This window comes from Eschscholzia californica, unplaced genomic scaffold, assembly GCF_041429995.1.
Source record: "Eschscholzia californica isolate CP2 unplaced genomic scaffold, dmEscCali1.0.p SCAF_1, whole genome shotgun sequence".
Lineage (NCBI taxonomy): Eukaryota > Viridiplantae > Streptophyta > Magnoliopsida > Ranunculales > Papaveraceae > Eschscholzia > Eschscholzia californica.
The window spans coordinates 45,708,880-45,780,968 of NW_028238198.1; the positions used below are offsets into that span (position 1 = coordinate 45,708,880).

The window sequence follows — 72,089 nt, forward strand, 5'->3', positions numbered from 1 at the left end:
TGGCATATATGCACAAAAACGGAATCTATAGAGCACGCTCTACTTCATTGCACCATTGCCAAAAAAATCTGGTTTCACTTTAACATTATCTCAGAGAATATTACCTCCATAAAGGAATGGATCTTCTCTTGGCAACAATCGCAACACAGATGCAATACTAAAGCAAACACGCATTTCGCTACGATTCTATGGATAATTTGGAAAAATAGGTGTGAGGGATGCTTTCAAAAAATCACTACTGACACAAACTCTTTAATTAATAGAATATATCAATTCCCGGAAAAACAAGAAAAAGTTTCAAGGGAAAAAAGCCAAAATACAGAAAAATGGAAACCTCCAGATAACCCGTATATCAAGATCAACGTAGATGCTTCGTTTACTTCAGTAGGAAATTATATGGGTATAGGATTAATTGCCCATAGTGCAGCAGCCAAATTTATATACGCAGAAGCAGATTACGCCAGATCCAGAACCAGTGAAGAGAGTGAAGCAATCGCTATCCTCAGAGGATTAATATGGGCGAAGGACAATGAATACAAAAACATTGTCATTGAAAGCGATAATCACAACCTGATAAAGCACCTCCAAGACAATACGCACGGAATCCAGTGGCAGACAAAAGCGTATATCTATAAAATTCAGGATACAGGGAATTACTTTGAAAGTGTCATATACAAGTATGCCAATAGAAGCCTAAACCTTCAAGCAGACCAGCTGGCAAAATGGGCCAGGAAGAAGATCAAGCGTCAAACTTGGAAGAATGTACCTTACTTTCTGTTTAAACATTACTGTAATAGCTTTTTAGTTTGAGTAATTTAAGCACTCTTTAACAAAAAAATAAAATAAAATAGACTTTGGACACACCATGTAACTTTACAACTTCACCGAAAAAGGCGATTTCTATATGTCTTCCATCATCAATTTCTATGCAATAACTGCGAGAAAGTTCTTTTCTCTGTGTAAGAACTAGGGTTTGAGAGAACCAGATGAAATGAAATTAGGGCAAAGACATTATCTTTTATACAGTCAACTCTAGTCAAATGGTCAATAAAGACTAGGGTTGTGGTCCAAGTCCAAGTCAAGCAGTCCAAGTCAAAGCAGTCCATGAAGTCTGGTGAGATGGTCAAGCTCAACAAGAAACGTCTATAGGCACCTGTAACAAAGTAAAGAATTAGTTAGGAAAACTAACTAAACAGAATTTTTGTTAATCTGTAACTAACTTTAGTTTCCATCTAAACTCTACCTATAAATGGAGTTAGAATTGTACTCAAGAATCATTGAAATAAAACAGAATTCTTACCAAGGAAACTTAACACTCTGAAATCCATACTTTGTTGTCTCCTGCTCCCAGTTTTTTGCCTTTGGAGATATGTTGTATTTGAATCCTTTCAACCAAAAAAAAAAGTTAGTATGCAAATCCTTTTAATTTTATTTAACTTGTTATAATCTTAATTACGTGTTTGTAAGATTACAAGTGTAACGACACGTGGATATGTATATACTATTAAAATCATCAAATAATTTTATTTTATTTTAATTCTAATATTATAATATGACTATCCACAATAATGCCTCTAGAAACTTTCTAAAATGGCCAGGCAATGGCATGCATCATGGATTGAACAGTTATTTTCCTTGAAAGTCTTGATTATTGGGTCCCATATTGAAATACAGCTTATACTTTTTTATTTTAGTTTTCTATTTGTACAAGTTATGCACTAATTTTTAAATAAAACGAAAAACAGATTATCTCGTAAAAGAAGGATGTAGTTAATTTTTCTTTGGAATATGTATATTGATAAAATGATAAGTCTTAATTTTCCGGTTGAAAATAGTAGGTCTTCTTATTATATGAATCTAAACACTCCACGCAAAAGAATAGAATATAAGGAAAAAAAGCAATATAGACTTAAGAACACAAAACTTGTCGGACTATGAGAAAAACACAACCCAATACTTGAGGGGAAAATAGAGTCCAACTATTAGAGCCCGACAAAACTTGTCGTTTTATTAGAGTAGTCCCGTGTAAGTTGGTCAATTAACTATAAGATGTAGAATCTGTCCAACTATTAGTTCAAGTCCTAAACTAACTTCTTCAACAAAAAAAATGTCCTAAACTAACTATAACGTAATTTGACTGTGTCGGAATGGAATTGAGAACTATTGCTACATTTCCTTTTTAAATCAACTACTTTCAGGGGAGGACACACGTTGGGCCTATGGAGTCACGTGCCCCAACGGCCCCAAGTCGAAAATAGTTTTAAGTTAGGAATTTTCCAAGCCTTCTTCATTATAATAAAAGTAATTGCCCTATCTGATCAATAACAAGTGTTTGGTTCGGTGGAAACATGCGTTGTTTTGAGCAAAGGAGGCCTCGGTTTCGACTCCTACTAATCGCTATAGTTTTCTGAGTAATTTGATTGGGAGATGCTAGAGTTACAAAGGATTTTGACAAAAGAAATTTCCCCGCTGATGTGGCGGTTGTGATATTCATCTCTCAACGGCCTAGATTTGGTCAAAGTTTCAAACCACAACCGCCACATCAGCTGGGAACTATCTTTTGTCAAAATCTTTTGTAACTATAACATTTCCCAATTTGATTTGGGTGACTTTAAAAGCGTCATTCCAAAGTGTTGATGGCACCCATCTAAAAACAAACTTTAGAAAGCACCAATAACACTTTGGGACAGCTTTTATAAAATTACATGTTTGTTTTTCCCCTACTTTCTATGAAGTTATCACTTTGACAACTCAAATTTTCTTTGTGATTCTTATTTTCTGATCATATTTTCTTTTTCTTTTGTAAGTTTGACCTCTGTTAGAATTTATCTGATCTAGTAGAGTTATTTGTATCCCTATAGTACTTATATGCCCTCTTTATCCTTCATTTTTATGTTTATTTTCTTCCAATATCCTTTTTAAGTTCACTCTTATCTCTCTTCCCCTTCTTTTTTAATCTTTACAGAATATGAATTATGAGGATTTGTTAAAGATAAAAGGTCTTTTTATTAACAAATAATTCATATATATTTGTTTTTATATAATTTAACGCTAATTATTTATACTTAGATTTCGTAGCTTAAAATAGTTAAGAATGTTGTTATGACAAACAACGGTATTAGTTTGAACGACACGTATCTTTTTCAATAATTTACTTATAACTAATTTTGATAAAGGTTCTTAACGAAGCTCGGCAATTCGTCCGGGTGATGGTATTCATTTTTTCAACTGTTCAATATAATCAAATGTGCCCCTAGAAAGAAAACATTTTGGGCCCGTCACTGACTACCTTCATATAGTCAAACAACTGGTTGCTTAATTGGAACTCGGCAACGAATATTGAGTAGGATGGAAAATCATTATTTATTTGTGTCATAAATAGTATACATAAAGTAAATGTAGAAATAGATGGACTTTCATGTAATAGCCTTGAGGGTCTTTATATGACCTTTAGGCCTAAGATGTCTTTAGCAATAATAGTTACGTGTAATTCAATTCATAATGTATCTCTAGATAATATATATGTTGCGAAGAAATCAAGAAAAATACAATTAAGTAAACAATCACACAGAACACTAAGAAATTTATCTAGTTCTGTTTGTTAAACCTACTCCACAAGAAACAAATGCGCGATGTTTTTACTATGATAAGACAACAAGTTACGGAAGAGATTTGTCAGAATGAAAAATCCTTGTCCTCTACGGTGGAAGATAAACCTCTTACAACTCCAACCAAAGGTTGTTGGCCTCTCTCTTTCTAATTTCAGAATATACATAGATACCGCTAACATGGATAACCACCTTAACATCAACCATGTTTCACATACTAGTCCGCTTCGAAGATCAGTCCTCCTAAACGGCTAAACGGGTCCAAAATTTGAAAGAGGGTCAGTGAGTCGCAAACCGGATTAGATATTAACCCATAAACACTTTCAACAATATATTCACTATATAACTATGTCATGTAGTGGATATAATGACTCATGTCAAAGAACTACCTTCATATGAACACAACCTTTGAACAATTCTCAGAAATCGCTTCATCCTTTTTCTTTTCCCCTGTTTCGACTCTCTCTAAAATCCGATAAAGATTAAACAACTCGGTCAATTTTAAACAATTGAATTTCTCTCTTTTTATTTCTCCCTCTCTCTCTCTCTCTCTCTCTCTCTCTCTCTCTCTCTTTCTCTTCATCCCCAATTTAATCTAGAATACAATTTAGATGGAAAACCCAAATCTATAAGGAAATCTGAAACCAAATCTAATTGATAGAGAAATTTTAGATAATATATGCCTCACACATTGGCTTAAAATATTCCAACTCAAATCTCAAACTGTCAAACATTGAAGGACATGAAATATCCTAAACAACTTCCCTTAGACTTTTGAGAAACTTTGAATGTCTACAAATATCTTTGCCCAGGCTTTAAAAATGACTGAAATACAAACACTACTTTTTTTTTAAACACAAACACTACTCATCTTTTCTCAATTTTCTCTCTTTAAAACACTTTGTTTTGGAAGATTCTAAAGGTGCCGGCCCATCATAACTGCCACATGTGCCCCATTTACACATGACCAAAGTTGGATGTGAAAGGGCGCCTGCAACAATTATGACGGGGGCGTATAGACCTTCCCTTCTTTCTTCTCATTTTCTTTGACAAGTATATATAGATTTAAGTCGGTTGCTCCATTAATACACGTAACTAATCTTCTTTCCTTCCTCTCAAAGTTTATTTAAACCTAATAAACCTCCATTTCTGCCACATACTTCTCTCTCTCTATATATATATATATATATCTATTGTCTCTCTCTCTTCTTCATATGTAGAACCCAAAATGCATTTACTCAATTTCAAACCAACAACTTATCTTGGTGGAATCATTTTCATATTCTTTCTTCTTAATTGTCTATTACTATCTGAAAGTAGTAGATCAATTCCAATAACCCAAATTACTTCTCTTTCAGGATTTGTCAGAACTAACAATACCCAATTCTTCCTAAATGGTTCTCCATTTTACTTTAATGGGTTTAATTCTTATTGGATGATGCACGCAGCCGTTGATCCTCTTCAACGATCTAAAGTCACCTCATTATTCAAAGATGCTTCTGCAGTTGGTCTTACTGTTTGCCGGACTTGGGCTTTTAGTGATGGTGGTGATCGGCCGCTTCAAATATCTCCGGGCGTATATAGTGAACCAATGTTTCAGGTCAGCCTTCCACTCCCACTTTTGTGTGTACGATAAATTTAAACTGGAAATTGAGTTGATGGTTTAATTTTAATACTTTTTAAAGTAAAAAAGACAAATTATATTTTGTTTGGTTAAAAAATCCAACATTTATAGTTTGTTTGGTTAAAAATTCAAATATTTATATTTTATTTTGTTAAAAATTCAATATTTTTTAATTTTTTTGCGATTTGATTAATTCAGGCACTTGATTTTGTGATTTCGGAAGCACGCAAATTTGGAATTCGCTTAATCTTAAGTCTAGTAAATAATTTCAACAATTACGGAGGGAAACAACAATATACACAATGGGGTGAAAAAGCAGGCGAGAAAATTACGAGTGACGACGAGTTTTACACAAATCCAGTGATCAAGGGATTCTTTAAGAATCATATCAAGGTAATTCCATATCCATTTTTCTTTTTAAACTTAATAAATTTGAAAATGAATAGTTGAGAATGGAAATTTTGAGTGAGTGGATCACTTGAGATCCTATGGGTGAACATAGTTCCTCCTATGGACCCCATGAGAAATCATTTAGAAAAGAGATCTCATAACTTTGAAAAGATCATTTGGATTCTTATGAAAGAAAGATGGTGGCAAATGGCAATTCAAATATTTGGATACTTGTGCCAAAATAGTTATGGTTATTATAAGAGTTAGTTTTTTATTGATTCAGACTAGAGTCTTCTATAGTCAGACACTCAGACAGTCAGAGTCCCTGAGTTAAGAAAAATAGCGAGATGACTATCTTTCTGATACAGCTCTTCAGTTTCTCCCTCATCATTTTTCATCATATCATCTTCTTTTCTTTCTCTCTTTAGGACAATCTTTGTTTTTTGGAGAATCTTTAGGACTATCTATATTAATATGCAAATTTTTGTTTTTTTGATCGAATTATATAAATCTCTCTCTCACTTTCCAGCATTCTCCTTTCTCTCTCTCCCTCATTTTTTTTCTCTCAATATTCTAGCGAAGGGAAGGATTTTGAGGTAAAATCTTAAAACTCTCCGAGGTTCTAAAACCCTTGATTGATATTTGAAATTTTCGAGAAGGGTTTCGCCATACATCAATCCCTTTCACTGGCTAGGAGGAGAGAGAGAAATAGTAGCGGGGGCATCCAAGATTCCTACACAAAATCTTGTAGGTTTCTTCCACAAAATTTATGAATTTATGTCGATATGTAGGCTGAGGCTCATGTGAATATTTTAACGGATGTAAATGGGTTTTTTATTTTTATTTTGACTATTTCTAAAGAAATTTACGTAATTAATTTTAAGGGCATCTGAATTCAGAAACTTATGTTTGGGGCATTAAAAGAAAAAGAATGATATTTTGAGCACCTCAAATCAAAATATTATCTGTCTAAACTAAATTTAGTATATACTCCAAACATAAGAGACATTAAGGATTGTTTAAGTTAGTATATACTCCAAACTAAATTTCTACACAAAAAAAAATTCAGCATCCCGTACTTGTCTCTGCCCTATTCACATAAAGATAAACGAAGTAAGAAAAATGATTGTTCAACAAAAAAAAGTAAGAAAAATGACATAGTCAACTCTATCTTATTATTGTAGAAGACAAAAAAGAGGAAAACATACGAATTACAAGGTTATTTAGTTAAACAAACTAGGTTCCCTCCCCGTCCGGACGGGGAAGATCCCTCTTGGCTAACGCCTTCGAGGAGAATAAAATAAATTTAAATCACAACATAAATTAGATAAAATTACAGGGGAGAGTGATAACCATGTGTTTGAAGAGTAGAGAGGGAGAACCGTATTTATACAATTTTGAACTGACTTAGAAGTCTAACCGAATCACTAAAATGAAGGGGAAAGTGGATGTGCAATCGTGAGTGAGAAGATGCCTGAGATATAGTTATTTTAGAGAGATTGTAACCGAATATTCAAAATAATTAATTGTTTACACTAATACCATTATTTTTTAATTCAAATTACATTAAAAAGGATTTTATATCAGTCGTTCGATCTAATCAAAGGTAAATCTCGTAGAGAAAATGAACGGTCAGACTTATCTCCTGGATAACCGACTGAGCTGTTTTAATATAATAGATAACAATTGTTATTGTCGGACAAAGATGGGTGAACGAGACATATTGTTTTTGGCAATGGGGTTAATTCCATTTTAACCCCTAATTTGTGACCAATTGGTTGTTTTGGCCTTTAATAATTTCTAGCATTTTGTTTTGACCCCAATTGTGTTTGATAGTTTATTTTGGCATTGATGTTTTTGCTTAAGTACCCGATTTTCCCTTTGGCGTATTTCTATAATTTTCGTTTGTTTCTCTTTTATTTTTCTCTCGGTTTGTTTTTAATCAACGTAATACGAAACAAAGTACACACTTGGCATTAAAACTAATAACGTATAATCTATATTAAGAATTATTTTTAAATGTAATATCTTTCTGCTACATTTTTTTTACGATAAATAAAAAAATCTCTCTTATCTTCAAAAACGACAGATAAATATTTGTATCTCTTATTTGGAGAAAAGAGAGTATTTTCCACCTTGCAACGGTTTACATTTTTTAATTTTGTGTTTCTCTATTAAGTGTTATTTAGCAATTTAAAACGTGTTTTAGTTAGTTATTTTTGTCTGATAATTTTACTGCGCAAACCTAAGGTTTTGTGTAGTATAGCATAAAAAAATACATACTATCTCACAACTTCTTCCTAATATCCACTCTAGTAGTTGAAATTTCAAAGAAAAAGTGAAAAGTCCAAAATCTAGGCCCTAATAGTAAAAACCCCACTGAAAAAATGAATGTAAAGAAAAACCATTTTTTTTACATTTTTTAGATGTTGGCAAAATATATAATTACGTTGTTAATCTTATTTTTTTTCATTATCCCTTTTTACCTTTTTATATTGAATATGTTGTCATAAACTTTTGACAACATATATAATAAAGTCCCGACTTGTTATAAAATGTTGACAACATATAGTTGTCCGGACTTGTTATAAAATGTTGATAACATATACAGTGCATTAGCCAAAATTTTATTTGTCCCTTAATATGTTTGTCAAGTACGAATGATAATATGCATAATATTTTAATTTTTGCAAAAGACAAATTAAAAAATTCATTAGTCTAAATGTTTCTTTCGGAAACAAAATAATAAATTCGGAAACGATTTCATTCCTCACAAGACAAATTGAAAAATGCTTTAGCCAAATGTTAGAGTCAGTCTGTATTTGTCAAATGCAAAAGACAAAAATGTAAACCAATTTTTAAGCAAAAACAAATTTGTTCAGAAATTTATAAATTTGTGGAGAGCAAGCTAAGATTTGGTCAAAAAATTTCAAGAATATTTTTCACATTGATTTCGAAATAAAATTGTATTTTTACAAAGTAGATTTTTTTTTTCCAATATTACTGTGAATTGGATCTAGTTTCCTATTATCACCTAAATTTTGGATTTTTTAAATTATCCTCCCAGTTGCAAATTTGAGAATGTTAGAAAATTCAAATGAGTCAGTACAATCCAAATGACCGACTCTGATATAACCATAATAGAACAAGAGGATGACAAATTGACAATTGATTGAAAGGGCTATGTCTTTATTTATTTGGAGTATATGGTTATTTGTCTATTTGGAATTCGGCATCACATCTAGAGAAAGAATATTAGAAGAGCTTCCAATTTAATTTAAAAGAAAACAACATTATTTAATCTTTGAAGTAGATGGAGAAGTATTGGTAGGCTATAGTCACAATAAATGCTAACCATAAATAATGCATTTTACTTGTGAAAATGGTTGAGTGTCTCGATTTAAAATGCCCCGGTCCGCCCAGTGAGCCAATAAAAGCTCAAAGCATGGGACAAATGTATACTGTTCAAGGGACTTGTGTATCTAGATAGGCCCGATCGAGTTAAAGAGTTTGTCGAAGCGTCTAACTTTGTAACTCTGAATATTAGCTGGATCAGTAATAAAATGTGTGTTATTTGTTTTGAATATCTCTTGTACCAAAAAGTAATATTTGACTGGCTTCCATGTGATCTAAATGATACGAATGTCATATTGATGTGCAGAGAGTACTAACTCGGATTAATACCTTCACTAAACTTGGTTATAAGGATGATCCAACAATTATGGCATGGGAGCTCATAAACGAACCTCGTTGTTTCATTGATTTCTCCGGAAGAACAATACAGGTGATATTTCACATTCAAACTAAATTAATTTTTAAAATAAATTTTAATTAACTAATAGATTATTGATTGATTAACAGAAATGGGTACAAGAGATGGCAACGTATACGAAGTCGATCGATAATAAACACTTGCTTGAGATAGGGATGGAAGGATTCTATGGAGACTCCATGCCTGAAAAGAAGCAAAATAATCCTGGTTATCAAGTTGGAACTGATTTCATCTCTAATAATCTTGTTAAGGAGATTGATTTTGCAACTATGCATGCCTACCCAATTTGGTGAGTTCCATATACTCACTTAAGTTGTGTTTGATAGTAAGAAAACGTGTTTCATGAAAGTGTTAATTTCTGAGTTCAATGTAAGCAAAAAAATGTAAATCTTTTAAATTGTCCTAATACTACAGGTTGTTTGGGCAAAGCGACAATGCGCAGTTAGGGTTTACCCAAAAATGGATGGAGAGTCATTGGAGAGATTCAATGGAAATATTGAGAAAGCCATTGGTTTTTGCAGAATTTGGGAAATCAAACAGAGATCTAGCTTACACAAACTTCTCAAGAAATTCGTATTTGAGCACGATCTATAAGGATATTTACAAGTTTGCGAGTAGAGGAGGAACAATTGGTGGTGGTTTAGTATGGCACATTGTAGCGAAAGGGATGGAGTCATATCACGACGGCTATGAGATTATTTTATCAAAAAATAAATCTACCACGACAATAATTGCAAGACAATCTCTTAAAATGGCCAACCTTTGTCGTATGCCAGAGCTGCAACTATTCACACCCATTTAGAAACACTCCCAAAGAAGAAATGTTGGAATGTAAAAGAGTAAAGAAAAAAAATATGTCGATTCATATCATTTTTTGTACATATGTATACATTAGATATGGTTTTGATAATGTTCGCATTATTGTGTATTCTTATTGAAAATATGAAGGTCTTGATTTTAAGTATTAGATGTTGTAGATTTATTCTATAATCATTTGCACCACTCTTTATTCAATGACTAACAATAGTGGATAAATAAACGCACAAACTTGAATTGCCCTCTGACTTATCAATCACATTAGTGTAAATAGACATTTTAAAAACAAGGTTTCCACTTCATAGAAAAAGATTATTTAAAGATCAGATTTTACTAGACAGACAAATGTAGTTATAAAAAGAAAATGGGAGTGTAGATTCACATAAATAAAATCAGATCTAGATACATCTGAAAAAACAAACACAACTTATGTGACAAAGGTCAAGACGGTAGGCCCAGTACGAAATACCCATTCTGAATAGACAAGTTAAGTGCGATCCATTCAGAACCGGGCCTGAAGTGTTTAGTACCTGCAGGTTAGGAACCACTAACATGCAGAAACATAACCTTCAAGGTCCTCCATACACTTCCAAGACATAACCTGAAGTGTTTAGTACCTGCAGGTTAGAAACCACAAACACGCAGAAACATAACCGTAAAGTGATAGGACAGCAAGCTTTCAAAAGCATTTTACATCATTGGTTCAGTATCTTGTCTAAACTCGGGACAAAACAGAGACACGTGTGCAGTAATTGGAGGGCGAAAATCTGCAGACAAGTTTGATAATAATACTTCAAGCAACAAGAAAGGCTAGACCGATAGACTATGGTTTGATTTCGGCACTAAAAGATCATATGAAACTAATGAATTAGACACGTTATATGCACTTTGTTATCTAACTAGAAAACAGATTTTAAGATCACAAGAAGCTCAGATAGAATCGTATTTTCCTACCAAAAACCACACAACTAGTAGAGAACTACTAGATACTCTATCATCCCCTGCATACAGCATATCTGATTCCCTGTAACCTTTTTGAGTGGGTTGGCAATGTGATACTTCAAATTTGGCGTACCGGAATCTCCAGCCTTAATTACCCCAATTTCTTTGTAGTATCTACAAGCTAAACTTATTGACTTGTTAACTACAAGATATTTTGGTTAACTAGTTACTATTTTGAAGCAGGTTCATCTATTCCATTTCAATCATATAGAGTATTTATTGTCTAGTAAGAATAGTCCAAAACGTTACGCATAAGCGTACCAAAGAGGTGCACACCTAGGTCCTAGAGTACCACATACTCACATGGTAGCATACCGCGTACCAGTACACTTACCGGAGCGATCTGCGTTCCAGTAATATTCAAAACTACATTCGTGATTCATGTGAAGGGAAGTATATACTTCAGACACAACATTGAAGTGTTCATTCAGGAATCCTCTATAGCTTATAGGTGAATGAATGAGCTAGATATATTGATTTTGGGAACGACAGGAGAGGTTTATTCACGACTATTGACAAGTGCATGATACAAGAACTAGCAACAAAGAAGTTAATCACACACATGAACTACTTCTCAAGATCAGTTGCTCCACCTAAAAGCATAAATATGACCTCGTAAAAGTTCGTAATTTTCAAATCCGAGGAGTACATTGTCACAAACATCGATCTCCAACCAGTATCATCAACCATCAGCACAAATTTGGAATTACACTTGCAGCGAGTGTAATATTATATTGTCATGCGTAAAACGAAACCAGCTCTGGAATTTGGACTTTCCGGGCCCAAAGTGCAAACTGGCACAAATCATTTACCTCCAACCTGTCCTTTATCTGCATATAAGACCACCATCCTAATTACCTACACCGCAGCTTAAATGAAGTCCTGAACGGAGAGAGCGAGTGACTAAGGAGTTAAATGCACTTCTTCACAATCGGTAGTGAATCACCTACTCAAAAAAGGGGCAAGCCTGCATGCCCATATTCAATAAGACAGGCGGTGGACTCTTTCATTAGGGAAGGGAAGAAGGGGCCTAAGCAAGGCAGATGTCGTACACTTGAGCGGCAAAGGAAAGCGAGACCGTACTTGTTTGTTTTCTAGGCATGTCCGGACATATGGTTCCCGCGGAAGATCAAGTTGGTGAGTCGTGTGAACAGTTGAATACTTGTACCATCAGAATGATAATGAAAATGTCAATGTGTACTTAAAGTGAACCACATGATTAGATGGATCATCGGAAAGTATAAAATATAAACCTAGCCATGTTCGAAAGTACTATCACCAATGGCCAGGCTTCAAGTACACATAAATCTTTCAAATCAGCCTCAGTGTGCATAGTGCTTGTTATAGCTGCAAGTCTTGACTAGCCTACTAAACAATGTGATATTAGCAAGGATTCCTACATTCTCTTAAGACGAGTGGTGTATAAACTAGAAGACTCAGCTTCCTGGCGCCCAAAACCTATCAACGCTTTCACTCAATCTACGGGCTTAAGCAAACCCCTATTATTAGTTATGAAAAGCATTCTTTGACATACTAATAGCAGCCTCTACACTCTATAGCATAGTCACTTATAACACTCGTATGTATAGTACAAACGGAACAAGACAAGCCGGTTAAAGATTTTCATTTGAGCTTCTAAACTCTTAAATTAATAAGAAAAGCATATAAATTGACCAAAAAACATAACTTCAATGTCTTAGATTTCTAAACCTTAAACCCTAAAACATATCGAAGAAAGAGTTGAGTGGGTAAAAGTACTAAATTATTCAACAACATTATTCTCAAAGGAGAAAACATATTAAAGATAAGAAGTATAAATTTTTTGGCATTAACTTCTAACCCAATTCATAAAAAATTCAAAAACCATTACTAACTGCTCAAAAATATGAAGGATTAATTGAAGAACCTGATTACTCCATGACAACTTTAGCACCAATAGCTTTCATCTTCTCAATGATCTGTTCACCTTCTTCCTTGGAAACCCCTCTTTTAATCACTGATGGTGTCTTCTCCACTAAATCTTTAGCTTCCTTAAGACCTAAATCAGTAAAACTTCTAACCTCCTTAATAATTTTGATCTTCGAAGCCGCCTCAAATGCTTCTAATTTCAACTCAAATACTGTTTTTTCAGGTTTCTTTTCTTCCTTCACAGCTGAAGAACCTTTCATAGCAGCTCCTACTAATCCAGCAGCAGAACCTGGTTTCATAACTCCAACAACAGGTGCTTCTTTCATACCTAATTTCTTCATCAAAATCGATGAAAGTTCAGCAATTTCTACCAATGTAAGACCTGATATTTCATCAACAAGTCTAAAAACACGAGAAGATGGAGGACTTCTATGTTCAGTTGGATCGAAATTTGATGGATCATAATCAGCTGGAAGTTTCTTTTGATCAATCATTTCTAACTCTTCATCATCATCATTACTATCTACCTTTGCTGGAAGACTGAAGTTTCTGTGAATCAAACTATTAGATTTTGATGAGATTGGATTTATATATTTGCATAATCCATTTGAGTAACGAAGCCCTAATCTTGAAATCAAATTCATTTCGAATCAGAGATAATCTACAAGTAATACATTTTCTTGTAGTCTGGTTCTCACTGATTGTACCGAAAAATGGACCGGAAGGAATCTCTTTAAGCTTGAAAGATTAGAGAGAGGGAGAGAGAGAGGAAGAAGGAGTTCAATCAGTGTACCTTTCTTAGGGTTTTGGATGGTTTACTCTGTCGCTGCTAATCTGATTCTGAGCGGGCCGCAAGATGGGTTAAACACGTCGACTAGGTGTGGGCTTAAGTTGCGGGAATAAGAAAGCCTGTTTCTTATGGGCAGGCTCGTTCTCTTGACAACTCCCCAAAGAATTTGGCACTCTCCTCTCTTGGTGATCCCCATTTAGAAAAGGGTTATTTCCCTAATGGCCCCCAACTTTGTGACCAGCTTCCCACCTGGCCCCCTACTAAACGAGAAATACCCATATGGCCCCCTTCTGTTATAACACCATTACTCTCTCTCTTCTATCTCTTTTTCTCTCTCTGCCATGTCACGCCACATCATCTGTTACGCCACCTCATCACCTTCTCCGGCAAAGGTCGCCGGCCGGCCCTCTCTCCTCCATCTCTTTTTCTCTCTCTACCATGTCACGCCACATCATCTGTTACGCCACCTCATCACCTTCTCCGGCAGAGGTCGCCGGCCAGCGACCTTCAAACTAAAAAAAAAATTATCTTCTTCTTCTTCCTCTCTCTCTCCTGTTTTCTCTCTCTCTTCTTCTTCTTCTTCCTCTCTCTCATCTTCTTCCTCTCTCTCTCTCTCTCTCTCTCTCTCTCTCTCTTCCCCTTTCTTCTCATTCTCTCTCTCTCTCTAAAATAGCCGGCGAACGAGGTCTGGGTTTTTTCCAGACCTTCGTCGGTCTGGGTTTTTCCCCAGAAGGTCTGGGATAACCAGACCGACGGCCTGCGAAGGGTTCCCCCCTTCGCCGCCCATTTTAGAGAAAGAGAGAGTGAGAAGAAAGGGGAAGAGAGAGAGAGAGGGGAAGAAGATGAGAGAGAGAGGGAGAAGATGAGAGAGAGAGAGAGAGAGGAAGAAGATGAGAGAGAGAGATGAAGAAGATGAGAGAGAGAGAGGAAGAAGATGAAGAAGAGAGAGAAAATATGAGAGAGAAAACAGGAGAGAGAGAGAGAGAGAGGAAGAAGAAGAAGAGAAAGAAAAAAAAAAATTAGTTTGAAGGTCGCCGGCCGGCGACCTCTGCCAGAGAAGGTGATGAGGTGGCGTAACAGATGATGTGGCGTGACATGACAGAAAGAAAAAAAGAGATAGAGAAGAGAGAGTAACGGTGTTATAACGGAAGGGGGCCATATGAGTATTTCTCGTAAAGTAGGGGGCCAGGCAGGAAGCTGGTCACAAAGTTGGGGGCCATTAGGGAAATAACCCTTTAGAAAAAATTTCCCCCTCAGCTTTTTCCAACCCAAGAAAAGTAGATGACAGACAAGTTTAGTTTTTTGTTGAACAGACAAAAGTTTAGAGACGATATATTATAATGTAGATGTTACTTTCACATCCCTAGAGGAAGCATTAGGTGCAGGAATAATTATTCATGATCACATATCTTCCTTCATCAAAGCGCATATCAGCATTACAAATTTCAGAAAGAGTGAAGAAGGAGAAGTGAATGCACTTATTAATCACCCTCAAGAAAACAAATCAAACATTCATTGTAGTTTACAAGCTTGTAAAAAAGCAAACAGAAGAACTAAATAAATATTTTACCTCAATCAAATTTTTTTGTAGTAATAAGAAATACAACGAAAAAACCTACAATTTAGCAAAACAGACATGTAGTTTTTATTTCAGAAGGGATTTAGGGAACTATGCCCCCAAACTTCGGAAACATGTGCATAACCTTTTCTTAGTTTATTATAGGTAGAAAGTCTCACAAAAAAAGAAGACATAGTTCTTCATCTTCTTTGGCCCAACGTGTTAGGTGCACTATGTAAATGACTCGTGCTACTCTAGTCCATTGTTACGTCTAATTGTGAATCATCAAGTAAATCTAAGAGACTCTAAATTTCGAATAAAATATGATCTATACGGATATGGTAAGATGAACTAATTGAATAGGTTCCTTTTGAAATATTGGAACCACAAATATAATGTAATACTTTATGAAGAGTTTCAAGTAATCCCTTTTTTTTTTTTTTTGTTGAAAGAAGTAATCCCATTTACAAATAGCATTTCTCTCCTCTTTTTTTCTCTTTGCAAGTAGTATTTTTCTTCTGTCAACAAAAAAAAAAAGTAGTATTTTTCTTAGCCAAAATGACAGAGGGGTCCAAAATCAGGAGGGTAAATGAGGGAGCAGACCAAAATCGGCCAAAAATGAGTTTCCAGTCCTTTTGTCAAGGACAGCTCACAATTTACTCTTTTTCAATTCTTCTTCCTTTTTTGCCCCTGCACGGTAATTTCCAGCCCGGATTTTGAAATTTCTCCCCAAAACTCTCTCTTCTCCGTCTGTTTCTCTCTTTAAAACCTTCACAAAACAGCATCTTCCTCTCTATATCTTTCAAAATTTGAATTTATGGCCGAAATCCTTGCATCCACCCAGATTTATGAAATTTTGGCCGAAGTTTTTTGCATCCTTCTCCCTCTCTAAAACATCAAAGTTTATTGTTCTTTCTCTCTCTAAAAGTTTTCTGTTCTTATTTATTCTTCCTCTCTCTTTACAAATCTTCCAATATTGATTATATTATTGTCCTCTAAAAGTTTTTTGTTCTTATTTATTGTCCTCTCTATCTTTTCTGAAATATTATCTTCTTCCTCTCCCTCTTTCTAAAAGTTTATCAACTTCTAATATCTCTCTCTCCTTCTAAAAAGTTTTCTGTAAATTTTTTCTCTCTATACAAATATTCCGAAATCAATTATATTCTTGCCCGATTGATCTTTTTGAAAGATTAACGACTTCTGAAACTCTATCTTTTTCATTAAAAATCTTTGGGGTATTTAGCGATACCCCCTCATCCCTGATAGGGATGTCCCCTTTTTTAATTGGATATTAGGGATGTCCACTTTTTTGTACTTAAAAGTACAAAACTACCCTTGTTTTGATTGTTTCTTTTATTGTTTGTTATCTTATACCTCTTCGATGTTATGCTTATCAACTTATTTTCGTTTCTCATAAAATTTTTTCTCTTATCCATCTTTTTTTAATTTACCAACAAAATTTATCGAAAATTTAAAATTGATAAATCACAACGACCGACATATTGTATTTTATTTTTTTCCCCTTTCATATCATTACGACCGACATAACATTCTAACTTTGGTCTTCTCGTGAATTTTTCTATCTAGTTTGTAAATTCACGACTAACATAACACTCTAATTTTGCCCGTTCTAAGAATTTTGAAATCTCATTTGCAAGTTCATTGAGTAATTTCATTTTAATTTTTTTTACTTTTTGTTCGATTCATAATCTCAATTTTCATTTGTATTTTTGAAAAATACGAGTTATAATTAATAAAAAGAACAATAAATATCAAGAGGTCTTCTTCAAATGGGTAACGTACATCAATTTTATCGTAAAAGAAAAAACAAATGGAAAGTTAAATTTTTTTTTTTTAGAATTTACGATTTTTATTTCAAATTGTTGTGACTTATCAATTTTTTAAATTTTTGATAAATTTTGTTAGCAAATTAAAAAAAGATAGATACGAGAAAAAAATTATGAGAAACGAAAATAAGTTGATAAGCATAACATCGAAGAGATATAATATATCGAAGAAAAAAAGAAACAATAAGAACAAGGGTAGTTTTGTACTTTTAAGTACAAAAAAAGGGGTATCCCTAATATCCAATTAAAAAAGGGGCATCCCTAATTGGACATTAGGGATGAGGGGGTATCGCTAAATACCCCAAAATCTTTTGAAAAATTTACCAACATATAAAGCAAGAATGTTTGAGAAAAAGAAAGTAGTAAGGTTGGAGAGAGAAAATATGTTTAAACAGAAATAAAAAGAACAAAAATAGGAAATATTGAGAGAGAAAAATCTGGAGGGAAAATATGAAAATGGAATAAAATTTAGAGAGAGGGAAAACAGGAAAAATTTAGAGAGAAATTCGTAAAGTGTCTATTACATAACGAAATGGGCAGTACATAAAACAATTCCCAATACAAAAATGTGTAGTACATAACCAAATAGCTAGTACACAAGACAATTTCCGGTACACAAGAAAATTTTCAGTACAAAAATGTGTAGTACATAACCAAATGGCTAGTACACAGAACAATTTCCGGTACACAAGAAAATTTCCAGTACAAAAATGTCTAGTACATTAACCAAATGGCCAGTACACAAAACAATTTCCAGGAAACAAGAAAATTTCCTAGTACAAAAATTTCTAGTACATAACCAAATTCCCAGTACACAGAACAATTTCCAGGAAACAAGAAAATGTCCAGTACAAAAATGTGTAGTACATAACCAAATGGATAGTAAACAAAACAATTTCCAGGAAACAAGAAAATTCCTAGTGCAAAAATGTCTTGTACATAACCAAATGGCCAGTTCACTGAACAATTTTCGACACACAAGAAAATTCCCAGTACAAAAGAGTTTAGTACATAAACAAGAAAAGTTGAAATTAGTTAAAATTTAAGAGAAATTAGGAATTGGTTAAATTAATAAATCTGGAAAGTTGAAGAGAAAAATTCGAAATGAGAAAAATTTAATTTAAATGAAAAACTACCAAAAAATGAGGAAAATTTAAATGTAAATAGATAAGAAATAAATCTGGAAAAATGAGAAAGAAAAGTTTGAACCAATTTCGAATTTTTGGAGAGAGAAATTCAAAGAGAAATATTTGTTGAGATTGGAGAGAGAATTTCAAAGAGAGAGAGAAATTTGTTGAGATTGGAGAGAGAAATATGTGTGGGAGAAAACTAAAAAACAAATATAGACTAGAAATTGGAGAGAAAAATTCTAAATTAGTTAGAAATTGGTTAAAAATTTGGGAGAAAATAGGAATTGGTTAAATAAAGGAAATAAATCTGGAAAGAGAATTAGAGAGAGAAAGTAAAAGAGTAAAGAGAGAAAGTAAAATGCGGAGTGGCAATTCCCTGGATTTTTAGAGTGGCAATTCCGTAAATTTTCTTGGTGAGAGCTTCCATAAATTTGATAAAAAGTGAAGGGCGTTTCAGATTTTTCCTCTCCCCAACTGACACCCTGGATCTTCTTTACATTTTTTGACGAGTTTGGACTGGGCTCTTTTTTTGGGCCCAGTTTTTGGGCATTCGTCCAATCCCTCATTTCTCTTATTATAAAGAAGTGCAATTGCATGCCAATTGTAGCCCTCTACTTGCAAATTTCAACACCCAAAGTAATTTAAACAATAGATTTGTGGCCCAAATCCCTAATCATCTCTTACTAAACACTCATGTGTACAAAAGGTTGTCCTTACCTTGCTATGAAAAACGATAATTATGGGTTACTTATGGAGTACACAAGAAGTTTACATTAATCGGGAAGGTAACGAGAAGGCTGACAGCTTAGCAAAATGGAGTCGCATGAATATGGGTAACTGGATATGGCGAGCGCTTTCGGATCTTCCAGAATCTTTACGTTTTTCTTTTGGCTAGGTCCTGTGTTTGTTTGGTTTTGTTTTTTCTCTCAACAAAAAAAAAAAAAAAAAAAAAAAAGAAGTTTACATTAAATGCTGGTAGATTTATATAATAATTCATGCATGAAAAGGAGTACCTAATATCCTCATTGGAGATGATACTTATACTTCTAGCTTCACTTGTACATTGACTAACAATATTCATTATATTCTTATAATATAAATAATATATTGTTTAAATTTTAGATGTCATAATTGATGAAAATCAATATTAGAGATGATGGTAAATCAACTTTTTGGTCAAACTGTGAGTTAAATTGTTAGTAAAAGTGTAAAACAAATACTACATCAAACTTGGTTGAAGATTTCTAAATCAATCTTGTGAAACTACAACTTGGGAGCTGCGGACATGGTCGTTTTTTGTTGAACAAATAGTTTGTTTGTTGATAATAGAGAATGACCTTCCATTGTTTCCGGATCTTTTCCCGATCAAAATGAAAAATGAGATCATTATTGAAAAAAGATAAAAGGACTAGAATGATGAGTTTTTGCGTTAAATTTAGTTAATTATATGGTTGTGATTACAATTATTTTCGCCAATTATATGGCTGTGACTACAATAATTTCGTCAATTATTGTAATTAAATATAGTTAATTATATGCCAAAGAGATTTTGAGTTTTACTCTTTTTTTTAAAAAAAAAAAAAAATTTGAGTTTTAGTCTTCGAGAGTCCAAATAAGAGAAGTTCTCTATCTTTGATAGTAATTAACTACATCCCAAGTTTTAGGTTCGTCATAGCGGACAATACCAATAATTAAATTGACAAAAATGTCTTGGGATTTTCTTAATTAAAAAAACGAAAAGTTATTTTCATTATTTTTATTCTCAACTAATGGAAAAGATAATTGTGGAGTGGGGAGGTTACTTATATAGTTACGATTTTCAACCAATAAAACTTTTATAATAATGATTAAAAACACAAATATTATTTTGTTTCAATTATCTAGCAGAGGTAGTGTTCAATACCTACATTTTGTAAATGAAATGGGGTTCTTTTACCGCTACCAATTTTTTCTTTTGTTGTTTTTCTCGTCATTTCAGATTAATATTCAAATATGCTATTATTCCTAGTTGTTCATTATAAACTTTATTTTACCATTTAATTTTTTTTTTCCTTTACTATTTTGATACTTTTCTACAATAACAATATATAGTTTGATGGAAAATCTGTTGTAATAGTCATTTTTATTGAAACAATAATCTTAATATAATAAAAAAGTTTATATAATACATAAATCTAATAGAAGATACTTCTTTGATTTCGTCCATCTCCTTAAGCAACTCACAATGAATCTAAAGCTTAGTCCTAAAGTATTGGAAGAAAAGTGCAATATCTAATCTATGATCCTAAAGAAAGAAGAATCAAAAGTTACAGAGGAAACCCTAAAGGAAAGCAATGTTCCAATCAATTCTCAAAGGGTTTCGCGCCATCCTCCCTTCATTCTTACATTTTTTCAAATTTTTCGATTGGCGTTTTAGAGAACTAAGAATATTTCTAAGGAAACAAGACTAATTGGGTGGAACAATCTAATTTCCTCTCGAACTTTTTTTCTTTAACCTTTTTCCTCCTCTCCTCCTCCTACCACCGCTACCACTGGCGAGAAACTGGTGGTGGTGGGGCAACTCCACTGCTTCCAATACTTTTTCTCTCTCTCTCTCTCTCTCAAACTTTTTTCCTTTAACCTTTTTCCTCCTCCCCTCCTCCTACCACCGCTACCACTGGCGAGAAACTAGTGGTGGTGGGCCAACTCCATTGCTTCCAATAGTTTCCCTTTGTCCATAGGAACCCAAAGGGAATTAGAGAGAGAACGGGAGGAGGAGAGAAAATTAGAGGTGGTGATGGGTAGTGGTAGTTGTCTCGCACCATAGAGGTAGTGGGAGGAGAGGACGAAGAAGATATTATGAAAATTGATCTTCGGAAACACAAATAAGAGGGATAGAGATTAGAGGCTTGAAACGTGTATTAGGTACACTTTCCTTAAAGCATTATTTGTCCCCTCTCAACCAAGATTACTTGAAGGTTACAAGGGAAAATGCTTCTCAAGATATGACAAGCCTTTGTGAAACTACACCAAGTAATTTGTGGAGATTTCACTTAAGGAGCACTAGAACACATTGAAGATGACAAAGGATTTTCCGACAGTTTCTACATATTGTTTTCATCAACTTATAGTTTGTGTAGAGAAAATCTTATTTATAGAGAACAAAAAGACCTTTTTCAAGTAGAAAATCTTTTCACAAAAAAAATATGTTTCTCCAAATACTTTTATCAATAGACATGACTATTAGACATAAAATTTAAATTCAAATATTATAGTACTAATTTTTTATTTTATAAATTAATTTAATTAATAACTGTCCAAAAATTTTCAATAGAAGAAAAAAACAGTGGTCGTCGACAATAAGAGTTTGCAGGGATTTTGTCGGAGCAAAGTGAAGAAGAAGCGGCGAGGCTTGGGGGAAACAAAAAAAGGAAACAAAAAGTTTCTTTGTACATAAACTTTTGTACTTCGAAATCTTTTTTTGTTTCGCGAAGCAACCATAAAAAATGTCCCCATTTTACAATATCTTTTATGACTCCAACGTTATAAATCGAGAATTCGGCCCATACTTTCTATCCCTTAGATTTTTTATTGAGATCTGTGTCACCAGAAATCCAATGCCCACAAACTTGTTGACCATGCTCACCATAAATGAGTAAATACAAGTATATTTTATGCTAAAAAGCCTAACTTTGTGTTGCAATAGAAAGTTAAGTTCCCCATTCCCTCTCTCTAAAATATGTATATATACCTAGACAAACTATCAAGTACTCAAGTATAGCTTAAAGTTTTTGTCATAATCAACAATGGGAAGGGGAGTTTCCATGTCTACTCCCTACTCCATTATCTTGTTGATCTTCTTGGCTTTGTTGGTGAGTGTTAATGGGCACCCTAATTATAAGGATGCCCTAGCTAAGTCCATCTTGTTTTTTCAAGGCCAGAGATCAGGGAAACTCCCCATCAACCAACAAGTCACTTGGAGGTCTCACTCTGCCCTCAAGGATGGCTCTGCCGCTAATGTAAGCTTTTCTAACCTGTCGTGCTCAAAGTCCGCCATGCCCATCAAATAAGTTGAGCTCTTCGAGCATTGTGTGTTCGGGTTTTCAAATTTAAATTATAAACGAAAAAAGTGCACAAAATAAATTGATAAAAATTATTTTACACTTACTGCTAATTAACTTTCATATTATTCTTGATTTAATTCTCATAATTCCTTATCTATTATAAATATGTAGTAACCACTTTAAGAACAATATAAATTTAGTCCAATGAGGAACAAAGTTACGCGGTTGAAATGTTATATATTGTATGGTTAAGAAATATACTGCATCGGTATCTTTCACTGAAATAAGTGGTAAGATAGAACTTAATTTAACTATAAATGAAATAAGTAAGATATAAGTTGAAGTAAAGAGAGATATGTGGGCGGATAGATGATCGGGGGTACTTTGGCCTCGGGCTTGGGTGGGACCTCGTATACCCTCTAATACCCATGCCCGCCAACTAAACCCCAGCAGGTCGGGCGTGCATTACCTAGCATAGTAGCATCGGGTTTAGATATCGACGGACCTTGACACCTTGTCGATCTCTAGTAAATATGTCAGATACAGGGCTTTCAGGCTTTTTTCCCGCTGGTAAGTTGAGCACATACCAAGCCTATTTGAGTATAAGGAGTTGGGAGCTACTAAGGCACCTCCTGAGTTACAAACCCCAACCTTTGCTAGTGCCTTGCTTAATCAAATCTTTAATAAGCCTATAGTGAGTTCAGCTTGCTAATTCTAGTAGTGCCCTTAACTTTACAAAGGCTACTCCTAAAGACGATCGTCGTTCAACACATTGCAGGTTGATCTCACAGGCGGATATTACGATGCAGGCGACAACATTAAGTTTAACTTACCAATGGCATTTACTACAGTAATGCTGTCATGGAACACAATCGAGTTTGGTGGTCGAATGGGCTCTGAATTACCAAATATACGGGCCGCTATCAAATGGGCCACGGATTATCTTCTAAAATGTGCAAATAAGACCCCAGGTAAACTCTATGTAGGTGTAGGCGATCCAAATGCAGATCACAAGTGCTGGGAACGTCCTGAAGACATGGATACCGTTCGAACTGTTTATTCAGTTTCGGCTAGTAACCCTGGATCCGATGTCGCTGCCGAAACTGCTGCTGCACTTGCCTCTGCTTCCATAGTTTTCCGGGTTGTGGATCCTAAATACTCGAAATTGTTATTGGAAACTGCTAAGAAGGTCATGAAGTTTGCTATTACATATAAGGGTGCCTATAGTGATTCCCTCGGATCCGCTGTTTGCCCGTTTTATTGCTCTTACTCAGGATACAATGTAAGTGCACTATGCAACCATCTTCTCCCAAAGTCCCACTCGTTATCGTTATAACAGAAATAACAGTTGTATAACAGTATCTTAATCGAATCACCTATTTTTTCTAATAACAGTCAAAACGGGTCATTTATTTAACGAAAACCGTAGAAATAATAATACTTATTATCAGGATGAATTGCTATGGGGAGCTACATGGATGTATAGAGCAACCAATGATGTCTATTACTCAAATATGTTGAAATCAATGGGGACAGATGATGGAGTTGACATTTTCAGTTGGGATAACAAATATGCTGGGGCATACGTTCTTTTATCGAGGGTAAAAATTAAATAATCAAATAGTTATTTTGTTCTCAATTAATCTACTTAATTTTTTCCGTTTGTCATTAAACATTTCTTTTTCCTTTTTTTTTCAGCGAGCATTTGTCGACAAAGACAAATCATTTGATTCATTCAAACAGAAAGCTGAAAACTTCATATGTCGTGTTATTCCTAATTCCCCATATTCCAACATGCATTATACGCCTGGTGAGAATTAAATGAATAAATTTAGTCGCAAACAATGAGCACATAACACTGAGATCATACACCGCAATATTCATTTGAAGTCAACATATTCTTGATCGAGAAAATATAATTTTCCTAATTATATAACTTATAGAATACGCATTCATTGTGGTTTAAAATATAATATGCAGGTGGATTGATGTACAAATTACCTCAAAGTAATCTACAATATGTTACCTCTATTTCTTCTTTGCTCTCTATGTACGCTAAGTATATGGCAGGCTCCAAATACACTTTTACTTGTGGAAACACTTTGGTCACATCAAGCGCATTAAGGGCATTAGCGAAGAAACAGGCAAGTTTTATAGGTTTTTTCTTTGATTCGTGTATTTTCATCTGGTACAATCTGCAATTCGTGAAGATATTTGAAGATACATGTATTATCAACAACTATATATTTATAACACTTATTTTCTTTTTGGTGTTTCAGGTCGATTATATTCTAGGGGTCAACCCTAAAAAAATGTCCTACATGGTGGGTTATGGGCCGTCCTACCCTAAGAGAATTCATCATAGAGGATCATCGATGTCATCAATTAGAAGTTACCCGCAAAAAATAACTTGTGACAATGGATTTCAACAATTTTACTACTCTTCAAACCCTAACCCTAATATATTAGTTGGAGCGGTCGTAGGTGGCCCTGATCAAAATGATGGTTTTCCAGATGACCGTACAGATTATAGTCATTCCGAACCAGCCACATATATCAATGCTGCCCTAGTTGGCCCATTGGCTTACTTGGCTGGAAGTTATAGTAAATGATGAAATGTTAGTATTAGTAATTAGGGTTCATAATCTTAAATGAACCAAAATGACTTTGTTTATGTTTTTAGTGAAGAAGTATAAGCCACCCTAAGCACAGAGGTGGACATGATCAATTTCTTTCCAAAAGAAAAGAATGTTTGACAAGTTAGGGCGTAATAAATATTAGATAATCCGTGTATTTAATGTGGTTTTAATTAAGAAAATAAATAAATTGATGGGGACGTCTCAAAAAGGAAGAGACGAGCCCATCTACTTTGTTAGTATCTGATAATGATTTTCTGTCAGTACATGTTGATCCATATTGTTTTGTTTTCTTGTATCATCCTCAAAATAGTCACTCATAGGCAGAAGAAATTCAATCATCTCTCCCCTAGTTCTTTTTTTTTTTTGTTGAAGATCTCCCCTAGTTCTTTTAGTTATTAAATCTTTTGAATGGTAAACATCGCAAACTTAATTATTTTTGGAGTTTAAATGGGAACTCAAATAATCACAATAACTTTCTAATGTTGATGTCACTAAAAATTCTAAGAGGTTGACATCGAGTTCTCGAGGTAACTCTTCATTCATATGTTGAGAAAAGGGGTAGGCGGGCTTTCAACAAAAAAACTCTTCGTTGCTCTATCATGGAGGAAAAACAACAAAAAAGAAGGGGAGTAGGAAGATTTTAGGTTGGGATAAAGGCATAAAGCTGTCATCTTTTGGAGGGTAAAATTGTCATTTTGAACACATTCAACCACCAAAATATGTCAAATAGATGAAATAAGTCCAATTACTACAAATTTTTTTTTTCTATCTTACGATGAGTCTGTGGTCTCTCTCCCTTACTGAAGAAAGTTCTATCACTTTTCTTTAGGACCGTCATTAGTGGTGGCCAACGGGCCGTGTCGTGCCGGCACGGCCCGTTTGGCAGCCGTGGCGTGTCAGACACGCCACGGCCACGCCAGGCACGGCTTGAGCCGTGTCGTTCCGTGCCGTGCCCAGACCACAAAGGTCTGGGCACAGAAACGGCCCATGGGAACGGCCCACCCGTTCCCCGTGGCGTTTCCGTTGCGTTTCTGGCCGTTTTCGTGGCCGTTCCGTGGCGTTTTCGTAGTCGTTCCCGTGGCCGTTCCGTGGCGTTCCCGTAGTCGCTTCCGTGGCTCCGACCCATTCATAAATATTTTTTTACTTGTCAAAAAAAAGTAATAAAAGAAATATACATTTTTTTCAAGTAAAAAATTGTGATGTACAAAAACTTTAGAGTCTATGTCATATCTTTGCTTATTTTATTGGAGAAGAGTTGTATAAAGACTCTCCACATTTACTTTATATTTTGTGGTTTAGGTGTGGGACTATCTTTACCACTTTATTTGTTTATTTTTTTGAAAAAAAGTTTTAGTTTGTTTCAACAAAAAAAAATCTAAGTAAAAAAAATAAAGTAAAACCTCTTTTGTTAAATTCAAATAACTAAATTGGGCCGTTGCTAGCGTGTCGTTGTTGCCGTTTCCGTTCCGTGTCGTTCCGTGCCCATGGGTCGTGCCGTGTACGATCCGTTCCGTGTCGTTCCTGCGTGTCAAATGGGCCGTGTTTAACGGGTCTGGGGCTCTAAAATCCCAGCCCCGACACGGCACGCCAGACCCGTGACGGGTCGGCACGGCACGGAACGGACCGTTCCGTGCCGTTCCGTGTCCTCAAATAAACGGGCCGTGCCGGTCCGTTTCCGTGTCGGCACGGCCCGTTGGCCACCACTAACCGTCATCATGTTTTAAGTTTTATCCCATTACTGTTTTAGAAAGTTCACTAAATGGATTTCCCTTGTGAGACAAATTTTATAGTTTTTTTTTTTTTTTTGAAGTTATGATTCTATAAATCATAAAAAACGTCAATTACATAAAGTAAAGACATTACAATTAACCCCAAAAATCTAACTAGATGGATCCGAGGACCAATTCTTGATGCGCCAAGTCATGATGGGCTTTATTGGCATCACGAGCACAATAGCTGGTTGAAATGCTTCTTTTCCTCATTTTGACACGGAGGAGCTCCACCTCATGTTTTAATCTCCACGGGATGGACGGGGAGCCGTTAGATAAGAGGGTAACCATCACCCTCGAATCCCCCTCAATTTCCACTTCATATAAGTTCAGCTCGTCGACCAATTCCAACCCTAATTTGAAGGCCTTCATCTCACTATGTATTGCCGAGACTGGTAAGAACGAGATTGCTCTCGATTTAATAACTTCTCCATTCGAATCGTGTACAACTGCAGCTGCTGCCGCTCCTTCCGATTTATAAGCTCCATCAACATTTACCTTTAAGCATCCAGGAGGAGGTGATTTCCAAAGGTGAACCTGCGAATCTGCATTTACATTAACTGATAAGAGTAAATTAGGGTTTTGGTTGAATTCCAGCTTCGCAAGCATCCAAACTCTCTCCAACTCGATGTCTTGTTGTCGAAAATGGAATTCATTTCGAGCTTTCCACCATGTCCATAACAGATAAGTAAATTTATACCATACTCCTGTCGCCTCTTCCCCTTTGTTTAAAATCATCTGCATGTTTGCGATGGGATCTAACCCTAACTGTAGTAATTCACAATCATTAGTAATACCTATAAGGTTAATAAATTTAGGGCACGATCCAAACAAATGATAAATGCTTTCGATCTCCTGATTATTACATAATTTGCAACAGGGATCTATATGTTGTAAACGTTTATTGATATTTTCCATGGTTGCCACTCCATTATGTAACAGTTTCCAAATGAAAATTTGGATTTTTGGATTCATATTTGATTTTTTCCAGAAAGATTTCCAAGGAAAAAGATGAAGATTATCATTAAGTTGTGGAGGTTGTTTGATAATTGAATAGTAAGATTTAGGAGAGAACGTACCTTTTTCTGTTGGACACCAAATTAGGTTATCACATGAACCAGTATGAGGTATATAGATATTGTTTATAGCTCTTACACTGTCTAGATCAAAATAATCTCTAAGTAATGTTTGATTCCATTGATTTGTATCCTGAACAAGTAAGTCTGCAACCCATTTCACATTAGTTGGTAAAGGTGTGATTAAGTTTGGTCTTTTGTTTGTCATCTCAGGTATCCATAAGTCCCTCTCAATCTGTATATTGATTCCATTACCCACTTGCCAAATACTATTCTCTTTTAGTACATCTCTAATATGGAGTATTGATTTCCAGAAGTGGGAATTTGACTGTTTGCTTCTTACATCCCAAAAGTTATCATTGGTAAGATACTTAGCCTCCAACACTTTAACCCAAATTTGATCATTATTAGTGATAAGCCTCCAAGCCATCTTGGCTAACAATGACTCATTAACTTCCTCTAGAGATCTAATACCTAATCCTCCATATTTTTTGGAGGAAGTAAGTATACCCCATTTGATGAAGTGTAACTTATGATCTTCCATCTCATGTCCCCACCAGAAGCTTCTTTCTTCTCTTTCAAGTTTGTTAATGATAGCTTTTGGTACTTTTTGAAAACTAAAAGCATATGTACAGTAAGGGCCTAGTACTGATTTGATGAGGACTGTCCTCCCTGCTTGAGAGATTGAACCTTGTTTCCAACCATATAGAGATTTTTTGAATTTTTCAGTTAACCATGAGAAGCTTTCAATTCTATTACCAGGTTTCATTATGAGAGAACCCAAGTACTTAGCTTGGTCAGACATTTTAGGTGCATGTAATCTTGACATATATTCTTGTTGTATTTCAGATGGAATGCCTGCACCAAAGAAAATCGAGGACTTCTCAAAGTTCACTGCTTGTCCCGAGAAGTCAGCATAAGTTTTCATAAATTGGGCGGTAATTTAGAAATTGTTTCATAGAAATAAAAAGATTTCAATTGGAAGTCTTCCATGAAACATGTTTCTTAGGAATAAGAGTTTCTTCATTTAGTTATCATTTGTTATTTCGTAGATTTATATAATGTTGTTATTTGGTGACAACTAACTTCCATGAAAATGATAATCATATGTTAATACAAAAAGATAAAATTTAGTTTGCCATTATACAAAGGTACGTGATTTTGACATCCCAAGGATAAAAATGATATTTCACTAACCTACAATGGTCTAAATGTCATTTTAATATAAAGGGGGTGAAATAAGTGTTTTGACAAAGTAACGGGTAAAAGTGTCATTTGGACCACATAAAGGTAAAATGTCATTTTAGTATATTTTTTTTCTTTGAGATTGGACTCCAAAAGTCATTACATTTGAATAACATTAAAAATCATGATTATAGTAACCAATAGATGCAAGGCTGGACGCTTTTATAACTCCTCCATATCTTTAACCCAACATCGGTTACTCCTCTGAACTTGAAATTAGGGTTCTTGAAGGAACCAATCAACTTGAAATTACCAATTGAGTTACCTTCTCTCTCTAGATTTTAGATCTGTACACTTTTATGTTTCCTTTTGCCTTTCTTAACAAGTATTTAATGGAGATGTACAATTCTATGAGTTATCTTCTTGTTCCCTTATCTATGAGTTGATTTGGCTTTGTTTGTCTAATCTTCTTTAATCCTTCATAGTTTTACAAGATAAAAGGTTTAGACATGAAAGAAAGAGACTGGCGACAGTTAGGAGATGAAGGGATATGGAAGTTTCGAGAGAGAGTCAATACGTATACATGAGGGATCTTCGTCGTGAGAATGATCTTTGTAAATATGTGATTTGAGGCAGTCGATTTGGTTGATTCTTGATGAGAGAGAGTTATAGATTTTGAGATTCTGGTGAGAGATTTTGAGATTGAGATTTTTGAGATTGAGAAAGAGAGGAGTAAGGGACTCAAGGATTGCAAGGGAGAGATGGAGAGTCGTGCTGGAGGAGAGAGAGTGCGTTTTGAGAAGGTGGTAAAACGACTTTCCCACTTTTTTTGTAGTAAAATATTTCATTCAATTTTTTAACCTTTTTTCCAACAGAAATCGATTTTCTCACCTTTCTAGTCCTATCAAACAGTGAAAGTCGATTGTCGTAAAAAAATCGATTTTCCTAATCTATTTTCATACGTATCAAACATACCCTGAATCTAATTCTCAGACGAGTAGAGAATTAAAAGTAAAATTCTTTATGGAAATATATTCTCTAGAAAATTAAAGTGTATATGGAGTTTACCTCCTCAAAACTAATTAGTAATTGAGTTTACCCCCTTCAGTAACTAGTAGTTGAGCTTCCCCCTTGAATTTAGAATTTTTGGCAAAACTATTAAGGACATGTTTGGCATGGGATAATAACATCATAAATTACAACCAAAATCAATCTTTGCTAATCATATTACCGACCAAACCAAATAATAAAGTAAGGTGGGATAACTACGAGGAATCATATTGCAGGATAATTGCTCTTGGTAGTCACATTCATTTCACGTACGTCGAAAACAACTTTCTTGTCTTTGTCAAAAATAAAAATCTTAAGGGGGTAAACTCAATTACTCATTATTGACGAAGATAAACTCAATTACCAATTAGTAATAAGGGGGTAAGCTCAAAAAATCCAAAATTAAAATCATTGAAACGTATCCAATGATGAAATATCTATTTCTATGGAAGTTGAGTAGAAATAGGTGGTACAAACATTACTTTAAGGCAGCCAATACATGGACAAATAAACTTCTTATATGGACAACAATATTGAGTGTAAAAATAATCAAACTTTTACTGAGGGGACAAAAATATTTCTTGCTTCCTTCACATCATCTGGATCACCTCTCAAAATCATGGCGACAAGAGAAGAAGTAAAAATGGACGAAGAAGAATAAAAGAAATGTGTTGAAAAAGAAATCTCAGTTTAGATTTTGAAAGACATTGATTTTTGGTTAAATATCAACTTGGGGTTTGTTTAAGAAATTAAGGATAGGATTTTCTGAGAGAAAATAGTTAGGGTTTGTTTAGGGAGAGAAAGTTATGGTTTGAGATTTGAGAAATAGTGGAGTGTGAGGAAAGAAAGGGGTAGGGTTTAGCTTGAATTACAGAGAATTAACCCATAAGATCTATGTTTATACCACAACAACCCATCTAATCGGCCATTTATGTCTCACCTTAACTAAAGATGAATTAATTTCATTAGACCTACTGAAATCCACCCGACATCTCTCATTCAAACCACATATCAATTGAAATCCCTTCAAATTGATACCAAAATAAAAAATCCTTTGATTTCTTATCATTTGAACAAGAGAGAAAGACGAGTCAGGCGTTGAAGAGAGATATCAACGTGAGTGAGATATAGAGAGAGAGTTTTTTTTTTTGCTGAAAAGTTAGAGAGAGAGAGTTGTGGTAAGAAGAATTTGTCAAATTTCTTTCATTTTGTGTGTCCCCAGGTAAAAGCAATATATGTTATAGGATGGTGCGGACCAGCCTTCCGAGCTGCTAGTGATACTGTCCGCTTTGGCACACCTTGGCCTCACGGTTTTAAAAGGCTCACTAGGGAAGGGTGCTTAACCTCTTAAGAGGAGCACCACACTCCTGTCTCCCACCAATGTGGGATTGCTTTACAACACACCCTCCCAAAACCACATCATAGTAGAGCGAATCGTGCTGATAACGTGTTATAGGATGGTCCGGACCAGCCTTCCGGGCTGCTAGTGATACTGTCCGCTTTGGCACACTTGGGCCTCACGGTTTTAAAAGGCCTCACTAGGGAAAGGTGCTTAACCTCTTAAGAGGAACACCACACTCCATCTCACCACCAATGTGGGATTGCTTTACAACACACCCTCCCACGACCACATCACAGTATAGCGAATCGTGCTGATAACGTGTTATAGGATGGTGCATACCAGCCTTCTGGGACGCTAGTGATACTGTCCGCTTTGGCACACTTGGGGCTGGTCCGCTAGTGATACTGTCCGCTTTGGCACACTTGGGTCTCACGGTTTTAAAAGGCCTCACTAGGGAAGGGTGCTTAACCTCTTAAGAGGAGTACCACACCCATCTCACCACCAATGTGGGATTGCTTTACAATAATATAATATTTTTACCCGCAATAGTTGTTTGTCCACATAAGATGTTTGTCCATATAAGAGATGCGTTTGTCCACATATAATGGCCACCAACTGAGAATCATTTCCTCTTGCCCTTTTTCTTTTCCCGCTCGATTTGTGGCTTGCCTCCAAAAATAACACTGGAAGATAGAAGAGAAAACAGAAGAACGTCTTTTCCTTTCTCACCGCCAATCGCTCAATCTGAGTTGGGTAACTCTCTCCCTCTCTCTCTTTCTCTCTTACAGTTTCCGTGGTTCTGTTAGCCCTTTTGGTCTACCAATTTCAAATTATAATACTGTAGAAGAAATTTCTGAAAGTTTTTCTCTGATTTTTAATCTGATTGTCGTTAACTACGTGATTTTAATGTTTTATATCCTGATTGAAGTTTCTACATCAAAAAGATCTTCAAGTCCTGACACAAAACCATTACTTTTGAATTTCTCTATTGTTGTCGTTGTTACTGATAATATTGATTGAGATATTTGCACCTAAGAAACAAAATGTTCAAAAATAGGGTTTTGTTTGCTCAATTTTGGTCTTCTTTATTTGATAAGAACTTAAAACAAGAGATTTCCCTTTATATGTTATGTGTGACTATTCTTACACTCCCTCTCACTTGGGATCTACTTCGAGCCCTTCATGTGAATTTTTGTTGGGTATGGTGGAGCCGATGTGACCATTTGGCCTATCACGTGTAGACCCGACTCTGAAGGCCATTTTAAGTTTGTACACATTCTTCTCCAAACTAATTGGCCATGAGTAGAAGGTCCAAGTTATTATATTCTTTGCCACTAGAGTTCCCTTTCTAAATGTGAAAGACTACTCTCACAAATGTGCATACCAGTTACATGTTCTATTAGGTTAATGGTCGGCAGACTGGTCTACTTACAACTATATTTCATTTGAACTACTAGACTTCGTTTCTCCTTCCCTGAATTATGCCAAGACAAATAAGACTGCTCTATAATATACTCCAAACATTAAAAATTTGAGCAGATCCTCGGAGGGTTCTAGTCAGAAAACTGCGCAAACTAAACAAGCTTTTGCATAGATTCTTAAGATCCTTCGTTCCATGCAATGTTTTGGTAATTATTTCTGTTTCTTGTCACATGATTCATTTCATTCAGTCCTTTTTGTAGTTTATGTATAATATACTTGTGTTTTCTTTTTTTAAGAGTGAATGATCGTGAGTACGAGATTGCCATTTTTTGAACTTTTTCTCGTTACCAGTAGGGCAATTTGGTATCGACCTGTATTAGCAGCTCGACATCACGTTCATAAGAGCAGCTTGCTTGGAGTGGGTTTCAAGTCACCATCTTTACAACAGTTTGGAGCTTTAGACACAAGTGAGAAGGTCAAGTCTCTTCTTAGATTTTCAGTCATGACTGAGGACAATGGCATGCACCCTTCAAGTGGTGATAGACATCTTAATCTCTTGAGAACCTACCAAGTTGTGGTGGCAGCAACTAGAGATATGGGTATAGGGAAGGATGGAAAATTGCCATGGAGACTACCATCAGACTTAAAGTTTTTCAAGGAGGTTACTGCGTCCAAATCAGATCCTTCAAAAAAGAATGCAGTGATCATGGGTAGAAAGACATGGGAAAGTATCCCTTCTGAGTATCAGCCTCTACCTGGTCGACTTAATGTCATACTGACACGCTCTGGAAGTTTTGATATTAAAACTGGAGACAATGTTATAACATGTGAAAGCATGATTTCAGCTTTGGAATTGTTAGCATCACCTCCTTATTCTATATCAATTGACAAAGTGTTTGTTATAGGAGGCGGACAGGTATTGAGGTAAGCATTTGGTTTCTAGTGGTTAAATTTGTGTAGTAGTTCTTTGCATTAAGTCTTGAAAGAGAAATTAATGATTTAATGCTCGTTATTGTAGGGAAGCTCTCAATGGGCCTAGATGTGATGCCATCCATATGACAGAAATTGAGTCAAAAATTGAATGCGACACTTTCATCCCTCCAATCAATACGTCACTATACAAGCCATGGTATTCATCTTTCCCGCGTTTGGAGAACAATATTCGACATTCATTTGTAACATATGTAAGGGTTGGAAGTTCTGTGGAGGAGAGGGTTGTTACAAATGGTGCAACGTTTGATAATGCTTCCGAGTCTAGTAAACCTGAGATTGAAAAATTCTCTTTTCTGCCCAAGATGATTTTTGAGAGACATGAAGAATATATTTATCTGAGATTGGTGGAGGACATCATTTCGAATGGTATGACGAAGGATGATAGAACAGGAACTGGAACCCTATCAAAATTTGGTTGTCAGGTACTAACAGACTTAGAATTAGTAGTTCTGCTCTTGTTTGCTTTGGTCAATTTCCTCCCTATTTATGATTTCATGGATAACTATTTGAAGGTACTTTGTTTGGTTTAGTTATACCAACTGTAAATGCTAATTTACCTTATTTTGCTTTTTTGTCACTTGCCACCAAAGATGCGGTTTAATCTGCGCAAATCATTTCCACTTCTTACAACTAAGGTATTGTCTCTAATCTAATTCTTTACATTCATCGGCTTATGGATACATCTTCCCACAATAGACAGTACATGTGTTCTATGTGAGTTTATTTTCACATACTGAACTTCATTTTATTTTCATAAACGGAATAGTAATCCATTTTTTTTGCTATTTCACCGACCAGTAGATTTGTTTGAGGAGAATATCTGAAAGAGTTGTATATGTCTAAGTTTTCTTGGCTTTATGTTCATACTTGAGTTGTCATTTGGTTGGACAGAAAGTATTTTGGCGAGCTGTTGTTGAAGAACTTTTGTGGTTCATCAGTGGCTCAACAAATGCAAAGGTAAACCTATCTTAAATTTTGTAGAAGATTATTCAACTTCTGAATAACATATATGCTTGAGATTTTCTTTATCTGGAACTTGTTCCCGAGGCAGGTGTATTTTGTCCACTAGTTTTGTGCTGTCAGTTTGGATTGCTCACCATTTGGTTCCAATAGTTATCATGGGAACAAATCAGACGACTGAAGATGCTTATTTTGACAGGTTCTACAGGACAAAGGGATTCACATATGGGATGGAAATGCATCTAGAGACTACCTTGACAGGCAATTACTTGAGTTATGCCATATTCTATTTTTAGGGTTAATTCCAATTCGGCCTTTAATTTGTGACTAACTGGAAGATGGCCGGCTGGCGGTCGGTTTCATACATAAAAAAGAGAAAAAGTAGGGAGTAAATAGCTTAAAATGGAGAGAAAAAAAGGGAAGGTTAAATGAGGTTTTATAGATATCTGACGGATAATAGGTCTTGGGGGCCATTTTGGATCTCTGGACAAGTATGTGAGCCAAAATTTCTAGTTGGTCACAAATTGGGGGCCAAATTCCAATTAACCATTATTTTTATCAAATGAAGCTCTTTCTCTGCAAAGTTAATACTTTTCTGTGATCCCATTTCAGCATTGGTTTGAAAGACAGGGAAGAGGGTGATTTAGGACCTGTATATGGTTTCCAGTGGAGACACTTTGGTGCCAAGTAAGTAGAAGTTTCATATTTCAGTTTTTGCTCTTTGTCTGAACGCATTCTGAGAACAGACTGTTTCTTGCAGGTACACTGATATGCATGCTAACTACAGTGGGCAAGGATTTGATCAGTTGTTAGATGTGATCGACAAGATAAAGAATAAACCAGATGACAGGCGGATTGTTATCTCGGCTTGGAATCCATCGGATCTTAATTTGATGGCTCTTCCGCCGTGCCACATGTTTGCACAGGTTAGCAATATTTCGAATGTAACAGGTACCCGCCTTCAGCACTGGTATGAGGTGTTAGATACAGTGAGTGAGAAAGGCCAAAACAATAAACACTTTCTTGTCTTAGTTATTAGATCATTTATATCTACTTGCAGTTTTAACTTCCGATCAACCACTGTTAGGTAACACATAAAAGACATTAATTTGGAGTCATATTTTATGATCCCGACATGTTTTGTGCATTTATGATATACATACAAAATCACACATTATACCCAGTGGAGTGACAACAAGTAACCGAGTATCTGATAGTGACATGACAAAAAAAACCTGCGTATGATATACTTGTCGTTTTATTTTATTGTTATCATTTCTCAATTCTCATCACTTGAATAACAATCATTTTATGCAGTTTTATGTAGTCAATGGGGAGCTATCGTGCCAAATGTATCAACGATCTGCTGACATGGGTCTTGGCGTGCCTTTCAACATTGCATCTTATTCTCTCTTGACATGCATGATTGCTCATGTTTGCGGTACGATAATGGGAGAACATAACAACCATTTTATTGTCACCGACTATTCCCAATATTTGCAACTTAGCTCTTTCGTTAATCAGTAGTGCTGAATTAACCCTATATTTGACTTTCTATTTCCCCTTTTGGATATCTCGCTCGTTACCAACATTTCACAAAGATGCACGTCTTAAAAATCTCGATTACCTTAAGGATCAAATAGAACGATGACCTAAAGGATCAAATAGAACAATGACCTAAAGGATCAAATAGAACAATGACCTAAAGGATCAAATAGAAGTTCAAGACGTAAAATAGAGGGATAATTTAGATTTATAGTTTGTTAGTTATTTTTCTCATTTTTTGGATAATCTGTCTCTCCTTTTTTTCCTTCTTCATCCACAGATCTTGTACCCGGTGATTTCATCCATGTTATAGGTGATGCTCACGTTTACAGAAACCATGTGAAGCCTCTGCAAGAACAAATTCAGAAACTCCCTCGACCTTTTCCTGTAAGTAAACAAACTTATTAGGTTGGAGCTAAAATCGAACAAGCTTATCTGTCCAGTTTAATCTTCCCCATCTCTGAATTTTTACTGTGTTTTTCTTTGTGATTGAAATGTAGACTTTGAAGATCAACACAGATAAGAAGGATATAGATTCGTTTGCAGCGAGTGATTTCAAATTAATGGATTACGATCCTCACCAGAAGATACAAATGAAAATGGCAGTCTAGATCGAAAAGCTCTCTTCATTTTCTACACGATTTAGTAATAAAAGATGTTCATGTTACATTCTCGTTTTATCATGACGGAAATTCGTAGCTTTTGTGGTTAAATATACGTGTTATTCATCATTGTCTTTTCATTTGCTTTTTATACCTACTTGAAATTGGATTCAAAATGATTATACCATTAGGATTTTGGTTCTGGTTCCAACAGAATATACAGCTATATGGGGCGTATAGTGTTGGATTTAAAAGTTTCGAGCGATAGCAACATAGACTGATTGCTGAACTCGCCTCTTACTTTTGCTATCCACCAGATGCTCGAAGACTACACTTGAACTTTCAAGATCTACTTCTTCCCAGGAAACGTCTTTCTTCTCTTCGAAAGAGGGTAAATTTGGACTTTTTTTGTTGAAAGGAATATATAAGCTGATAACAAACAATACGGTTATAATACATCTCAACAATCAAACGACTTGTCAGTCCGTTAACTAGTCATCATCTCTCTCTCTCCATCTCATCACCTCTCTCTGCCACCTCATCATCTTCACCGGCGAAGGTCGCCGGCCGGGCAATTTTCCGACCGACGACCTTCAAACATAAAAATAAATAAATCATTTTTTTCCTCTCCCCTCTCTCTAAACACTCCGATGAAGGGGTTTCTCTTCGCCGGAAGTCTGGTTCGAACAGACCTTTGAAGGTGACCTTGGTCTGTCGAACATACCATTGAAGGTCTGTCGAACAGACCATTGAGGTCTGGTTCGAACAGACAAAGGCCATTCGAACCAGACCTCCGGCGAAGGGAAATCCCTTCTCCAGAGTGTTTAGAGAGAGAGGAGAGAGGATTTTTTTTTCTTTTTATGGTTCAAGCTCGCCAGTTGAAAAATCAATCCCGACGACCTTCGCCGGTGAAGACGATGAGGTGGCGAGAAGATGAAGTGGCAGAGAGAGGTGATGAGATGTAAGAACAAGAGAGGTATTGACTAGTTAAAGAACTTATAACGGTTACTGAAAAAGGAGGTCATCTATATATTTTTGATGAAGTAGGAGGCTAGGAAGGAAGCTGGTCATAAAGTTGGAGGCTATTTGAGAAATAACCCTCGCAAAAAATATGGATAAAAGAGAGGAAAAGATGAGATGGAAATAGAAAGTTTTTCTATATTGAAATGGGGAGAGAGGTATTAATGATACATGTAAAGAAAGACATTTATATGGGATGAGAGGGAGGGATAATTAATGTGGCCTTAACGTGGAGCCCATTTGTTTAGATTGTGGAATCAGCGTTTTGAGTCCGCTGTTGCAAGAATTGATGTGGGGGCTTGACGTTGTACGCTTATAGCCTAGAGATGTGTTGTTTCTTTGTGGCTGGGCTTATTCACTTAGGGAATTCCTATACAACTTTTTCTAACGGTGACCCCTTATTGGTCGTGGCCCAAACGGAAGCTTTGCTTGCTTTGGGCCAGGACCGGCCCTGCGGGATTATTTGGCATGGATTACAATGTAGGCCCCAATTTGCCAAATGAGTTTGATTAAGTCTAGGAAAGTAACCCGCGGTCTCGAAATCCGGAGCGGGTACCCACAACCCAAAGGGGTAATTGGCGGCCGTTGCCCATTTCAGGCATAGCCCACCTGTACCGCCTGGAGAAAATGAACATGCTCGGGTTGCAATCTCAATCCGCCTGACCGGCAGAGCCCGAACGTTTTGCAGTCTGATTGCAACCCGCAAGCAGAATCTACTTCGACCCACACACACAATTTCAGGTGGGGACGGTTATAATACTCCAAGACTTTCCAATTTTTGTGATCTTTCCATGTAGGACTAATTATAATGACTTGAAATCTAGCCCTTTCACATGGGTATATGATAATTCTCAAAACTCTTCTAGTTTTTATGATCTTTCCATGTATCATGTGGGACTAAGTTTATTGACTTGAAAATATATATGCAAAACAAGTAAAGTAGTTCGTGCCGTCCCGCACAACGCTTCCTTGAGTCCTAGACTCTCGCCTATTATAAAGGATACCACCAATAATGCGGAGCAAGCCAAGCCACATATGCGGCAGATCTTGCCAAATAGACTTGTTAATGAAGAAAATAAGCATGAGCTTATGTATAACTTTCCTCGTACGTTCCACCTCAAGCACTCCTCAGTCCTCACATGTTTAAGAGTTGGCTCTGGAGCTAGTAGTTGGGAAATGGGCTTCTCATGTGAAGGATGAGTTGAGTAACAGATAACGCCATTGTCTATTCTTTTAGGGCGCACCGTCAAGCTACCCGATGTATACCTGCCCGGTCAAAGTTTTGCCTGTTATATCAAGCGGGCTCGGGCTGGCAGTGGCGTACCTGGAGGAGTATTTTTCCCGCCTGACCCATCCGAATATGTATGTGAACATCATGTTACTGTGCCCGTACCCGCCTGACATGATTCTTTAGTTGTCCGCGGGCGGCCCGACCGTCCCTTTTCCCAGCTCTAGGCTTGATGCCCTGTGCGTGGTGTAGCTTCCTTCTTATTTGGTTCGATAAAAACTCCTTAATTGTACTTGTCATTTTCAGGATGCCTAAAATGTACTTGATTTTCTAGAGAAAAATCTAACAACAAACTTCTTAAGCGAGTGATTGCATCCGGTGGAATTGTTATTCGCACCGGGTGTCTGTTAACACCCATTACCGACTGGGTTCCTACTTGGGAGATACCCAGTCCACACAATGAATAAAGGTACCAAATGGAGTTGTTATTCGCACCGGGTGTCTGTTAGCACCCATTAGGGACATGGTACGTGCCTATTGAGAGGCACCCAGTCCGCACCTATACTGTTCTTCCCATTACGGACTAGGTGCCTACTACGGAGGTACCCCGTTTGCACCCAGACCCTTATTCTTTTTATCCTCCTCTTCCTCCTCCTCTTCTTAATTCTCCTCCTCCTCCCCCTCCCCGCTCATCTTCTTCCTCCTCCTCCTCCCCCTCCTCTTCCTCCTCCTCCTCCCCTCCCCTTCTTCCTCCTCTTCTTGCTCCTCTACTTTCTTCTGCTTCCTCCTCCTCCTCCTCCTTTTTCTCCATCTTCTTAATATATTCTCCTTCATATTATTATCATCATCACGTTGTCATGGAAATAACTTTATTTCCGAACCCATCATCATCAATCTATAATGATGAATTAGAGAGAGAAAAAACCTTGTTTCAGAGAGAACGAGAGTAAAATCATCATGGGAAGAACCTTGGTTCCATACTAACCTTGATTTATGATGAGGAGTTAAAGAGAGAAAGAACCTTGGTTCCGAACCATTGATCTAAAATCACCATTAAAAATCATCTCGAACTGGTCAGTTCGCGATCTGGCTTAAGCTTTCGGACTGGTCAGGCTGAGACCTGGCCTAAGTTTTCGGACTGGTCTGAGTCCGAAAGTTTGGGTTTCAGACCGGTCGATCTGAGACCTTTATACTCGGGTGTCAATAGATGTTTGGGGTCAGCGGAGGTAGACCTTAGTCAATCTCCTCCCCTGGGTACAAACGACAATTTTTTCAGGTGCTCTTAGCCACTTCCTACTTCTTTAAGTAAAACTCCAAAGGACAGCCCATTCTGGGATTATTTTGGATTCTAGGTATAGCTCTTAGGGGATTTTTAGGATTCTAGGTATAGCTCTTAGGACATAATTTATTACACAACCAGATTAGGAGTTTTAAGTGTTTGAGTCCAAAATAGACTCTGTAAAGCAACCAAAAAATCCAGATAATTCAAGACCCAAAAACCTAAGAAAGTAAGAAATTAGTGGGTTGATAGCTATTTTTGTCTGAATTTAGAAGCCCATTCTAGTGTGTCTAGAATACGGGAAGAAATAATAGTGTCTATTGTTATTCAAGAGCATACTAGTTATCACTTATTCCACATGAGCTTGTATCAGTTCGCATAGATAACACAAATGTAAAAGGAAATTAAACATGGCACCGAAGCCTATAAAGAAATGAATCGTCTAGCCTTTGAAATGAGGGGTCTTCGAAGTGAGGGGAAATATTTTCTCTAACTTTCTAATGAGTAATGACAAAAACATATATTAAATAATTGAAATTTCCCAATTCCTCGTTGGATTGCTAAATGAGAAGTGATTTTAGCTTTTTATGTCCCCCAAAATGGAAGATTTTGCAGTTGCTCTTTACATAAAAGGTGGCGCATCAAATGTTGCGAAATAGTTGGTAAGTTTACAATATCTCCAATCATTGTTCTTGGTAAATGAAAGATTCGAAAAACAAGAATCTGAACCAAAAATATATTCAAATGCATCTCAATGGTTAAGAATTTATAGATGAACGGGAAGGTAATCTAGAATACTCGATTAAATATCACACAAAAATAAAATTCTCTAAGGTTTACGATTTTGCAACTACTATCTTGACACCCGAGATAGCATAAGAGTTGATTTTTGTCGTTCCCACTTATTGAAAATCTCTAGTCGTTAATTTTTCTGTACATGTATATTCAACAAAATAATAAGACTATAAAAACTTCTGAAATTTTTTAACTCTGAACAAATATTAATAAAAAGACAAATTTGTATGAATTACATATATTACACATTTATTATAACAATTATAACAACTCATTAGATTATTCTGTGCGATTTGAAGTCCTATAAATGGAGACAATTCAGTATGAAACTTTGAATACCCAAGCAAAAGTTTAACTTCAAAGTGAGGGTATTCATTTTTTTTTTCTTAAAAACATTTCCTTTAGTTGTATTGTGTTGCACTTAAAGGAGTTAGAGATGGCCAAGCTCTCCTACACTAGTTATTTCCTCGCGGTTCTGATTTTTTTGTCAGGTAAGTCATATTTCACTCTTTATTAGTATTTTTTTGTTGAAAGCATTCTCTACTAGTCTCGTTCTTATATATATATATAAACTCACGTTTGAGCTGCATGTTTATTTATTTGTTTCATTTTTTCAATCTTTACTAGCAATGTGTATATATATACACATATGTTTGGGTTGTATGATATATATATATATATATATATATATATATATATATATATATGTAGTCGAGTTGTGGATTTTACTTATTTATTCTTGTTTATGGTGTAGTGTCTTTAATGGTGGTACAACAAACATATGCTCAAAAACGATGTCAAGAAAATTTGGGTCCTAAGTGCAATCTCCCAGCGTGTAGGAAGCAATGCTACCTCCAAAAAATTGGAAACGGTTTATGTTAGGAAGTGTCTCCAGGCTCGGGAAACTACCAATGTCTTTGCATCTACAACTGTTAATGAAGAGACGTTCGGTCTAAATTCAGTATAATATTATTACACGACGAGTAAAAATCAAATAATACGAGGAAAATTTGTATTTGTATTCCTTGTAGTATAGATGTACCTGCCAGTGTTGGTTTATTACATTTTTCTTACGTCAGAAGCTATTCTTATATGAATTACAATCTCTTGAAGGTTCAGTCTATATGCCCGTATATGAAATAGACATGTTTCTTTTGATCTTGCTATGTTGGTGGGCTTTTAAATTTGTTAGCATATAATTACAAGTCCCCTTGAGTGTCCATGGGTTTAAGTTCTTAAGATGCAGAGAAGGAAAAAAAAATTGACGTTCAATCTTGGAAATAAATCCAAATTATGTCCTTTTGATGGATTACCTATCTTACTCCCGAAATCTATATAACAAAACAGAAGGGAAATCGATGACTGGGATAAACATCCTTTTTAATAAAGGATATTGTCTAGAAGTCCTTCTCAAAAAAATATAGTCCTTCTTAGAAATAAAATTACCAATTTGAAGAAGAATTTTTGGGCTTATAATCCAAAAAACGGACCCTAATAGGACTTTTAGTCCTCTCTAATCCTATAAAGGGTTTCAAAACCAAAAAAATAATACAAATGGATATCTAGTCCATTTGGTGTCATCTAGAGAGAAAACACAAATCCCTAGAATACCAAATAATTTATAATACCTAAACTAACCTTCCATATATATAAGATCTAATTTAAGCTCAAATCAACCAATATTCGTTTTCCTATTTTATCTCCCTGTTTCTCTCTCCAATTACCGACTCTAAAGGAAGAAAGAAATCTTTATCTTCCTTAAATTTGTAACCGAAACCTTCTCTTCCTATCTTTCTCTCTCTCTCTCTACATCTTCATCTTCTGAAACTATCCTCCATTAAAACAAAAAACTTTGTAACCGAAACCTTCTCGTCCTATCTTTCTCTATCTCTCTACATCTTCATCTTCTGAAACTATCCTCCATTAAAACAGAAAACTGAGTTTCTAAGTTTAGGTAAAACTCAAACTAAATTTTATGTTTTCTGATTATGTTTCGATTGAAAATCTTCCATTAACTTGTTTCATTATCATTAGAGCTATTCAAAATCATTATCTTAATTGTTAATCAGGTAAACAATTTTCTTATTTGATGATTTGTTTCAGATCAAGAAAGTTATTATTGTCTTTCTCTCTCTAAAGTTTGTATTAATGATCACGATCTTCATGAGATTAATACTTCATATCTAAATCTTACAAATCGAGTTTACTTATTGTTTTCAATCAATCGTCATATCAGTTATCAATAGATTTGGAGTTTATGCAAAGTATAATATTCAAATTTTCTCCAGATCTGATTTTTTTTCCGTACAGATTGATGAAACGTGATTCTGTCACACGGTTACTCGTAACAGAATTAACATTATATATACTTTAGAATAAATTACCATAATGTAACGTAAATTATATAAACTTTTCCCTGCGATGTATATCAAATTGAGAACATGATATATGTTCTGGTTCTGCAAATTTTTCACGAATAACATTAACATTATATTATTTTGTGTAAATTATACGTAATTTATGGAACATTATGTATGATTTAATATCAAAACAATTCTCGTTTCATTATTATAACATCTTTGATTTACATATGTAAATCCTGTGTATTTTTTTGTAAAGTACATGTAATTTATTCAAATGTTCATATAATTTACTGCAAATAATATACTTGTATATATAATTTATTTGAATTAATCTATCTCACTTTGTTATCACAGATGGAGTTTCAGGCAGAATCATCAAATCAAAATAAGAAAATCAAACTGAAATCAGATGGTTGGGATAAGATATTTACAGAACTAGGACAGTTATTTCCTGGGGGTGTAAAAGCTTTTCGATATGCTCTTAGGCAATATAGCATCAACACCGGGCATGATTTCAAATTCATAAAGAATGATTCTAAGCGTGTTACTGCTGTGTGTCCTGTTGAAGATTGCAAATGGATAGTGCATGGATGGGCACCATTGAAATGCGATTCCATGTTCATATTGAAAGACATGGAAAGGAAACATGATTTCATTATTTGTGATAAATGTCTCATTATTTTTCATAAAGTTTGCATAATTTATTGTAAATTATACATAATATCGTATTTACAGTTTAGGTATATAACGTTTAAAATTATACTTTATCATTAGTATATCAGAATTTGTTGTACATCATTAAATCCCATTGTAAAACATACTTATTGTATATCAGTATACAATATAAATTCCTTCATATAAATGACCACTATCAGAAATTACAAGGTTTGATCAATTAAAAACTTTTAAATTTTTGCTGTTATCATTGGTTATTTATCAAAAATTACCAAATCCTGTGGTAAATCACGGATACTTGTGAATAAATTATACATACTTTACGGTAATTTAAGTTATACCAGACAGAAATTGACATAATTTATCAAACAGATCTCTAAAAATTGATTTATGACGAAGCTTTGAACAACTATGTCACAACAGAAAAAACCATAAAAATCAACCCAAAATCTCACCATAACATTGAAACAATATTCTTTAGGATGAAAAATAACCATGCAAAAAAAACTTGTGAAGAAATTATACATACTTTACAGTAGTTTTGGTTAGGATTTTTGTTTCTGATTGATTCGGATAATAGGAAAGAGAAAATTGATTTGGTTTCTAAATCTGTAAAGAAGAGAGAGAAAATTGATTTGGAAATATCCGTGGTGATGAAGTTTCGTTTTGGTTAGGATTTTTGTTTCTGATTGATTCGGATAATAGGAAAGAGAAAATTTGTTTTCCAAATCTGTTTAGAGGAGAGAGAAATTATGATTTGTTTCTATCCATTTTTTTTTCTAATAAATCTCCATATTTTTTGCTAATAAATCTCCACAATTTTTGCTAATAAATCTCCATGTCAAATTTGAGCGTGGGACATTGACGGTAATGTGTTTAGAAAGTGAGGGTTTTTATGTCCATAATGTAAAAGGACTAAATATCCATATTTTGAGAAGATTGGATCATAAACCTTTTTTGAACATTATTTTGGTCTATATACCCACCGACCCTTTGAAGAAAAAACTAACCGTGTCCTTAGAAAAAAATAACTAATTTAAGAAAAAAAGAAACAAAAGTTATTTCAAGGGTTAAACAAACAAATTAAAATCTCTCTCAATAAAACAACAACTAATTTAAGAAAAATAAACAAAAGAAAATAGTACCAAAAAATGAGGGTAACCAGAATATAGCAATATTAGATATGGAAAGTCCGGTGACATGTTTGGAGAGAGCACCTAAAACAATACTATGGGGCGACTCTAGAAGCACGACATTTTTTCTCTTATGTTTTTCTGCAAAAATGTGTTTGCGACAATCTGTTTTGCAAACATGTGTTTGTATAATGAAACTTGCAAAATGTGTTTTAAATCGGATGCTTCATCAACACTGAAAACTTATGAATACACAGAGCCATCGTTTTCTGCTGGTGAGAGGTTCATGGAGGTTGATCTCCAGTATTTCAAAGAGGAACAACGAAGGTGTGAGACCCTGCTGGTAGGAGTTTTTGTGGGGGATAGGGTTCCTTACTCTATAGTTCGTAATCCTTTAATTTGAATCTGGCAACCTAAAGGAGAATTGAAATTGACCATTCATGGGAAAGGGGCATATATAATTGAGTTATCTCTTGAAGAAGACAGAGCTAGGATTCTTCTGAGTCCACCAGTTTTTATCAAAAATCGATTGTTCTTAGTGCGACCTTGGAAATTATTCATTGAGCAGGAGATATCAGAATTGAAATCGATCCCAATTTGGGTCAATCTCCATGATGTGCCATTGATTCTCTGGAATAAGAAAGGAATCTCCCTCGTTGCTAGTTTCCTAGGGTAATTGTTATCAATGGACCAGTACACAGAATCACGATCACGGTTGAGCTCTGCAAGGGTGTGCATTGATATAAGTAAAGGTCAAGAATTAGTTACTTCAATCCCTATACGAATCAATGGTACAAAGGAAATTCTTATTAGAGTTGAATATCTTTGGAGACCAACCAAATATGCTGTTTGTAAAGGCTTTGAGCATAATGCTAGAAAATGCACATCAACTATTTGTGAAAAGCCCTCAGAGGCACCATGACTGCAGAATACAGGTTCTTCATATGCAACTGCTGGTGCTGGAGATCAAGAAATGGAAACAAAGATGGTTATCGACGGGGGTAACAGGTCAGTCCAAGTGGCACAAGAAGTTGCGGCCAACAGAGAGCCAAACCAAGGTCCACCCAAGTTTGGAGAGATAGAATTACTTAGGCGACAACCTACTGAACTTAACTCGATAGCGAGTAGATAAAATAGTGAACTTCAGATAACAACCACCGAACCACTACAAAAAACTCAAACAGGCTTAGGTGTTGACTCCACTGAAGAACTGAACTATCGAGGGGACAGGTCCGTTGTTACTAGGAAGAAAGGAAAGTCTCTTATAAAACGTGTTGATGATTCCCTAGGATCTAAGGATAGGGAATCCCATCACTCGACTGAATCTTCAGCAAAGAGGCAATGTGTACAGACCATGCCCTTTGAAGGAAAGCTGAACTTTGAAACTTCAAAAATGGTACCTTATAAGGAAAAATCGGGCATCAAATAGGAAATCACTAGCAGAATGGTGGACACTACTAGTGAGAGTGATTCAAGTGAAGAGCATAACCCGGAGAATATTCATGATGGAACTATTAGAGCTACCCCTCGGGCTTCAAGATCCCCTAGAAAAGAGAATCTGAAAACTCTTTCGGTGTTCGGACTACCGAGGAGAGGAAATCCAAAGGCCGAAAACCATCAAGATTTCTAGATAGTTAATGTGGGCTGCTGGAATGTGCAAAGGTTGAACGATGATAGCAAGATCATGGAGGTACGAAATCTAATTCGGGTCCGAAAATTGAGCATGTGTAGTATTGTGGAAACAAAAGTATTTCAAAGAAATTGCAGCAGGATACAACATAGTATAAATCCCTTTTGGTCTTACTTAGATAATTATAGTAATGAGGGTGGAGGCCGTATATGACTCACATGGGATCCGAACATTGTTAAGGTTCAGCAGGTACATAACTCGACTCAACTTATAGCTGCTAGAGTTGAATGGAACAACAAAATTTTCATGTTGGCCATTGTGTATGGACTGACTTTTTCAGCAGGGCGGCCTCTCTTATGGGCAGACATTGAGGAATTGGCTATAACCTACGACCAACCGTGGGTACTAATGGGAGATTACAATTCTATTCTTTCCGCAAAGGACAAAATTTGAGGTGATGCGGTTCGACCTAGTAACTACTCTGATTTCAATGAATGTATTCAAAATGCCCATCTTTTGGACTGTCCGTACACGGGGTTTCACTTTACTTGGTCGAATTCACAAGTGGGGATCTCGGAATATACTATCTAAAATTGACAGAGTTCTTATGATTGTTAATCATTAGACTTATTTTCAGGTGTTCAAGCCGAGTTCCTAGCACCAGGCTGGTCTGACCATACTCCTATGATAGTATCGCTTGAGGTTTTTAAATCTTCGGGACGACGACCGTTTAAATTCTATAATTGCTGGCTGGAGGAGCCGGGGTTTCTAGACATGGTTAGTTTAGCTTGGTTGTTACAAGTGGAGGGCAGCCCGATGTTTCAGCTCATTTCGAAACTAAAAGCTGTGAAGAACCAGATTATTCAATGGAAAGGAACAAGATATACTAATAGGACTAGTCAAGTGGAGACGGCTAGAGAGATCATGCATGAGCGACAGAACAAACTTTTTGCAGACCCATTGAATCCAGATTTACGCAGGAATGAGAGAATTGCAGTCCAGGACTATGTAACGAAGATCGGAAGATGACGGCCAAAAACCCATCATAGTTTCTAAAGCTCGGCTGTGTTGAAATTGATTTTTTTTTACAAGTCGACTACGATCAACGTATGTCGTTACATTTGGCATTGATACATCAAAGATGTGTTGAAATTGATTTTAGAAACTACTACTATTTACGTGGGGTGAGATAGATGGAAATTGGGACGCACGTGTACAAGCATGCAGTAACTAGATATGGGTTGGTCTTTTTGAAAATAATTAAATATTATTATAATTTATAAGCCCCCATTTCCATTACAAATTTTATCAACCAATCAAATAAAAAATCCACATGCTTACAAACCCACCAGGCAAACCCACTATCAAAATCGACCATGTTTATAGTTTGGTTCCTAGTTTTGCCATGTTTGCAAAATACCCCCTAATTTGTCCTCTTTGTTGTTTAACCCTTCGTTTGATTTGACCCAAATGTCAAATAGTCCTTCAATTAACCTTGAAAACATGGGATGTTACAGTAGTGATAGGACCTTAGTATAAATTCGTTTTTGCTCAAAAATTATTTACAAAAATAACTGACGATAGCGTTCTGGCTTAAGCACTTTTCCGTTTGCCTTTGTGGACAAAGAAACGTGTTCATATTTTACTTTTCGCATTTAATGAACACATAAACTGGCAAATAACATATAAACTATTGTATTTGTTTATTTGTGTTGGGTAAAAATTTGATTTACCAAAATGATTATCATTGAACTAGATGCATGTCATAATTTACTTGGGCCGGTAATTATGAAGCCCAAAATATGAGTGATAATAGAAATCTAGGCCCGAATATTATTGCAAAAAAAAAAATCCACTTTGTAAAAATACACATTACCCCTTGTCACACAAAAACGTAACCTTATATCCTTTCCTCTTTTCTCTCCCCCGAAAGTGACCCATTAAGTCAAAAGGGTTTGAGAAAACCCAAAATTTTCTCTCTCTTCCTTAACTTTTGAACACTCCAACCTTTCCAACTTCTCATTCTCTCTCAGTATTTCCCAAGAAGCATTTACACCTGCTTCTTCTCTCTCTACATTTATCTCAACCATGCTAAGTCTTCATATTCTCTCTCAATTTTTTTTGCGAAACCATGAGGAACTTCATAGATCCGTTAGCATTTTTTATGGTTTCAGTTACAAAACTAAACTTAATCGGCATCTTGAGAAAGCCTATAATTTTTGTTGTCTTCTTCTCTCTCTATATTTACCAAAAGGAACCCTACATACAGAACTTCAATCTCTACATCTTCTACTTCTGGTTTGGGGTAAGAGGGAAACTATTAGGGTTTTTTTTGTTAAAAGGTGAAATCGTTTGAAGATTATTAAGGTTCAGTTTGGGGGGAAAAATATAGGTTTTGATGTTGCCTCTTAATGTGAAAGAGATTTTAGATAAAGAAGTGGATGATATCATAACAGATTTCTTTGTGTTTGAAACATTTTGAATTTTTTTTTACAGTTAAGATGGATTCTCTATCTTATGAAGTTTTAGAGAGATAAACGTTTAACTTTTAGATCTAGTTATTTGAAGCTCAATCAATGAAGTTGTTCTTAGTGTTTGGTTATCTTATTTCTTTTGATAATAACTTCCTCATTTTTTATTGACATATCTGGTTTATAAAGAACAAATTTCCTTACACATTTTGATATTTTCTTCTTGTTTCTCTCTCATCCGTTTCAGTTTTTATCAAAATCGGGACATAAATCAATGTTTTTGAAGGATAAAGTTACGTGCTTGCAACACAAACCATTATTTTCGAACACGGGGAGTTATGTTTTGAGCACACATGTCAATGCTCAATGTGTCCATTAAACACTATCTCCCTTTTTGATGTTTTATGTTTGCAACTTATCTTCATAGATAACTCTACAAAAAAAAAAAAAAAACACAAACCACTGTGGTTCTAGCATGTGATCCATTGTTTGCAGCACTATGTGCTTGGTTATTATATAAGTGTATCTTTATAGAGCAAACATTATATATATATTGCATAATTTTTTTTTTATAATTTCTTGACATATTCCTCTTTGTTGTTAAAATTTTTAGTCATTATTTTTCAAATATTTCTCTTTGTTCATGCAATTAGTATATTTAGCAGAGCACACATGTAATTGTTTTGGTTGTTAACTTTAATTTTTGTACCATTCAAGTTATTGTTACGTACAACCAGACGTATGTCAAGCAGAATTAAACTGTCTTAAGCATCTAACAGTTTGTTATCGAAATTAATAAATTCGTACACATTATGATATTCTGTTCGTGTTTCTCTATCATATATTTTTTTCTATGTTTTCACTTAAATCATAACACAAAACAATATTTTGAAAGCATAACATTAAGTGCATGCATCCGAAATGTTTCTATAGGGACACAATTTGTTATGCTTTCAACACACCAGTAAATGCTCAATATTACCATGAAACATGATTTGAGTACATTTTTATTCGTTGTAGTTTTGATTGTGACTTTTTATGGGTGAGAACATTGAATGTGGAGGTGAGAACATTAAATGTTAGGTCTCTAGCAAAGGTAAAGGAGAAGGAAATAGAGGTGATTGAAGGAGAGAGAGAGATCCTTGGGAGAAAAACAGAATAATAACCAAATTGTGAAATGTCGACGAGATGTATTCTTGTGTTCACGTTTGCCTGCTATATGTTTTCTGAAAACTTGTGAAGCTGATAACAATATTATAAATGTCTTAGGCAAAGAACCGTCTGCTGCCGTAGAGGGGAAAGAAAAGGGAAAGGAGAAGGAAATAGAGGTGGTTGAAGGAGAGAGGAAAAAGACCCTTGGGAAACAACTGTTGTCCAGTTTAAATGTATACTGAAATCAGACTGGAAGAAACTACCACAAAGAAAACAGTTGTACAGTTTAAATTGACATTCTGAATCCTTGAAGATAATGTGATTCAATGGATTTTCGAGCGGTAGTCTCTGGAAGTTTCAATTTTTTTATGAACAAACTTAATTATTTTTTAGTTTTCTTTTGTTAAAAAATACTTGTAGTATGCTCCATGTAAAAAGAGGTTGAATTCTGATTTAAGCAAATATAAAATTATTTTAAGAGAGGGTTTTTCTATTACTTTTATAGTTGAAGGACAATGAAGCAATTTATATATTGCTTGGAGAAATTTGATGTGAGAATTATTTCGATATGTGCTGTATATAATCAATATTTATTCTAAAAACAACTTTTGGGTGAAACTGAATATATGATTAATATTTTTCTCGTATCGTTTCATTCAATGTTCTGCGCAACTTCGATAGTGTTGAAAACATAGATGAGTTGAATAAACAAAATACATTCAATATAACAAAAGCTTTGTGCCTGTTACAAAAGATAAAATATCTCCAAATAAATATAATTGTCGAGACCAAACCAAACTGAATAACGATTCAAAATCTGTTGTTATAAGCTGATATGCAGCAATAAGCAAACATGAAATATCTGTGGAAATAGTTCTGTTGAAACATTTCTGAAAACATGAGTGGCAATTCTGGTTATGCCTACAACCGAACGATATTTGTTAAGAGCATTAAAATGGGTGTTGTTAACATTCAATATGTAATGTGGTAGCAACTTGTGGGTGGAACGTAATGTAGGGCTACAAAATGAAGTTCTCATCTTAACACTGAACACGGTTAGAACCATAGAAATTTTAGTACTACGGTAGAAAATATGTATTCATGACAAAAGTTTCAGCGCAATTTACAAAATATGTTTTGTCTTAAAAAATAGTTAAGTGTTGAGACCAATCATAAAAATGACACAACAAAGTAGGCGTTTTCAACTAAAGTTGTGCTCGAAATGTAGCACCGTTGTGATAAGCTGGTTGGTTGCACCTCTGTCATATCCTCTTTCTTCTCATAGTTATTCTTAGTAGCTATTGTATATCTTCCAAGACCATCTCGGAAGGCTTTCACTCCACCCCGAAATATTTTGAGTTTTTGAGCTTACCCCCTCAACACTAATTAGTAATTGAGTTAACACCCTTCAATAATTAGTAATTGAGCTTACCCCCTTGAATTTAGAATTTTTAACAAAACTACTAAAGACATGTTTGGCATGGGATAATAAAATTATAAGTTAAATAGTCTACAAACAAAATGACCATTTGCCGATCATATTACCGACCAAATCAAACATAAAAATAAGGTGGAATAACTACGAGGAATTATATTGAAAGATAATTGCTCTTTGTAGTCACATTTCTTTCACGTACGCCAAACACAACCTTTGTCTTTGTCAAAATAGTAAATCTAAGGGGGTAAGCTTAATTACCCACTATTGAGGGGGGTAAACTCAATTACCAATTAGTGATGAGGAGGTAAGCTCAAAAAGTCCAAATATTTTCCCAGTGTGAGTAAACACGGGGTCCCAAGACTTCGATGCTAGTTGGTGGTCCCTCTTTTGTGAATCAACAATTGTTCTATCAAACTCCATCTGCATTTATTCCAAAATCAGAAAAAAATAATACTAACCTCTATCACAAATTATTATACGCACAGAGAAGTGAGAATATGGTGAAGATATTTAAGTGCAATTTCATTAATGTTCTATGAACAGTTCATAACAAGCCATGGCAAAACATAACTTTTTTTTGTAAGCAACTGAATCATGTTTGTAACATAAAAGTAAGAGAATTTCAATTAAAATAGTTTGCATCGTCATTTTTTTTTGCAAGAGCATAGTCATTCTTGTTAGCAACATAATTGTATATTTTTTCAAAATTGCATAACATGTCATGGAAATTCCATCAATGTTTTCTGTAAATACGATTTTGCTGACAAAACTAATAATGTTCAATTCAGAACAAAATGTGAGACACCAAGATAAGTGTTTAATAGATATATGAGTTAAGTACACAACACTAAAATACACATTAAAAACAATTCAGAACATAAATGTCAATAAAAATGACAAAATAAGTAAAACATTTTCGACATTGTTCGTTGTACCAACATTGATTCTACAACAAATTTAAAATGTTTAAAACGCCAATAAATTTCTGTAAGGCATGAAATCTATATTTTGGTGGTAACATCTATAAAAATAAATCAAACATTTTCAATTTGTTCGTTGTATTAACATCGTTCTAACAACATAGTTTAAAATACTTAACAGAGCCGTTAAATTTTCTGTTAAAAATCAACATCTGCTAAAAATGTAATTTCTAGAGAGAGAAACCGAAAAAATAGATCTAAAGTTGTATTTCTTTGTTAAACCAAAAAGGGTTATTTCCCTAGTTGCCCCCAATTTTATGACCAGCTTCCTACCTAGCCCCCTACTTTATCGAAAATACCCAGATGGCCCCCATTTTCAGTTACCGTTATAATTCCGTTTAATTAGTCATCACCTCTCTCTCCTCTATCTCATCACCTCTCTCTGCCACCTCATCGTCTCGCCACCTCATCGTCTTCACCGGCGAAAGTCGCCGGCCGACCAATTTCCGGCCGGCGACCTGCAAACATAAAAAAATTCTCTCGTCTTCTTCCACCCTCTTCTCTTATCACACAATAATCTGACATCTTTCCCCGAATTTGTCAAGATATTCAATAGAAACACATAACACTTAATTAATGGCATCGAATTTTCATCACATTGTTCCATTGCTACTAAATTTCTTAACAAAATGTCTATACTTTCATCGAAAAAAAAGGTGGAATTTCCAAAATCCCATCTTTACTTGAAAATTGAATATCAAGTAATCCTTCCGGATCTTCTTTTCTTCTGAAACTTACTCCAGCTTCACAAAGATCAGTCACACAATGAGTAAATCCCCAAATTGGGTATCTTCCTGCATCAATCTTGGATTTCGTCAAAATCAGAATTTCCCGAATCAAATCCAACATAGGTTTAGGGTTTCTCGTACTACTTTGGTCTAGGGTTTTTCGTAATTGAACAAAACAACGATCTGATCAAAACAAATGAAATTTGTATAAGAAAAATCATAAGAAACGATTCTAAAAATCGCGTTCTTAATGATAACATGTTTTTGGTTTCAGATCCATCAATGTAGAGAGAGCGAATATATAAAAAGGTTGAAGAAACTTACAAGAATCGAGATCGAGGTCGTCAGAAGATGAATCGAAGAAATGCATGACAAGCATTAAGTAACATCATCTCAACAAATTCATCACTACTACTGATACGAGGACGAACCAAATCATAATTCCCAACCAATCAATCTTTCAGATTGATTTTGGAAAGAGAAAGATAGGTATTGATTAGAGAGATAAAGTAATAGAAGAGGGTTATGGGAGATCTGGACACAGAGAGGAAAGGAGTATTAGATCGCAAAGAAGCTGAAAAGGTATTAGTCGTTTTTCATAAAGTAGGGGGCTAGGCAGGAAACCAGTCGCAAAGTTGGGGGCTATTAGGGAAATAACCCAAACAAAAAAACAGTGCAAAACTTTTTCAAGTGGTTGTGGAAGTAAAACTCAGAAATCTTATAAGAAGGTTGAACATCATAATATGAAGAAACACCAACAAAAACCCCATAATTGAGCCATGGAACTCAAATAACTACATCTGAAATTTAAAAATTGATTTTCTAACACACTATGCAAAGAGCAAACTTAGTATAGATTAAAAAAAGATGAATATGAATATGAAGACTAAAGAAGATGGAGATTAGAAATGAATACATTTTGGTAGATGAAATATTAAAGAAGACGAAGATGAAATCGTACCTCTCGTTTAACTGTCTGACTTATTTTTCGGTGAAACCAATTCTCTGTCCGATCATCCATAAGGTAGAGAGAGAAAGGAATGAAAAAAAATATATCTAAGAGCTGGAAGAAATAAGAACTATAAGATATATGAGAGAAAGAATTTTTCGGTGAAAAACCTAGAAAATTGGCCCAAATACTAAAATAAACCCACTCAAATTAATAATAGTATCAAGAATCCAATTTTTAACAATTAATAGAAATCAAGGCCATTGCCCAATTCCGGATCTCTATGCTCAAAATCCCATCTCGAGGCTTACCCTTAATATCTTAATACCATTTATGCCCATCTATATAAACCCTCTTATTAAATCAACAACCTCCACAAATTCCTCATTCTTCCGGAAACACAAATACCTTCTCTCTCCTCACCGAAACTGCTGTTCAGTTTGGCGAAATATTGGTCGAGCTGTTGTTCGGTTTGGGAAAGGTTTTGGTCATCTTCAAGCTTCATCTTCTTCAACACAACCATCATCATGATCAACAACTTTGTTATCATCTTCATCACATTTTGATAATCTTCTTCTCCCTTAATCTTCAACTTATCTGCAACAACAACCTAGGCATGATCATCTTCATCTTAATCTTTAAGCAATTGTTGCAACAAATGTATTATTCATTATCTATTTATCTCTTTTCAAACTAGATTCTTCAAACTTTGATATAATCATTTTAGATTTATTTTTAGCATATGTTTGTTCTTCAAACTTTGATATGTTTGTAGATCTGTTCTTCCAACTTTGATATAATTTTTTTGCAAAGAAAACAAAAGTACAATTTTAGATATGTTTTTTAGTTTTTCTCTCCAGAAATTACGTTTTTAGCATAATTTGATTTTTAACAAACAAATTGACTGGTGCGTTAAGCATTTTAAAATATGCTTTTAGTACGATTCTAATACAACGAGCAAACTTAAAAATATTTTATTAATTTTTATAAGTGTTACCACCAAACCCAGATTTTGTCCCTTATAGAAATTGATTGGTGTTTTAAGCATTTTAAATTTGTTGTAGAAACGATGTTGTTTACATAATTTAGCTTTAACAACCATACCATTCTTTTTATGAATTATATAACGTCTAATGCTTCGAGCAAACCTTCTTTGTTCACTACATAAATGTTTAATTCCACAATGAACAGTTTCTCTCTTTGCATAAATCATTACAAGTATGACATATTCGTACTTGTTTATGGTAATGTTATACACTTTTTTGCATACATGTATCTGTTTTGAATGCACACTTAAATATCTTCACCATATTCTTACTTCTCCGTGCATATAATGAATTGTGATTGAAGTTACTATTGTTTTTTTTTTTTTTTTTTTTTTTTTTTTTTTTTTTTTTCTGATTTTGGAAGGAATGCAGACGGAGGTTGATAGAACAACTGTTGACTCACAAAATAGGGAACACCAACTAATATCGGAATCTTGGGGTCCCGTGTTTACTCATATCAGGAAAATATTTTCGGGTGGAGTGAAAGCCTTTCGAGATGCTGTTGGAAGATATTGAGCCGATATCCAGTTTGGTTTAGCCTCGAAGATTATTTATTGTTTGGGGACATTTTACCTTTTGTAATTGGGAAAAAGCTTTTGTATTGTATGGGCTAAAATACGTCACCAGGAGCGCCCCAAGAAATCCATGGTTAACAAGCTAATACGGAGACCAAGCCCATGAATTAGTGGCTAACGTGTCCGACCTTTTGTAATCGGGCACCTTGAAGATACGTCAAATTACGCAAACACTCCAGCCCTGGATGAAGAAATCCACCCTCACCTCCTTATACGGAAGCACATCAAGACCTGGATAAAGAGGTCCGCCCTGAACTCTCAAACAAACCAAAATACAGAAGCTCATCCATCCATGGATAAAGAGGTCCGCCCTGAACTCTCAAGCAGACCTCTCACCGTATATCCGTTGGAGAGACGTTACAGTCATTCATGACGATAATATCACGGATATGTCCGTTAAAGGATTACGAAGTCCGTATTAATGGTGATAACACATGCGTTACCACCATTTAAGATGACAACTCATAACTGGGCAACGGTCCACCCAAGACACTTTAAAATGACGGAACCAAGAATATTACAAATCATTTGGTTATCGCCGAACATACCCCATATTCGTCTGACATCACTGTCAAACATCCCAAGATCAGAGAATTCCTAACGAATACACCCAATCACTCTCTCTCTCTCATACAGAAGATCATTAATTCACTTTCTCTCTCAGAGTGTCTTGCTCTCTGAGAGAATCCTGCTTCATCATCTAATCTCGCTTCCCTCCTCTTACCTAATTACTATTACGGTCTTGCATCCATCATCTGGACCTTATCATTGTGCGCAGAGGGAGGACACGAGACTCTACACCATTCATCGAGGTATATGGCTTTGTCAAGTACAAGACCTTAGCAAGTACAAGGTCATACTAAGCACAGGACCTTCGAAGAAGCAAACACATACTTTCCCGAGAAAGTACAAGTATGGGACCTATGAATAGTCAGCCTATTTTCTCCCTCCTATATCTATTTTATCAAGGGTCCGCCTACTTTGTCAAGGGTTCGTCTACATCAGGGGTGCCCTTACTTTTAAGAGGTCAGGACCTACCCACATCATCTACGTGATAATCAACAAGGGTTGGCTCACTTTATCTCTCCTAGAGGTCAGACCCTTAACATACCACCCACGTTATAATTTATAAGGTCAGACCCTTAAAGCTTCCCACTTATTTACGATACAAAGCCCTGGACAAGGTAAACATCTCCAGGGTTGTCTAACCCACAAGGCAGACTTCGTAAGTACTATCATAACCTCTCTCCAACCAAGTCAGTCTATCCGTAGAGATCGAGCTCCGACCACTCTACGAGCCATTCCTAAACTCCGACCATTATCCAACGAACGGTAACATTTCAGGGTTAATATCCACGTATATTTCACTTCTCTTGCAAGCTTACTGACTTGACTGTCGGAGCCCCCTTAGGCCGGCACCATCCCGGTGTCCCAAGGGATTTACGGTCACGTTTGTTCTTGTCTCTTTTGTCACAGGTTAAGCCCAAAGACGTCGTCGGTGCCCGCAAATATATTAACAGGTGGAGGTTCGACATCCGATCAACGACCCGGTCCAGCTGACTTCTTGACACGCGATTTCTTACCCTCACAGTTATTAATACTTGAATTTTTGTTGTTTACTTAACTCCTGTATGCTTTCCACACTATAGAAGTTGTACAAAATATTAAATGAAATTCCATGAGAAAAACATCGGTTTTTATATTCATATATTCAATTTCATTTAAAAGTTGTTTTCAGAACAAATATTGATTATATACAACACATATCGAATTAATTTCGACAAATATCAAATTTCTCTAAGCAACATATAAGTTGCTATGTTGTTTTTCAACTTGGTAAGTAACAGAAAAACTCTTTTTTAAAACAATTTCATATTTGCTTAAAACTGAATTAAATCTGTTTTTACATTGAGCATACTACAAACATTTTTAACTAAGGGAAATTTTAAAGGCAATGCCTTTTGTTGTTACAGGCAATGTATTTTGCAAGATTGATTTGGTCAATTCCCTATGACCAAGCTTGGTTAAAGGCAATGTCATTTTTTGATGGTTATCTTCACCCACCTGACACAAATCGCCGTCCTGCGAGATGGTATGCGACCTTAACGAAAATAATAAAAGAAACTCTTCGTCTTCTTCTTCACCCACCCAAATAACCATCGGTGCCACCCACCCTCGAAAGAATTTTGATGATTACGACTTATCATTATGAGGATGAAGAACCATTTTTTGATGTAGAATTTACAGGACATGATAACCACGATCGGAACAGAGAACAAAATATTAAAACAAGTTATAGCGGTGAAGAAGGAGATACTGATTCGGCAGCTACCGATGGTGAACGAGATTATGATTGCACATGTACAAAACTTGATGATAATCTCTCTTTTTCTCCTTCTGATGATCTTTTCTTTAAAGGTCTTCTTTATATTGAAAAATCACCTTCTTCACCATCTTCGTCATAATCATCTAAGCCTAATTCCAAACTAATAAGGGTAAAAGTGGTACATAAGTCAAGTATTCCTACCCAAGATACAATCAAGGAAATATTCTCATATATATCTCCATAATATGGATACACTAGAATTAGGATTATTTCTATGTTTACGTGATTTATTTCCAACCATTGTAATTCTCTTCTATTATAAATAAATATGGAGGTATATGGTATTCCTCACCCAAAACCTAAATCTTTCATGGTATCAAAGCCTAAAAGACTCTAACAAGTAGAGTTTCGATCGTAGAGTTTCGATCCTATTTAGCTTCCGCTTAACCGGCGGCGGTAGCCACTTCTATGACTACCGTCCGCCGGAATCATAGTTATTTTTTTTCTCCTTTATTTGCTTTTCTAGTTTTTTTTTAATTAGTTTCGTTCGTACTTCTCAATAAATTTAGTCAAAGTTTACTGCCGAAGTTTTTTGATATTTTTCAATAAGGTTTCAATGGTGGAGATTCTAGTTATCAATATTATCGGTTATGGGTTTGGGAGGTTTTTGTTATCAATCATGGACGAACTATTTAATATGGGAAGGGGATCAATGGATGTTTCGAGAATTAAATTGTTGTTCAAGTAAGTTCAAAGTCACTTCAAGTACACGATCGATATTTATAAAAGACAGTTTTCGCCGATCGATATGTTGTCGTCGTTTGGAGTGCATAGTAGTTGCCTCCCCGTTGGTGTTTTTGCTAGGTTTGTCTTCACAAGGAAGACGTCTCGTGTTGTTTGTTTGTTTTTTTTTGTTGCCATGAGCCTCTGAACCCAGAGTGGTTATGCTCACTAAGTGCAACCTTTCTCGTTGTTATTACGTCATGTTTGTTCGTTATTACTGCAGTAAATCTTATCGATCTACACCAAAGAAAAGCTTGTTGACCAACCAATTCCATGATTACCTTAAGGAAGAATGTGTCGAAGAATCGTCTCATCAAGTTATTTCCAAATTGAACTTTCGGTTTGATTCTCCGTTCAATTTGCGGGAGGGTAATAAGGGTAAAAGTGGTACATAAGTCAAGTATTCCTACCCAAGATACAATCAAGGAAATATTCTCATATATATCTCCATAATATGGATACACTAGAATTAAGATTATTTCTATGTTTACGTGATTTATTTCCAACCATTGTAACTCTCTTCTATTATAAATAAATATGGAGGTACATGGTTTTCCTCACCCAAACCCTAAATCTTTCACAAACACAATCATCAATTAAATGTTTCCTTGTTCAGATCTGCAACGAAATTTCGTGACTTAATGTTTCAATTAAAGAGAACTAAATCAGAAAAATTTGAAGAAATTCAATAGAGAAGATCAAAGTTGAAGAAATTCAGTTTATTTCATTATTCAATAGAGAAAATAGGTAGGGATTGAGAAACTCAGTAAACAAAATCAACAACAACAAACAAATTAGTAATTCCGAAAATCGAATTTCTTCAGAATCAAAGAATTAGGGGAAAAAAGTTGTACAGAAGTAACTGAAGTTGATTAAACCCATTTTTGTTAGTGTTGGATATATATATATATATATATATATATATCTACATATTAAGATTAATCAAAACCTAGAAACAAAATTTTAAAGTTGAGTAATTTTTCAAGTCATTCTGCCATTTTTATACCTAAAGTTAAAGCTGAATAATCTTCGGCTTGAGTCATTTCACTTTTTCCACTTTCACTTTCTCTCTCTTGAAACAGGACACCCAGGCAAAACCTGTTTATTTTGAATGAAGACTCTCTCTCTCTCTCTCTATATATATATATATATATATATATATATATATATATAGAGAGAGAATTTTATGTAGGTGTAGTTTCTGAAATCTGATAGAAAGGGGTAGTCTGAAGTCACTGACTCACTCAGGAATTCTATATATATAAAGCCAAATCTGACAGAAGAAGAAGAAGAAAGAAGGAAGGAGGAAGTAGAGAGAAAAAAATTCATTAAAGCCGTCGGTCGGAGCTGGCTAGAGTTGGTTGGCGACAACAATGGACTTCTTTAGCCGTTAGGTCAAACAGTAGTTAAGGCATTGCCCGTTATACATATATTGCCTTTAACCAAAATAGGAATTGCCTTTATCACCTTTGAGCATTGCCTATAAAATCTCCCTTTAACTAAATGTTCACAACAAATAATAATTGACGTAAAGGCTGTTAGAGCAATCATAAATATGCAAAATATTTTTCAGCACTTATTAATATTTGTTTGCACATTTGTGATTGCTCTAATTTGATTTTTATCTGTTGCGTACATTTTTCAAGATGTTTTAGACTAACCTTGTTGGATGCATTATTTTGGTTGGTATTAGTCTTTTTACGTTTGTTTTGAACATATTTAAATATGATTTAGTATTTCATGGTGGCTTTTAATGTTTGTAATTTTTCAGAACTTTGATGATTATTCGGTTGCATATTTTGCATTGGTGTAAGTAAATTATCTTTTGTCGTGAACATTTTATGAAATGCCATAGTCTAGTTTTGCATGGTAAGTTGTTTGGTGGAAAATACTTTTCAAAATTTATCATTATTTGTTTACATATTTGTGATTGCTCTAGGTTGGTTTTTATTTGTTGTTAACATTTTCTTTAGATGTTTTAGATTAACCTGGTTGGATACATTTTTTTTTATTTGGTTTAGTCATTGTTTGTTTTTTTGTGAACATTTTCAAAAAGGTTTTAATATTTCAAGGTGGGTCTTAGTGTTGATAACTTTCACAACATTGAGGCTTATTTGATTGCATATTTTTTATTGTTCTAGGTTATTTTTTATTTGTTGTAAATATTTTTCAAGATGTTTGGTACTAAACTGGTGGACGCATTTTTGTTGTTGGTATTAGTTCTTTATTCATGTTCTGAACATATTTGAAAATGTTTTAGTATTTCATGGTGGCTCTTAATGTTGACAACCTTTCACAGCATTGAGGCTTATTCGTTGAATATTTTGGGTTGGTTTCAGTAAATTATGTTTTGTTATAAACAGTTCAAAAATGATATAGTCTAGTTTTGAATTGTGACTTTATGGTGGAAAACTTTTTTAAGCACTGATGATAATTTGTTTGTATATTTTGGATTGCTATAAGCGTTTTCAATTTTCCGTAAAACATTATAGTTACAACAAAAATCTCACTCTAAGAAACCAAAACATTTTGAGTTCTTTTGACAAAATAACACTTACTTCCATTAATTTTCCAATCTCTGTTGAATTTGATTTTCCTGCAAGATCAAGTAAGTCAATTCTGCCCGTTTTCTTTTGCAACTTTCTTTCTGTCTAATTTCAAGGTACATTTAAACTGGACAACTGTTTTATCCCAAAGATCTTTTTCCTCTCTCCTTCAACCACCTCAATTTCCTTCTCGTTTTTCACTTTTCTTTCCACGTTACGGCAGCAGATGGTTCCATGCATAAGACATTTATAACATTGTTGTCTTTTTTTTGTATGAAATTTATAACATTTTTGTCAGCTTTAGAAGTTTTCAGGAAACATATAGCAGGCAAATTTGAACACTAGCATACATGTCGCCGACATTTCACAATTTTGTTATTATTCCGACAACACACCAATAAATTTTTTAAATATATTATGAACTAACAAAAACAACTAGAGAACAACTTAATAAATGCAACCAAACCCTCATCATTTGTGAAAATATTTATCTATATAAGAAACCCACCCAGTAGATAAAATCCAATGAAATGTTCACAACATTATCAAATGTGCAAGGAAAACAAAATAATTGAAACCCAATATTCCTCAGTGCCGAAAATATTTTTCCACACAATGTGTACGGATTTATGAATTTCGATAACAAAGTGTTATATGCACGAGGTATTAAGAAAATGAACTTAACATATGTCTAACTATACATAAAAATAACTTGAATGGTACAAATATTAAAGTTTGCAATCAAAACAGTTACTTGTTTGCTCAGCTAAATATACTAATTGCATGAACAAAGATAAACATTTGATAAAAATGACTAGAAACTTTAACAACAAAGATGAATATGTCCAAAAATTAGAAAAAAAAAAAATGCAAAATATATTGTGTTTGCTCGAGAAATACACATTTATGTAATAACCAATATTTTGAGGCAATGGACGATATGCTAGATTCACCGTGCTTTGTGTTTGGTATTTATGAAGATAAGTTGCAAACATTGAACAACAAAAAGAGAGATAGTGTTTAATGGTTACGTTGAGCATTTACATGTGTGCTCAAAACATAACTACCTATGTTCGAAAATAATGGTTTGTGCTGCAAGCATGTAACGTTATCCTTCCACAACATTGGTTGATGTTCTGGTTTTGAATGAAAACGTAGAAAGCAGAAACGAATGAGAGAGAAATAAGAAGGAAAGATCAAAATGTGCACGGAAATATGTTCTAAATAAATCATATATGTCAATTAGGATGAGGGTTATTATTAAAAAGAAATAAGATAAAGAAACACAAAGAACAACTTCATTAATGGATCTTCAAATATATAGATCTAAAATTGAATCACTAATAACCCTTTTATACATTTCAAAGTGTTTCTTCTCAAACGACAACACCTTTTGATCGTTTCTGAATGGTTGAAGCAAGGAACAGACACAACTCTAGCTTTCTTCTAAAACTCTAACAAATGGTGACATTCTACGAACTGATGCTAACAGATCTTTCAAAATGGAAAGTAATAGTCAAGAAATTTAGAGAGAGAAGTAGAAATGTAAAGATTTAAGTGGTGGATGTAGGTTTTTGGTGGGTAAATGTAGAGAAAGAAGAAGTCAACAAGAATGAGAGGAATTGAAAGAGTAAAGTGAGCGATTGAAGAGATAAACTTTTTGATTTATAAACCCAAGTCTGACAATCAAAAGTCCTTACGTTTTGGGTGGGAAAGGTTCCGCGATTTGTTCGACTGTTGTTACTTTAGGGTGGGTTATAATTTTATTTTTACGAAGTGGATTTTTTTTTGCATTAACTTTTCAGATTGGGTCTCCTTTCCTATTATCCCTAAAATTTTGGGCCTTAGCATTAGGGCCCTGAGGGAAAAGAGATTTATATATAGAAGGGCAGAAGGGTTATTACTAGAAACTTTGGGTTCCTAGAGATTGAAAAATGTACTTCGGGATCCGTATTTGGGTTTGATGTTAGGAAACTTTTAAAAAAATGGGTCTTTGTAAAATTAATTTTAGATAGTGCCCCTGATTTTCTACTTGGACCCATTTTGTATGATTTTCACCAATAAATTCAATTTACTTTCTAATGAGTAATGCAACAAAAAAAGTTTATTAAATAATTGAAATTGCCAATTTCTTTTTGAATTGCTAAATGTGAATTGATTATTTTAGCTCTTTATATATCTCCCTAAAACGAAAGATTTTGCAGTTACTCTGTGCATCGAAAGTGGCCAACGGGTTGGTAAGTTTCTAATATCTCCAATCATTGTTAACAACAAATGAAAGATTCGGAAAACGAAAATCTAAACACAAAATAATTCAGATGATTGTCAATAGTTGAGAATTTATCGTTGAACCGGAAGGAAATCTGCAACACTTGAGTAAAATTTCATGCAAAAATAAAATTCTCTGAAGTTGATGATTTTGCAATTACTACCTTTTCACAGGAGATAGCCTAAGAGTTGATTTTTGTAGTTCCTACTTATAGAAATTTAGGATTCCTAAAGATTGAAAAATGTACTTCGAGATCTGTATTTGGGTTTGATGTTAGGGAACTTTTAAAAAAATGGGTTTTAAAAAAAATTAATTTTAGATAGTGGCCCTGATTTTCTACTTGGACCCATTTTGTGGGGTTTTCACCAATAAATTCAATTTACTTTTTAATGAGTAATGCGACAAAAAGGATAATTAAATAATTGGAATTGCCAATTCCTTTTTGAATTGCTAAATCTGAATTGATTATTTTAGCTCTTTATATATCTCCCTAAAATAAAAGATTTTGCAGTTACTCTTTACATCGAAGGTAGCCAACGGGTTGGTAAGTTTCCGATATCTCCAATCATTGTTCTTAGTAAATGAAAGATTCGAAAAACAAATATCTAAACAAAAAATAATTCAAATGAATCTCAATGGTTAAGAATTGGGAAGGAAATCTAAAACACTTAATTAAAATCTCACGAAAAATAGAATTCTTTGAAGTTAATGATTTTGCAATTACTATCTTGATGCGGGAGATAGTCTAACAGTTCATTTTTGTATTTCCCACTTATTGCAAATCGTTATACGTTAATTTTTCTATATATGTATATTCATCTATATAATAAGACCACATAAACTTCTGAAAAAAGTTAATTTTGAACCAAAAGTAAGAAAAAGACAATTTGGTATCATTTACATATATTACGCATTTATTACAACACATCATTAGATTGATCTATCCGATTTTAAGTCCTATAAATAGAGACAATCCAATATGAAATTTTGAACATCCAAGCAAAGGTGTTACTTCAAAGTGTGGGTATTGAGTTTCTTTTTTCTTTTAAAACATTTGCTTGAGTTGTATTGTGTTGTCTTAAAGGAGTTAGAGATGGCCAAGTTCTCCTACACAAATGTTTTCCTCGTGGTTCTAATTTTTTTCTCCAGTAAGTCATGTTTCATTATTTAGTAGCTCTGTTTATATATATATATATTTGAGTTGTGCATTAACTTACTTATTCTTGTTTATGGTGTAGTGTCTTTAATGGTGGTGCAACAAGCACATGCTCAAAAACGGTGCCAAGAAAATTTGGGTCCTAATTGCAATCTCCCAGCATGTAGGAAGCAATGCTACCTCCAAAAAAATGGAAACGGCTTATGTCAGGAAGTGTCCGCTGGCTCGGGAAACTACCAATGTCTTTGCATATACAACTGCTAATGAAGAGACGTTCGGTTTCAATTTAATAAAATATTACTACACGATGAGTGAAAATCAAATAATATAGGGAAAATTTTTACTTGTATTCCTCGTAGTATGGATGTTCCTACTAGTGTTGGTTCATTACATTTTTCTTACTCCCTGATATATTCTTATATGAATCAATTACAATCTCTTGATGTTTAGCTATATAAACAAGGTTTAGCCTATATGCACGAATATGAAATGCAGATGTTTATTTGAATCTAGCCGTGTTGGTCGTATTTTAAGTCTGTTAGTATTCTATACAACAAAGCAGAATGGATTTCTTTTGACTTGGACAAAATTAATGTAAGATGATTAGGACAAAATTAATGCACCCTATTCAACTCTCAACCTTTGAGTCTCTACCCTTGGCTCCATATTGAATTGGCCACCGAAACCCTTCCTCTGCACCGTTACACCTCTCCTTCATTTACCTTCAATTAATTTTCAGTCTCATTTTCTTCCATTATATGTTTCTCAAAAAAAAAAAATAGATACCAACTTGTCTTTTCTGATCAAATGTTCTTTTCTTAAGTGTCATGTTTGATGTTATCTATCTTTTATGTTTTATTTAATGTGGTATTGAATGGTGCTAACTGTCTTTCATCTATCCACAAGATAAAGACAAATGAATTCTTATTGTTGGTTCACTTGTATGAACCATCCCTTCAAACATAGGGGCTAACGTAATGTTAATAGGGGTAGAGTTTTTTTTTAATATAAATACTTACGTTTCAATGTATTGTCAATCAATATGTTTTTTTTTGCATCTTTTTTCTTCCTAGTTCAATAATATGTTTTTTACTCTACGTCATCAATTCTGGGACATACTGAAATGAAAATGTTGTAAGTACATAACTTTTTTACTTAATCATTGACATGCTGACTCATCTGAAAAAGAACGGTTTAGATCGTGGTCAAATTTTGATAAAACTTTGTCTTTTAGTGAACGTGAGTCAGAATTTCGAAGATTAAGTAAAAATTCTATGTACTTATAACATTTCTCTGAAACGAAAGTGTAAATTACATATCAAGAATCTTTGTTTTGCCTATTTCATGGTATATGTGGTTTACCTTGGTAAGTCGCTTAATCAGTTACAAGAAAAATCTTGTAGACTATGATGGTAAGTTGTTTTAAAGTTTAAGAAGAATAACAAGTTCATCGTTTAATAAAAAATTCCATCAAACCAGCCCGATTATCCTATCTCATTCCAACAACCAGGTTCACTTGTGGCCCTTCTTGGTCTAATCTGATAGCCGTTAGTAGTTTCGAGTTTCAATCTCAATGGTAAGCCACTACAAGTTTCATGAATATGAATTTCAAAACCATATTACATATATATATAACAAGTCCACTTGACATATCTCATTCTACACCTTACGAAATTTGATGCATTCATTAAGTTTTGTTAGTTTTAGTAATTACATGGTATGATTATTATCGTATCTCATTGATCTCTCTTTAGTTTTCAAATATTATTAGGGAAGTGCGGAATATGTGTCCAGATTATCCTACCCATATTGAAATAAGTAATAGAGATTTTCTTTTAAGAAGGTCACACCAAAGCAGGGAATAAATAATTATGGTCGTAGATTGTGCTATTGTGTGAACTGATTGCAGAATTGTACATTTTGTCATACCTTAAACATGTTTTGATGTTACGTGGCATATAGAAAAATTGGACATAGGGACGAGTATAATAAAAGACCGCACAACTTTTTATTTGTTTGCATATCTTAATCTTGTGCAATTGTGGTGGTTATTGGTTTCATGATCAATCCATACTTATGTATGTTATTATCATTTGCTAAAGAAGTTTTGTAGATTGATTAACCTTAACAGGGAATGAAGACAAACTTAGAATCATGCAAAAAAAAAATTGAATTTTAGATTTTGTTTTGTTAAATTTTGGACTTCACTATAGCATACAAACTCCGAATCATAATACATGGTATGCTTAACCTTCATATTATACTTGCTATCTACATAAGCTATCTGTCGTCTCGGAGGCATGGGTTATACCTAGTATAATTACATGCCCACTCTCGGGCCAATGGATTTAATGTCCAAAGATGAAAAGAAAGAGGACCTAAGGTCCAATCTTGGGAATAAACGAAAATAGAAATATAAGATCAAAACGACCCCTGTTTCAATTCCAACTCAAATCAACCGAAAAAAGGCTTTGAAAAATTTTCTACAAATTTTAATTTGTTCTTCAATAATTTTGTAATTGCTTAGGTTTATTAGTGATATGTTATCTTAGTAGAAATTCGTTTTTGCTCATAAATTGTTCGCAAAAATAACTGAAAATAGCGTTCAGGCTTAAGCACTTTGCGATTTGCCTTGTGGACAAAGAAACGTGCTCACACTTGATGACCACATTAACAGACAAATAACATTTAGGCTATCGTATTTGTTAATTTGTGTTTGTGAAAACTAATATGTTATGCATCTTACACTTTGACTTTGCGTTTGACAAAATTATTAACGAACAAATAATATTTTGGCTAATGCATTTTTTATTTGTTTAATAAGAAAATAGATATATTCTACATTTCACCATTTGTATTTGACCAAATGTTAACTGATACTAACATTATAGCTTAAGCATTTTCGATTTGCCTTGTGGAGAAAGAAATGTATCCTGCATTTTTTCTTTTGCATTTTACAAACATATTAACTGACGCCAATACAATTTAAATAATGCATTTTATAATTTGCCTTATGCAAAACTAAATATGTTAAGCATCTTGGCCTTTTGACAAACACATTAACGCACAAATAATATTTTTGCTAATGCATTTTTTTAATTTCCTTTGTGAAAAAGAATATATATTCTACGTTTCACCTTTTGTGTTTGACAAAATATTAATTGGCACTAACATTTTGGGTTAAGCATTTATCAATTTGGTTTTGGAGAAAGTAATATGTTCTCCATTTTTTTATTTTGCTTTTGACAAACACATTAAACGACAAATTCCATTTGGACTTATGCATTTTCTAATTTGCCTTGTGCACAAATAAATATGTTATGCATCATACACTTTGTATCTCACAAAAACGTTAACGCACAAATAATATTTTGGCTACTGAATGTTTTACTTGGTTTTGTAAAAAATAAATATATCCGACCTTTGACAAACACATTAACCTTTGATTCTGCAAAACAAATTTAATATCCTTGTCAATAATATTTTACTTTCAAGCACTTCATATATAAAGAATAAAATTTGAAATGCTCTCAAATTTTTAACAAAATAAGTAATAATTTGAAAATTTTCTTGAACAAAGTCAATTTTCATTCTCATAATTCATATTCCCTGGTATATAACATAAATTACATGGGATCAACTTGTTCAAGTAACTTACACCAATCTTCAAATAAATGAATAATTACTCAGTGAAAACATCAACAACAGTGATAGGGGGACCGATGCTTTTGTCGTGAAAGTGGCGTGAATTTCCATCCATGGATTCACGCTGATTTCATCAAGAGAGAGAGAGTGGTGTGAATCCAAGGGATAGTTGCAATTCACGCCACTTTCACGCCAAGAATTTCGGTCCCCCTGTCTTTTTTCAAACATCAATTTATCACAAAATTTTATGTTATAGCAATTTCTTTCATGCACAATGTGTGAGCTTTAGTCGTAACGTTTATACAAAAAAAAAATTGAGTTTACTCCTTGTATTAACATCGCTCGAACAAAAAGTTTAAAAATGCTTAACACACCAACAAATTTGTCTGTTGAATATCAACATATGCTAAAACTTTAACTTCTAAAGAGAGAAAACGAAAAATAAATCTAAAATTGTACTTTTTGTTATCATTGAACAACAAAAGTCAGTGTAAATTTTTGAACTACGAGAACATCAAGAAGAGCCTCATAAGATAAAGAAACACCAAGAAGAAACACTTCTTGTAGAAAAGTAAAATTTTCTTGCAAGTTGGTCGGATTCTCCTGCCATGATCGACTCTCATAGTTGGTTTGATACGAGTATGAGAGAGATGAGGCAGAAACCGGTGAAGGCAAACTTTTTTTGGGAGGCAACCGGGTACTAAGTGTAACGCCACAAATCTAGATTTCCACGTCGGCCGCAATAAAAACCTAAACTCAAAGCATTTCTCCCTAGAACAGAAAACATAGTCGATATGTCCATCAAAAGAGACAAATAATATCAAATGTTAAGCTTATAAGAATCACTAAATCATCTAAAAGAAATCCATTAATCTTTCTTAACTCAAACAATACTTCTAAATCATTGACACGTAGGTCGGACAAGAACGAATGAAAGAAATAACCTTCTAGGAGGCGAAACCCCAAATAACTACCTAATCTCGAAAGCGAAAACTAAGAAAGAAACTCTGAGCTGACGAACTGAGATCAAACTGGTGGCTCTCCCCGATCTCTATCACCTAAAAAAAGTAGGCTGGGTCAGAACACAGCTAGTAGATTTCCAATTACCTAACGTCTAAATAGATCAATTTAACAACAAAAACCAAGTATCGAACAAAAGAAAAACAATAACGTAGTCTATCGTGTTACACCTTTCGTGCCAAGACCACTAAAGTCAACCTGTTACACAGTTGAAGAAATTCAAACAATACAACTTCCCTTTTGAAGGGGTATAACCAATTTTGAGGCCCACGAGACAGCTTCACTTACCATCCAAGTTTGTATCGACTTAAACCTTTCGATAGACAAGGGATACCACCCAAATGGGGATTCGTGCAAGACGAGCAGAGTGCAACACGAGCACTTTACATATGAGCAGGAGGCGAGCCAACCTCTAGTTGGTAAATTATTTCTCAAACTAGAAGTATATGGTCCACAAGAATGAACTTGTGTTTGCATCGATCATCATGTCGAGCCAACCACCGATTACTTATGGATTACAACCGTCAATCCATATTAGAACTCAAGCCCCTGGTCCACTAGGTTGTCCAATATCACGTTGACAAACCCGTGTTTGCAATCGACCCACATGTCGAGCCAACCAGTCTTAGTTCAACCATTAATGGAACTCAAAATCATGGTCCACCAAGTTATCTAATATCACATCAGTAACTAGTGTTTGCAATCGACCCACATGTCGAGCCAGCCATTCTTGATTCCGACTAGCCTATGCTTTCTAGGTTAACAACCTAAAACAATATATCACACATAACTATTTATAAGTATTGGTTATAATATCACTGTAACCTATTACGATGAGTTTACTTTTATAAATATGTCTAGAGATGCAAAATACTACATCTAATTGATTACAAACATCAATTATCAACATCAATCACATTAACACAAATAATCCTTAGCGTCTAGGCTGCTGTCCGGGTCTATTTATACTATATTTACATAAACCTAATAGTGTAAGTTGTTGTCCGGTATGTATATACTCCATTAAAATAGCTATAATGGTCTAGGGTTTTATTATTGTTGTTGTAACTAGTTTAAAATTATAGTATATGTCTATTGTATCACTAATTAGTTCTAAGTTGATGATAACCTAGCAACAACTGATAGTTTAAAGCTATTGTAGTTCCAACTATACAAAACTAGGTTTAAAATTGAAGAGGGCTATGTAAACCCTAGGGAGGAAGAAACCTACTTGAGTTGTAGCACCAAGAAGATGAAACAAAACCCCTTTAGTAAAGCCATTTGATCATCCTTCTCCTTCCTCCTCAATTTTTCTCTCCAAAACCTCACATTCTCTCTCTCTAAAACCCACGGTTTAGCTATAACAAAAGGGGGAAAAACGATAATGAGGGAATTAGGGTAAAAGGGGTTTTAGAGAGTTATAAGGGTTTTAGAAAATATATTTAAGAGCTGGAAGAAATAAGACCTAAAAGATATATGAGGGAAGGAATTTTTCGGTGAAAAACCTAGAAAATTGGCCCAAAATACTAAAATAAACCCACTCAAATTAATAATAGTATCAAAAGTCCAATTTTTAACAATTAATAGAAATCAAGCCCAATTTCGGATCTCTATGGCAAAAATCCCATCTCGAGGCTTACCCTTAATATCTTAATACCATTTAACAACTTTGAACATTGCATATAAAATCTCCATTTAACTCCTGACCCCACAACGTCAATGGCATATGTTGCCACACCCTCCAACATCTTCCACTAGTTCATCATCAATGTTGCCACGATACCCCTCGGTTGTCGGCTACCACATTTGCT

At 34.7% G+C, this 72,089-nt stretch overlaps 4 protein-coding genes across 8 annotated transcripts; 3 read left to right on the forward strand and 1 right to left on the reverse strand.

The window, feature by feature from the left end:
- Positions 1-4,435: 4,435 nt before the first annotated feature.
- Positions 4,436-10,358, forward strand: LOC147567144 (mannan endo-1,4-beta-mannosidase 5-like). The gene is made up of 5 exons (XM_086653763.1): positions 4,436-5,208; positions 5,431-5,625; positions 9,284-9,406; positions 9,484-9,683; positions 9,809-10,358. Exons 1-5 carry the CDS (start codon positions 4,837-4,839, stop codon positions 10,194-10,196), a joined length of 1,278 nt encoding a protein of 425 aa, XP_086509889.1. The 5' UTR covers positions 4,436-4,836; the 3' UTR covers positions 10,197-10,358.
- A 2,530-nt stretch (positions 10,359-12,888) lies between these two features.
- LOC147567145 (ribosomal protein L7/L12 domain-containing protein) lies at positions 12,889-13,986 on the reverse strand. Its single transcript, XM_086653764.1, has one exon. The coding sequence runs from the start codon at positions 13,762-13,764 to the stop codon at positions 13,123-13,125; it is 642 nt and encodes a 213-aa protein (XP_086509890.1). The 5' UTR covers positions 13,765-13,986; the 3' UTR covers positions 12,889-13,122.
- An 8,211-nt stretch (positions 13,987-22,197) lies between these two features.
- LOC147567146 (endoglucanase 9-like) lies at positions 22,198-25,415 on the forward strand. The gene is made up of 6 exons (XM_086669039.1): positions 22,198-22,443; positions 23,267-23,770; positions 23,940-24,089; positions 24,187-24,298; positions 24,469-24,632; positions 24,768-25,415. The coding sequence occupies exons 1-6, from the start codon at positions 22,231-22,233 to the stop codon at positions 25,098-25,100; spliced, it is 1,476 nt and encodes a 491-aa protein (XP_086525165.1). The 5' UTR covers positions 22,198-22,230; the 3' UTR covers positions 25,101-25,415.
- Positions 25,416-32,086: 6,671 nt separating this feature from the next.
- On the forward strand, positions 32,087-37,200 carry LOC147567147 (bifunctional dihydrofolate reductase-thymidylate synthase-like). 5 transcript variants are annotated; one of them, XM_086653769.1, is made up of 12 exons: positions 32,160-32,302; positions 33,089-33,177; positions 33,268-33,895; positions 33,990-34,386; positions 34,555-34,599; positions 34,856-34,921; positions 35,124-35,185; positions 35,537-35,611; positions 35,685-35,850; positions 36,242-36,365; positions 36,750-36,856; positions 36,970-37,200. In XM_086653769.1, the coding sequence occupies exons 3-12, from the start codon at positions 33,273-33,275 to the stop codon at positions 37,078-37,080; spliced, it is 1,776 nt and encodes a 591-aa protein (XP_086509895.1). In that variant the 5' UTR covers positions 32,160-32,302; positions 33,089-33,177; positions 33,268-33,272; the 3' UTR covers positions 37,081-37,200. The 5 variants fall into 5 exon arrangements, with proteins under 5 accessions (XP_086509898.1, XP_086509899.1, XP_086509895.1 ...); XM_086653770.1 differs by having other exon boundaries at positions 33,323-33,895; XM_086653771.1 differs by having other exon boundaries at positions 32,296-32,539; positions 32,586-33,177; positions 33,323-33,895.
- The last annotated feature ends 34,889 nt before the right edge of the window (positions 37,201-72,089 follow it).

Bases quoted from the DNA above. Each gene is read 5' to 3' on its own strand.
- LOC147567145 (XM_086653764.1), bottom strand. From the start codon at position 13,764: ATGAATTTGATTTCAAGATTAGGGCTTCGTTACTCAAATGGATTATGC.
- LOC147567146 (XM_086669039.1), top strand. From the start codon at position 22,231: ATGGGAAGGGGAGTTTCCATGTCTACTCCCTACTCCATTATCTTGTTG. The intron at 24,299-24,468 runs GTGAGAATTAAA...TATAATATGCAG, and splicing joins CAACATGCATTATACGCCTG to GTGGATTGATGTACAAATTA. The intron at 24,633-24,767 runs GCAAGTTTTATA...TTGGTGTTTCAG, and splicing joins GGGCATTAGCGAAGAAACAG to GTCGATTATATTCTAGGGGT.
- LOC147567147 (XM_086653769.1), top strand. From the start codon at position 33,273: ATGATCGTGAGTACGAGATTGCCATTTTTTGAACTTTTTCTCGTTACC. The intron at 33,896-33,989 runs GTAAGCATTTGG...TCGTTATTGTAG, and splicing joins GGAGGCGGACAGGTATTGAG to GGAAGCTCTCAATGGGCCTA. The intron at 36,857-36,969 runs GTAAGTAAACAA...ATTGAAATGTAG, and splicing joins AACTCCCTCGACCTTTTCCT to ACTTTGAAGATCAACACAGA.
- LOC147567144 (XM_086653763.1), top strand. From the start codon at position 4,837: ATGCATTTACTCAATTTCAAACCAACAACTTATCTTGGTGGAATCATT. The intron at 5,209-5,430 runs GTCAGCCTTCCA...TGATTAATTCAG, and splicing joins ATAGTGAACCAATGTTTCAG to GCACTTGATTTTGTGATTTC. The intron at 9,407-9,483 runs GTGATATTTCAC...ATTGATTAACAG, and splicing joins TCTCCGGAAGAACAATACAG to AAATGGGTACAAGAGATGGC.